This window comes from Dipodomys spectabilis, unplaced genomic scaffold (genome assembly GCF_019054845.1).
Source record: "Dipodomys spectabilis isolate Male_0828 unplaced genomic scaffold, ASM1905484v1 ptg000010l, whole genome shotgun sequence".
Classification (NCBI taxonomy): Eukaryota; Metazoa; Chordata; class Mammalia; order Rodentia; family Heteromyidae; genus Dipodomys; species Dipodomys spectabilis.
Window position 1 is genome coordinate 1,544,812 of NW_024870687.1, and position 72,089 is coordinate 1,616,900.

Sequence of the window (72,089 nt, forward strand, 5' to 3'; positions counted from 1 at the left end):
GAGACAGACAGACAGACCGACCAATGGAAGGATGGACAGACAGAGCCATAGAGAGACAGACAGACAGACAGAGAGATACATGGACAGATGGACGGATAGACAGACAGACAGATAGAAACATACATGGTTGGATGGATGGATAGGTAGACAGACAGACAGACAGACAGACAGACAGACAGATAGATAGATAGACAGACAGACCAATGGACGGATAGACAGAGCCATAGAGACAGATAGACAGAAGAATGGACGGAGAGACGAACAGATGGACAGATGAACAGATGGATAGATGGACCAATGGACAGATAGACAGAGGTATACACAGTCAGAGAGACAGATGGACAGATGGATGGATAGACAGACGGGTGGATGGATGGATGGATTGAAAGAGATAACATGGACAGGTGGGTGGGTAGACAGACGGACGGACCGATGGATGTATAGACAGATAGGTAGACAGACACCAGACAGACAGGCAGACAGATAGATAGAGAGACAGGTGGACAGACAGATGGACAGATAGCTAGATGGATGGACCAGTGGACAAATAGACAGAATCATAGATAGACAGAGCAATGGACAGATAGACAAACAGAGCCATAGACAGAGAGAGAGAGAGAGAGAGATGGACGGAAGGAAGGATACACAGATAGGTAGACAGTAGATAGATGGATGGACAGATGAATGGACAGACAGATACATGGGTGGACGGAGCGACACAGACACATGGACAGATAGACGGATGGACTGATGGATGGATAGACAGATGGACAGACAGAGAGACAGAGGGACAGACAGATGGACAGACAGAGGGACAGACAGACAGAGGGACAGACAGATGGACAGAGAAACGGATGGACAGACAGATGGACAGACGGACGGACAAGTAGACAGACGAACAGACAGACTGACAGAGACAGACAGACAGAGGGACAGACAGACATAGACAGACTGACAGACAGATGGATAGACAGACAGACAGAGAGATGGACAGAGAAACGGACGGACAGACAGATGGACAGATGGACGGACAAGTAGACAGATGAACAGACAGACTGACAGAGACAGACAGACAGAGGGACAGACAGACAGACATAGACAGACTGACAGACAGATGGATAGACAGACGGACAGAGAGATGGACAGAAACGACGGACAGGCAGATGGATAGACGGATGGACAAGTAGACAGACGAACAGACAGACTGACAGAGACAGACAGACAGAGGGACAGACAGACATAGACAGACTGACAGACAGATGGATAGACAGACGGACAGAGGGACAGAGAAACGGACGGACAGGCAGATGGATAGACGGACGGACAAGTAGACAGACGAACAGACAGACTGACAGAGACAGACAGACAGAGGGACAGACAGACAGACATAGACAGACTGACAGACAGATGGATAGACAGACGGACAGAGATGGACAGCCGGACGGACAGACAGACAGAGGGACAGAGCACTGTCTCCGACCAGCACAGGGGCTCTTATCCAACGCCCTGTCCCTCTGTCCCTCCCTCCGTCCGTCTGTCCATCCCCAGGCGTGGAGCTGACCCCAGCGGCGCCCGACACGCGTGGGACGGACACGAGTGGATCTGACTCTGGCACGATGGACACGCGTGGAAATGTCACGCGTGGATCTGAAACTCACACGATGGTCACACGTGTAAATATCACTCGTGAAAGGGACACGATCACATCCCTTCCACACTCACCTGATACACATGAAGCGCGCATGCGTGGCTCTGACACACGTGGAAATGTCATGCACGCCTCCCCCGCTCCCCCCGTGCTGCGCGAGGCGCCCACGGAGTTCGTGTCGGCCCACGCGGGCCTCACCCTGCACCTGCCCTGCACAGCCCAGGCCTGGCCCCCTGTGGCCCTGCACTGGCGTCTGCCTGACGGGACCCACACGAGACCCGTGCATGCGCACACGCACCCTCGACTCAGTGACGTCTACGTCCTCCCCAATGGCACGCTGGTGCTGCGCCGCCTGCAGGCCCCGCGCGCCATGCCGGTGAGTACGAGTGCGTGGCCGCCAACGCGCTGAGCAGCGCGAGACGCACTGTGAACGTCGAAGTCACGCCCGCGCCCGCGCGTCTCCCCCCCAGCGTCCGACCCCGAGGCCCGCTCGCCACGCGCGTGCCCCACGGCGCTGACCTCACGCTGCACTGCCACGCGCGCGGGGATCCCGCCCCATGCGTGTTCTGGAGGCTGCCAGACGGGCGCCTGGTGGATGCTGGGAGCAGGTGAGTGTGGGAAGTGGGGGGCATCCATCCATCCATTCACCCGTTCATCTACCCATCCATACATCCATCCATCCACTCATCCATCCACCCATCCATCCATCCACCCATCCATCCATCCACCCACCCACCCATCCATCCACCCACCCATCCATCCGTTCATCTACCCATCCATCCATCCACCCATCCACCCTTCCATCCATCCATCCACCCACCCATCCATCCATCCATCCACCCATCCATCCATCCCTCCCTCTACCCACCCATCCACCCATCCATTCATCCCTCCATCCATCCATCCATCCACCCATCCACTCATCCATCCATCCACCCATCCATCCATCCATCCCTCCATCCATCCACCCATCCACTCATCCATCCACCCACCCATTCATCCACCCACCCATCCACCCACCCATCCATCGATCCACCCATCGATCCATCCATCTACCCATCCATCCACCCATCCATCTACCCATCCATCCACCCATCCATCCACTCACCCATCCACCCATCCATCCATCCATCCATCCACCCATCCATCTATCCACCCATAGTTGGGATAAAGATGATACCCCTTGAAAGATAGTTAATTGATAGAGGATGGATTAGACAGATGATGTAGACACAGTAGACCATAGATAACAAATCGATTATCCATTAAATATTGATAAAGATGAGGTGGGGATGGTAGATCCATTAGCAGTGAATAGGTAATTGATAGGTCCTGGCTTGCCAGATCGCAAGGTAGAACCCTAGTGATCGATTATTGATAGATGATCGGTCAGGGATCGATACAAGATGAGTATTGGATGCATATGTCACATGTGCGAATAACTAACATTGGCTTCAAATTTGTCTTCCCTTCCTTATGGTCTTTCCTCCTATTACTTCCTTCCCTCCTTCCTTCCCTCCTTCCTTCCTTCCTTCCCTCCTTTCTTCCTTCCCTTCTTCCTTCCTTCCTTCCCTCCTTCCCTTCTTCCTTCCTTCCCTCCGATCCTTCCTTCCTTCCCTCCAAGCTTTCCTTCCTTCCCTCCAATCCTTCCTTCCAATCCTTCCCTCCAACCTCCCTTCCCTACATTCCCTCCTTCCCTCCAATCCTTCTATCCTTCCTTCCCTCCAATCCTTCCTTCCTTCCCTCCAATCCTTCCATCCTTCCTTCTCTCCCTCCAATCCTTCCTTCCCTCCCTCCAATCCTTCCTTCCTTCCTTCCAATCCTCCCATCCTTCCTTCCCTCCAATCCTTCCTTCCTTCCCTCCAATCCTTCCTTACTTCCCTCCAATCCTTCCTTCCCTCCTTCCTTCCCTACATTCTCTCCTTCCTTCCCTCCAATCCTTCCTTCACCCTTCCCTCCTTCCTTCCCTCCTTCCTTCCCTCCTTCTTTCCTTCCTTCCTTCCTTCCTTCCTGCCCTCCCTTCCCCTCCCCTCCCCAGCTCTGACATCCGGGTCCGCGCTTTTTCCAACGGCACGCTCTCTGTGCGTCCGGTGATGTCACGTGACGCGGGGGAGTACGTGTGCGTGGCGCGCAACGCGGCGGGCGACGCGCATGCACGGCTGCGCGTGAAGTTGATGGCTGGGCCAGGTGCCTCCTATCTGCAACCCGGGCTTCCCGTGACCCCCGTGACCCAGGACGCCGACCCCAGGGAGGACTGCGCTGCCTACCACCGCCTCCAGGTCCCATCCGGTGTCCTGGGAGACCCGGATGTTCGGGTCGCGAGGCCTGATGGGAGTGTGGGGAACTGGGACCTGGGGCCTGGGTTAGACCTCGGATGTGTGACCACAGCTGGGGGGGTGGGGCCTGGGGCGGGTTCTTCCTCTTCCTCTCAGTCACTTCCGTCTTCCTCTTCCTCTTCATTTCCTGTTTCCTCTTCCTTTCCTTCTTCCTCTTCCTCTCCATCTCTTCCTTCCTCTTCCTCTCACCATCCTTCATCTTCTTCCTCTTCCTCTGCTTCCTCCTCTTCTTCTTTTCCTTCTTCCTCTTCCTTTCCTTCTTCCTCTTATCCCTTCCTGTTCTCTTCCTCTCAATCTCTTCCTTCTTCTTCTTCCTTTCTTTCCTCTTCCTCTTCTCAGTCTCTTCCTTCTTCCTCTTCTTCCTTTCCTTCCTCTTCCTCTTCTTCACATTCTTTTCCTGCTTCCTCTTCCTTTCCTTCCTCTTCCTCTTCTCAGTCTCTTCCTTCTTCCTCTTCTTCACATTCTTTTCCTGCTTCCTCTTCCTTTCCTTCTTCTTCCTCTTCTCCATCTCTTCCTGCTTCCTCTCATGTTTCTTCTTCCTCTTCCTTTCCTTCTTCCTCTTCTTCCTCTTCCTCTCAGCCTCTTCCTTCTTCCTCTTCATTTCCTGTTTCCTCTTCCTCTTCACTTCCTGGTTACTCTTCACTTCCTGGTTCTGCTTCACTTGCGGCATCCCCTTCACTTCCTGCTTCCCCTTCACTTCCGGCTTCACTTCCGGCTTCCTCTTCCTCTCCCACTTCCACCCTGCTGCCCCCGGAGCTCTCCGTCCCCTACGGCGCCCCAGTGACCCTCATGTGCCCGGTGACGCGAGGGTCGCGCGCGGTGACGTGGCTGACGCCGGCCTTGCGCCCCGTGGCCTTCACTTCCGGCCCAGAGGACGCCCACTTCCGGGTGCTGCCGGACGGGCGTCTGCGCCTGCGCGGGGTGCGGCGGGCCGACGCAGGCACGTACACGTGCGTGGCGGGGCGGGGCTGGCGCGCCACCGTGCGCCTACACGTGCAGCTGCGGGCGCCGCGCATCCGGGTCACTCCTGACGTCCATGACGACGTGAACGACGACATACGGGTCTCCCCCGAGGTGCGTCTGCGTGTGCGCTGCCAGGCGGATGGCATCCCCGAGCCCCGCCTGCTGTGGGAACTTCCGGGTGGGCTGGTACTTCCAGTCCAGTATCGCAGTCGCACTGGGGGAGGGATCAGCGTGGATGCGCGCGGGACGTTGGAAATCCCGGATGTGCGTGCGCTGCACAGCGGTGGCAGCGACGCCGTGGTGTGCATGGCGCGCAACCCAGCAGGCGGAGCCCGGATGTGGGTGCGGCTGCCGCCATGGTGGGCGCGGGCTCTCCCCCCTGCGGTGTCGGCTCCGCCCTCTGAGGCGTTGACTCCGCCCCCTGTTGCGCTGGCTCCGCCCCATCACGCACCTGCCCCGCCATCTTGGGCGCTGACTCCGCCCCCTGGTGCACTGGCTCCGCCCTCTGAGGCAGCTCTGTCCCCTGGCCCGCCTGCCCCGCCATCTTGGGCGCTGACGGCGCCCCCTGACGCACCGACTCTGCCCTCTGAGGCGCTGACTCCACCCCCTGGGGCGGCGTCGGGGGCGGCGCTGCATGTGGTGCTGGGCGGCAGCTTCCGGCTGCGCTGCCCCACCTCCACGCTTCCGGTGTCCTGGAGCCTGCCCGGCGGGCTGGTGCTGCGTGGGCCGCAGAGGCATGGCCGCTTCACGTTGGGCGCCGACGGCAGCCTGGAGGTGCGCGCCGCCTCCGAGCGCGACCGCGGCGCCTACGTCTGCCACGCCCACCCCGGGGCGCCGCCCAGACACGACCCCCGTGTGCCAGAGACCCAGATGTTCAGCTTCATTCCCGCCACTAGGCCGCTGGGTCCCATGGCAGGGCAACGGACTGAGGAGACCCGGATGTGGGGCTTCATTCCCGCCGGTAGGCCGCGGCGTTCGGTTGCCGGGCAACCAAGTGAAGATACCAGGACATTGGGCTCCACCGCAGCGTCTAGGCCTCTGCGTTCGGTTGCCAGGCAACAGACCGAGAAGACCCGGATGTGGGGCTTCATTCCTGCCTTTAGGCCGCTGGGTTCAGTTGCCGGGAAAGCGCGTGAGACCCGGATGTCCGGCTCCAGCAAGACTCCTGGGCCCCAGCCGGAAGATGACCGGATGTGGGGCTCCAAACCTGCGTGTGCTGTACAGAAGCTGCAGTCCGACCAGAGGCCACGGAGAGGCTAGGACCCGGATGTGGACTGGGAGGGACCCGGATGTGGACTGGGAAAGACCCAGATGTCACCTATCTCTGGGTCCACTGAGGGGCCAGGACCCAGATATGAACTGGGAGAAACCCGGATGTCACCTATCTCTGGGTCCACTGAGGGGCCAGGACCCGGATGTGGACTAGAAGGGACCCGGATGTCACTTTCTTCCATGTCCACTGACCCGGATGTGGCATGGAGAAACTGGATGTCACTTTCTTCCAGATGCACTGATGGGTCAGGATCCGGATGTGGACTAGGAGGGACCCGGATGTCACCTTCCTTCATGTCCACTGAGGGGCCAGTACACGGATGTGGACTGGGAGGGACCCGGATGTCTCCCTCATTCGTGTCCACTGACCCAGATGTGGCCTGGGGAACCCGGATGTCACTTATCTCCAGGTCCACTGAAGGGCCAGGACCCGCATGTGGACTGGGAGACCCGGATGTCACCCTCCTCCGTGTCCACTCTCCCGGATGTGGCATCAGGGACCCAGATGTCACTTATCTCCAGGTCCACTGAGGGGCCAGGACCCGGATGTGGACTGGGGGACCCGGATGTCACCTATCTCCAGGTCCACTGAGGGGCCAGGACCCGGATGTTGCGTGGGGAACCCGGATGTTATGTAAGTCCGCGTCCATTAACCCGGATGTGGACTGTGGCAGGGACCCGGATATGTGCTGGGCAGGACCCGGATATCACATCCACAGGCCTGGCTGTGGCGTGTGGAGTCCCGGATGTCATGCTCCTCTCCTTCCACTGACAGGGTCTAGGACCAGGATGTGGTGTGGGGATCCCGGATGTCAGGTCCCTCCACATCCACTGAGGGTCCAGGACCAAGATGTGGAATGGGAACTACCCAGATGTTAGGGACCTCCAAGTCCATGAACCTGGATGTGGGGTGAGTACCCAGATGTTAGGGACCTCCAGGTCCATGAACCTGGATGTGGGGTGAGTACCCAGATGTTAGGGACCTCCAGGTCCGTGAACCCGTATGTGGGGTGGGTACCCGGATGTTAGGGATCTCCAGGTATGGGAACCCAGATGTGGAGGCGAGTACCAGGATGTTACTTAACTCCAGGTCCACTGGCAGGCGCCAGGACCCAGATGTGAGGGGTTTGGACCCGGATGTGAGGGTTGGGACCCAGATGTGAGGGGTTGAGACCCAGATGTGAGAGGTGGAACCCAGATGTGGGCGGAGCGGGCACTCCACACCTTGGCCCCGGGCTCCAGCTGCACGTTGGCTGTTGGGGTCCTTTCCCAGACTCGGAGGCAATAAAGCAGCCATGCTGCTTCTGGATGGAATTCTTCCTCACTTCCGCCCCCCAGCGCAGGCCAAGCCCTCCTGAGTCCCTCACTTCCTCCCCAGCCCAGGCCACGCCCTCCTGAGCTCTGGCCACGCCCTACTGAGCACAGGCCACGCCCCCTGGGCACAGGCCACGCTCCCTGACGGTCCTGACTCTTATTGCAGCCCTCCATGTAGTTCTCGAGGTTTCCCTCCTCCCCTTCCTCCTTCCTCTGCCAGGCCTGGCAATTTCTTGGCGCCTAGCCCAGCAACTCGGGGATTTTCCCTTCCTTCCCTGCCTTCCCCTTCAGCACCACATCCTGTTCCTTTCCAAGGAACAAGGGGACTTTTATTTTGGAGGGGGGTTGTGGAGTTCTGGCTGCTGGAGTGACGTGGACATTTGACCCCTGCGAGCTTCCTGGCTGGCAGGGAGAGCAGCAGGCCCAGGCGCTGATGGCAGAGAACTATGGATGTGAGTTCGTCCTCTGGGAAACACGGGGAGAGGTGTGGGGACCCGGGGTGGGGGGGCTTCGATTGCTTTTTGGAGCCCCCCCGGGTGTCCCACCATGCCCTGGGGTGGGGGCTGCAGGGCCCCGCCACAAACCTGGAAAGACAAGGTGAGGGGCTGATGTACTGGTGGGGGCAACAGCAGCCTGGCCCTGGGGTGGCCGGATCTTCCTCAGCTCTTCCCCACTTCCTGCTTCCGGCCTTCTCTTCCAGGAAACGGGGAGCATCATGGGAAGGACGCGATCCTGGGCGCCATGTTGGTCAGGAGAGGGCCTGGAGGGAGGGGGAGTCCTCCCATCCCTCCTCCCATCCACCCATCCATCCATCCACCCATCCATCCACCCATCCATCCACCCACCCATCCACCCAACCATCCATCCACCCACCCATCCATCCATCCATCCACCCATCCACCTATTCATCCACCCATCCATCCACCCATCCATCCATCCATCCACCCATCCACCTATTCATCCATCCATCCATCCATCCACCCACCCATCCATCCATCCACCCATCCATCCATTCATCCATCCACCCACCCATCCATCCATACACCCACCCACCCATCCATCCATCCACCCATCCATCCATCCACCCACCCATCCATCCATCCACCCATCCACCCATCCATCCATCTACCCATCCACCCATCCATCCATCCACTCATCCACCCATCCACTCATCCATCCAACCATCCATCCATCCACCCATCCATTCACCCATCCATCCATCCATCCATCCATCCACCCATCCACCTATCCATCCAACCATCCATCCATCCACCCATCCATTCACCCATCCATCCATCCATCCACCCATCCACCTATCCATCCATCCATCCACCCATCCACTCCTCCTCCTCCTCTCTCTCCTCCTCAGGTCGCACAGCAGCTGCGCAGCCCCACCCCTCGCCTTCCTCCTCCTCCTCCTCCTCCTCCTCCTCCCCCCTGGCCCCTGCGCAGGCCCCGCCCCCTCACGCCCCAACTTCCTGCTGCTCTTGGCCGACGACCTGGGCCTGGGCGACCTGGGCAGCTTCGGGAACCGCAGCCTGCGGTGAGCAGAGGGGTAGGCCCGGATGTAGGGCCTTAGTTACCCGGATGTGGGAGCTCAGATCCCTGGATGTTCCACCAGGAGAACTGTATAGACATCTAGTAACTCAGTTCCCCGGATGTTGGATGTTAGTATCGTGGATGTTGGATATCAAATCCCCGGATGTTGGATCTTAGTGCCCCGGATGTTGGATATCAGGTCCCCGGATGTTAAATCTTAATACCCCGGATGTGGGAAATCAGGTTCCCGGATGTTGGACTTCAGTTCCCTGGATGTTGGATGTTAGTACCCCGGATGTTGGAGACTAGGTCCCCAGATGTTGGATGTTAGTGCCCTGGATGTTGGCTATCAGGTCCCTGGATGTTAAATCTTAGTACCCCGGATGTGGGAGATCATGTCCCCAGATATTGGACTTCAGTGCCCCAGATGTAGGAGCTCAGGTCCCCAGATGTTGGAGGTTAGTGCTCCGAATGTGGGAGCTCAGGTCCCCGGATGTTAGATATTAGTACCCTGGATGTTGTAGCTCAGTGCCCCGATGTTGGATCTTATTCCTCCGGATGTAGGAGCCCAGGTGCCTGGATGTTAGATCTTAGTGTCCTAGATGTTGGATATCAGGTCCCCGATGTTAGATGTTAGTACCCCGGATGTTGGATATCAGATCCTCGGATGTTGGATATCAGATCCTCGGATGTGGGATGTTAGTGCCCTGGATGTTGGAGGACAGGTCCACGGATGTTAGATCTTAATGCCCCGGATGTGGGAAATCAGGTTCCCGGATGTTAGATGTTAGTGCTCCGGATGTTGGAGATCAGGTCCCCGATGTTGGAGATCAGGTCCCCGGATGTTGAATCTTACTGCCCTGGATGTTGGATATCAGGTCCCCGGATGTTACATGTTAGTACCCCGGATGTTAGAGCTCAGTTCCCCGGATGTTCCACCAGGAGAACTGTATAGACATCTAGTGGACCTCAGGTCCCCGGATGTTGGATGTTAGGTCCCCGGATGTTGGAGTTCAATTCCCAGGATGTTAGATCTCAGTTCCCTGAATGTTGGATATCAGATCCCCGGATGTTGGATATCAGATCCCCGGATGTGGGATGTTAGTGCCCCGGATGTTGGAGATCAGGTCCTCGGATGTTAAATCTTAGTATAACCCAGATGTGGGAAATCAGGTTCCCAGATGTTAGATGTTAGTACCCCAGATGTTGGAGATCAGGCCCCCGGATGTTGGATATCAGATCCCTGGATGTTGGATCTTAGTGTCCCAGATGTTGGAGACCAGGTACCCAGATGTTTGAGCTCAGGTCCCAGAGGTTGGATCTTAGTTGTCCGGATGTAGGTCCTCAGGTCCCCGGATGTTGGGCCTTAGATCCCCGGATGTAGGAGTCCAGTCCACAGATATAGATCTTAGTACCCTGGATGTGGGATCTCAGGGCCCCAGATGTTGGACCTTAGATCCCAGGATGTTGGACCTCAGGTCCCCAGATGCTGGATCTTAGTATCCCGGATGTGGGATCTCAAGTCCCCGGATGTTGGATCTTAGATCCCCGGATGTGGGATCTCAGGGCCCTGGATGTTGGAGTTCAGCTCCTGGGATGTTGGGCATTAGATCCCCGGATGTTAGACCCCAGGTCCCCGTATGTTCTTGGTTGTGACTCAGTTTTCCTCTCCCCCCATAGCACCCCGCACCTGGACGGCCTGGCCCGGGATGGCGTGCGGCTGACCCAGCACCTGGCGGCAGCGTCCGTCTGCAGCCCGAGCCGTGCGGCCTTCCTGACAGGACGCTACCCTGTGCGCCTGGGTCGGTATGGGGGGGTGGGACATTTGGGGAATGGAGGGGGCGGTGGGGGGGAGGTGGGGGCGGGACATCCGGGGATCTGAGAGCCAACATCCGGGGTACTAAGATCCAACATCCATGGACCTGATATCCAACATCTGGGGATCTGAGACCCAACATCCGGGGATCTAAAGCCTAACATCTGGGGAACTGAGCACCAACATCCAGGGCACTGAGCTCTAACATCCAGGGACTTCATCTCTGACATCCAGTTACTAAGATCCAACATCCGGGGATCTGAGCACCAACATCCGGGACACTGAACTCTAACATCTGGGGACCTTATCTCTAACATCCATTGTACTAAGATCCAACATCCGGGGATCTGAGGCCTAACATTCTGGGAACTGAACTCCAACATCCTAGGACCTGACATCCACCATCCGGGGTACTAAGATCCAACATCCGGGAACCTAAGCCCCAACATCCAGGGAACAGAGCTCCAACATCTGGGGATCTGAGGGCCAACATACCCGAATCTGAGCTCCAATATCCGGGGTTGTAAGATCCAACATCCAGGGAACTGAGCTACAACATCCGGGTAACTGAAGTCCAACATCTGGGGTCCTGATATCCACCATACAGGGCACTGAACTCCATCATCCGGGGATCTGAGGGCCAACATCCGGGATACTAACATCAAACATCCGGGGACCTGAGGTCCAACATCCAGGGAACTGAGGCTCAACATCTAGGGCACTGAGGTCCATCAGAGGGAGGGGAGGACTACTCTGAGGATCTCAGGTTCAAATTCCTGAGACTCTGGGACTTCCCCCCTGAAACGCCAGGAAACCGGAAGTGATGCCATATTGGTTTCCCCTGGGGGCTCACAGGGCTGGGGTCCTTTCCAGCCCGGGTGCGCAGGTCCCAGGCTATCCCAGACACAGCAGGCCTTCCCCCTGAAGGTGCTAGATACCCCGTCCTGACCCGGGACGCCATCATCACTGACCTAGGGTCCTTCTCCTCTCTCTTGGAAGGCATGGTGACCACCAACGGGGCGCGCGTGTTGCAGTGGGCAGCCGTGTCGGGCAGGCTGCCCACCTCCGAGATCACCTTCGCCAAGATCCTGCAGGAGCAGGGATATGCCACCGGCCTCATAGGTAAGAAAGAAGTCATCCATCCACCCATCCATCCATCCACCCATCCATCCATCCATCCATCCATCCACCCATCCATCCATCCATCCACCCATCCACCCATCCATCCATCCATCCACTCATCTATCCATCCATCCACCCATCCACCTATTCATCCATCCATCCATCCATCCACCCACCCATCCATCCATCCTCCCATCCATCCATTCATCCATCCACCCACCCTTCCATCCACCCATCCATCCATCCATCCACCCACCCATCCATCCATCCATCCACCCATCCACCCATTCATCCATCCACTGTGCATCCATCCATCCACCCATCCATCCATCCACCCATTCCCCTATTCATCCATCCATCCATCCATCCACCCACCCACCCATCCATCCATCCATCCATCCACCCATCCATCCACCCACCCAACCATCCACCCACCCAACCATCCACCCACCCATCCATCCACCCATCCATCCACCCATCCATCCACCCATCCATTCACTCATCCATCCATCTCTTCCCCTCCAGGCAAATGGCACCTGGGCCTCAACTGTGAGTCCCCCACTGACCACTGCCACCACCCCCTGAACCACGGGTTTGACTCCTTCTTCGGGGTCCCCTTCACCCTGATGGGGGACTGCCTGCAAGCGGAGCCCTCGGAGAAGCGAGCGCGTCTGCAAGGGCCCCTGGACCTGGGGGCGCAGCTGCTACTGCTTTCCCTGCTCTGCCTGGCCGCTGGGAAGGTCACGGGCCTGCTGGGCCTGCGCTGGGTGCCCTGGGTGCTGGGCCCCGGATGTGGGGCCTTGCTACTGGCCTGCACCTCCCGCCTCCTGGGTGTCTTCATCGTCCATGCTGACTGCTTCCTGATGAGGGATCACCAGGTCGTCCAGCAGCCTCTGAAGTTTGAGGCCAGCACGGGGCTCTTCTTGCGGGAGGCTGAGGCCTTCATTCACAGGTCAGCCTGGGGTCGAGAGGGGGACCGATTCCATCTACTAGATCTCTATAGTCAACTGGTAGACCTTAGATCCCTGGATGTACATCCAGTAGATCTCTATAGACATCTGGTAGACCTCAGGTCCCCGGATGTTCCATCTAGTAGATCTGTAGAGACATCTGGTAGACCTCAGATCAGACCATGATCGATTATTGGTAGTATTGATCAGATCATGATCGATTATTGGTAATAACTGATCAGATGATGTTCGATTATTGGTAATAACTGATCAGCTCATGTTCAATTATTGGTATTATCGATCAGATGATGTTCGATTATTGGTATTATCGATCACATCACAATCGAATATTGGTATTATTGATCAGATCCTGTTCGATTATTAGTAATATCTGATCAGCTCATGTTCTATTATTGGTCATATCGATCAGATGTTTGATTATTGGTAATAACTGATCAGATATGTTTGATTATTGGTAATAACTGATCGGATCACGATTTTGGTATTTTTGATCAGATCACTATTGATTATTGGTATTATCGATCAGATCAGGATCGATTATTGGTAATATCTGATCAGATCAGGATCAATTATCGATCATCTGATCGATTATTGGCAATACCTGATCAGGTCGGTTATCAGTGAGGTTATTGATGGTGGGGGCGGGGTCTGACGTGGATCCGCAGGCACCAGGCCCGCCCCTTCCTCCTCCTCGTCTCCTTCCTCCACGTCCACATCCCCCTGGTCACCTCACCTGCCTTCCGGGGCCGCAGCGCGCACGGCGCCTACGGCGACAATGTGGAGGAGCTTGACTGGATGGTGGGTGAGTGCGGGGGGGGGCAGGAACTGAGGCATGGTGCGTGGGATGGGGGAAACAGAGGCACGGTGGTGGGGTGAGCAGGATAGGGAAACTGAGGCATGGGGACGGGGTGAGCGGGATGGGGAAAATGAGGCACGGGGGTGGGGTGAGTGGGTTGGGGGAAACTGAGGCACAGAGATGGGGTGAGCGGGATGGGGGAAACTGAGGCATGGGAACGGGGTCAATGGGTTGGGGTAAACTGAGGCACGGTGCATTTGGGTAAACTGAGGCACGGGGACGGGGTCAGTGTGTTGGGGATAAACTGAGGCACGGGGTTTGGGTAAACTGAGGCACGGTGCATTTGGGTAAACTGAGTCACTGGGCATGTTGGGGGTAAACTGAGGCACGGTGCACTTGGGTAAACTGAGGCACGGTGCATGTTGGGTAAACTGAAGCACGGTGCATGTTCAGGGTGAACTGAGGCACGGTGCATTTGGGTAAACTGAGGTACGGTGGATGTGGGTAAACTGAGGCCCGCGTATAGGGGTAAACTGAGGCACGGTGCATGTTGGGTAAACTGAGTCACTGGGCATGTTGGGTAAACTGAGACATGGTGCATGTTGGGTAAACTGAGGCACGGGGACGAGGTGAGTGGGTTGAGTAAACTGAGGCACCGGGATGGGAGTAAACTGAGGCACGGGGACGGGGTCAGCGGGTTGGGGTAAACTGAGGCACGGTGCATTTGGGTAAACAGGCACGGTGCACTTGGGTAAACTGAGGCCCAAATATAGGGGTAAACTGAGGCACGGTGCATGTTTAGGGTAAACTGAGGCACGGTGCACTTGGGTAAACTGAGGCAAAGTGCATTTGGGTAAACTGAGGCACAGTGCATGTTGGGGGTAAACTGAGGCACAGTGCATTTGGGTAAACTGAGGCCCGGTGAGCGTTGGGGGTAAACTGAGGCACGGTGCCTGTTGGGTAAACTAAGTCACTGGGCATTGAGTATAAACTGAAGCACGATGGAAATTTGTAAACTGAGTCATGATGCATGTTGGGTAAACTGAGGCACGGTGGATGCTGGGGGTAAACTGAGGCACGGACCCATTTTCCCCCCTCCCCCCGCAGGGCGACTGCTGGCAGCGCTGGACGGTGCGGGGCTGGGGCACCGCACCCTCGTCTACTTCACGTCGGACCACGGTGCCTCGCTGGAGGCCCGGGCTGGGGGCGCCCGCCTCGGGGGTTCCAACGGCGTGCACCGAGGCGAGGGGGAAACTGAGGCAGGGTGGGCGGGGCCTCCCACGCAGCCCGACCCCGCCCCTTGACCTTTGCCCTCTGCCCCCCCCTTGCAGGTGGCAAAGGCATGGGCGGCTGGGAGGGCGGCATCCGGGTCCCTGGGCTGGTGCGCTGGCCCGGGACACTGCCCGCAGGGCGCCTGGTGCCTGAGCCCACCAGCCTCATGTACCTGTTCCCCACCGTGGTGCGCCTGGCCGGGGGCTGGGTTCCGGCGGACAGGTAGGAGTTCGCCGGCCTGGGTCCCCACGGGGTGGAGGAGAAGGGGGGGTCATCCTAGGCCTCGGGGATCCCGAGGGGGGGAGGCTGAGGCCTGCACATCCGGGTCTCTGGTTGCTCAAAAGCCTGCACATCCGGGTCTCTGAGGGCTCAGACCTGCACATCCGGGTCTCTGGGGGCTCAGGAGCCTGCACATCCGGGTCTCTAAGACCCAAGACCCAGGGCTCAGGCCTTGACATCCGGGTCTCTGGGGGCTCAGAAGCCTTTACATCCGGGTAACTAAGGGCTCAGGCCTGCAAATCTGGGCCTCTGAGCACTCAGAAGCCTGGACATCTGGTTCTCTGAGGACTCAGGCCTTCATATCCGGGTCTCTAAGGCATCAGGGCTGCACATCCAGGTCTCTGAGTACCTAGGCCCAGGTCTCAGGCCTGGACATCCAGGTCTCTGAGGGCTCAGGCCTGCACATCTGGGTCTCTGAGGGCTCAGAAGCCTGCACATCTGGGACTCTGGGATCTCAGGCCTGCACATCCGGGTCTCTGGGGGCTCAGAAGCATGGACATCCGGGTCTCTGAACGCTCAGAAGCTTGGATATCTGGGTCTCTGAGGCCTCAGGCCTGCACATCCAGGTCTCTAAGACCAGAGGCCTGGGTCTTAGACCTGCACATCCGGGTCTCTGGGGGCTCAGAAACCTGGACATCTGGGTCTCTGGGATTTCTGGCCTGCACATCCGGGCCTCTGAGCGCTCAGAAGACTGCACATCCGGGTCTCTGAGTGTTCAGGAGCCTGGACATCCGGGTCTTGAAGGCCTCAGAAGCCTGCACATCCAGGTCTCTGAGGGCTCAGAAGCCTGCACATCCGGGTCTCTAAAGGCTCAAGCCTTGGCATCCAGGTCTCTGGGATCTCTGGCCTGCACATCCGGGTCTCTGGGGGCTCTGGCCTGCACATCCGGGTCTCTGAGCGCTCAGAAGCCTGCACATCTGGGTCCCGCAGGGAGGTGGACGGCTGGGACCTGATGCCCGCGCTGCTGGGGACGGCGCAGGCCGCAGGCCACGACTTCCTGCTGCACTACTGCGAGGCCCGGCTGCACGCCGTGCGCTGGTTCGACCGCTCAAGTGAGTGCCTCGACCTCAGTTGGGCCCTGGGGCGGGGGAGGGAGCTGCATGCATGCACGCAGGGACCCGGATGCAAGGCCTGGGAGACCCGGATGTGGGAATCCCGGGATGTGAGGACCTGGATGGAAGTCATGAGATGGGAATCCCCGGATGTGAAGTCCCCGATGGGAATTCCCGGATGTGAGGTACTGGATGAGAATCCCTGGATGTGAGGCCCTGGATGTGAGATCCCGGATGGGAATCCCCGGATGTGAGGCCCCGGATGTGAGGTCCCAAATGGGAATCCCTGGATGTGAGGTCCCAGATGAGAATCCCCGGATGTGAGTCCCCGGATGTGAGGTCCCACATGTGAATGCCCGGATGTGGCCCCCCGGATGTGAATCCCCGGATGTGAAGCCCCAGATGTAAGGTTCTGGATGTGAGGTTCCGGATGTGAATTCCCGGATGTGAGGTCCTGCATGTGAATCCCCGGATGTGAGGTCCTAGATGGGAATCCCCGGATGTGAATACCCAGATGTGAAGTCCTGGATGGGAATCCCTGGATGTAAGGTCTTGCATGTGAATGCCCGGATGTGAATCCCTGGATGTGATGTCCTGGATGTGAATTCCCGGATGGGAATCCCCGGATGTGAGGCCCTGGATGTTACTCCTTTCTCCCCCCACCCCCCGCAGGCCGCACGGTGTGGAAGCTGCACTTCGCCACTCCGCGCTTCGACCCGCCGGGCTCGGGCACCTGCCTCGGTTTCCCTGCCTGCGCCTGCTCGGGGCGGCGAATGACCCGCCACCGGCGGCCACTGCTCTTTGACCTGACGGCGGACCCAGGGGAGACTCGCCCGCTGCAGGGCCCGATGGCGACGCGCAGGCGCGTGGAGGCCGCGGTGGCCCGGATGCTGCGCACGCGCCCCCCCCCTCGCGGCCCCGCCCCTCGCCCCTGCACACAACACCTGGAGCCCGCGCCTGCAGCCCTGCTGCTCGCCCGGACCGCTCTGTGCCTGCGACCACCTGATCCCCGACCTCTGACCCCGACCCGACCCCCAACCACCAACTTCCCCGGGGCTACGGCAGATCCTGGCCTGCGCCTCTCACATCCGGGGACTCACATCCGGGTATTAAACATCTGGGTATACTCAAATACAGAAATTCCCACATCCGGGGATTCCCACATACAGACTCTCACATCCAGGGATTCCTACATCCGGGGATTCCTACATCCGGGGATTCTCACATCCGGGGATTCTCACTTCTGGTGACACATCCGGGGATTCCCGGGGATGTATTTACACATCTGGGGAATCCTACATCCGGGGACTTTTACACCCGGGGATTCTCACAACCAGAGATTCTCACATCCGGGGACTTTTACATCCGGGGATTCTCACATCCAGAGACTCTCACATCCGGGGATTCCTACATACAGACTCTCACATCCAGAGATTCTCACATCCAGAGATTCCCACATCCGGGGATTCTCATATCCGGGGATTCCCACATCCGGGGATTCTCAGACCAGGGAATTCCCACATCTGGGGAAATCTCACATCCGGGGATTCCCACATCTGGGGATTCTCGCATCCAGGGATTCTCACATCTGGGGATTCCCACAGCCGGGGATTCTCACATCCGGGGATTCCCACATCTAGAGATTCCTACATCTGGGGATTGTCACATCCAGGGACTTTTTTTTTTTTTTTTTTAATTTAATTTTATTTTATTTGTGAACATACTGTACAGAGGAGTTACAGTTACATGGGCAGGATAATGTGTACATTTCTTACCAAGCATTGCAGCCTCCTCCTTTGTTTATCCTTCACATCCCTTCCCAGCCTCCCCCCTCCCCCCCTAATCCCAATCCTTCTCCTTCCTCCCTCCCCCCAGCCCCCCCCCCCCCCACCAACATTGTAAAGTTCGTTTTGGACATGACAACTTGTACTTCTCATTGTTGCAACAGGTCCACCTGTATCCTTAAACAACTGGTTTTTCCCCATCTCCTCCACAAGTTATACTGACATCAAATATAGTGAAAGCAAGGGTTATACTATGGGGGAGGGACATACAAAGCAACAAAGAGATAATCTTATAAATGTGTTAGAAACACATGCATGAAAGAAAAAAACATTAAAATACACATCTAAGGGTTCATTTTCCTGACATCACATTATCTGACCTTTTCCGCTTGACTCATACATATACTAGATATTACAAATAAGGGAAACCATGGGACCTACGTTTCTTTGGGCCTGGCTTACTTCACTTAATATAATTTTTTCCAAGTTTTTCCATTTCCTAACAAATGGGGCAATGTCATTCTTTCTGATGGAGGCATAGAATTCCATTGTGTATATATACCACATTTTCTTGATCCATTCATCTACTGAGGGGCATCTGGGTTGGTTCCATATCTTAGCTATGGTAAATAATGCTGCAATAAACATAGTTGTGCTGGTAGCTTTAGTGTGGTCTTGTTTGTAAACATTAGGGTAAATGCCCAAAAGTGGGATTGCTGGGTCATAGGGGAGCTCTATGTGGAGTCTTTTGAGGAACCTCCATACTGCTTTCCAAAGTGGTTGAACAAGTTTACATTCCCACCAACAATGAATTAAGGTTCCTTTCTGTCCACATCCCCTCCAGCATCTGTTGTTGTTAGAGTTCTTGATTTTTGCCGTTCTCACTGGAGTGAGGTGATATCTCAATGTTGTTTTGATTTGCATTTCTTTTATGGCTAGGGATGTTGAACATTTCTTCATGTGTCTATTGGCCATCCTTCTTTCTTCTTCAGAGAAGTTTCTCTTTAAGTCTTTCGCCCACTTATTCATTGGGCAGTTGTTTCTTTGAGGATTTGTTGTTGGGGGGTTTAATTTTTTGAGTTCCAAGTATATTTTAGATATGAGACCCTTGTCCGTTGTATGGCTAGTAAAGATCTTCTCCCAATCCGTGGGCTTTCTATTGATCTTGCTAGCTATGTCATTTGCCCTGCAGAAGCTCTGCAACTTTATGCAATCCCATTTGTCCAACCTTTCTTTGATTTGTTGTGTTTCCAGGTCTCTATTCAGAAAATTTCGGCCTGAGCCAAGGAGACCTAGGGTTTCTCCTATTCCATCCTGTAATGTTTTCAGAGTGTCTGCTTTGAGTTCAAGGTCTTTGATCCATTTGGAGTTGATTCTGGTGCAGGGTGATATATAAGGATCTAGCTTAAGTTTTCTACATGTAGTTAACCAATTTTGCCAGCACCATTTACTGAAGAGGTTGTCTTTCTTCCATTCTATTGTTTTAGCTCCCTTATCGAAGATTAGATGGCTATAGGTCTGTGGGTTCATTTCTGGGTTTTCAATTCTATTCCATTGGTCCTGAGGTCTGTTCTTATGCCAATACCAAGCTGTTTTGATTACTATGGCTTTATAGTAGAGTTTGAAGTTTGGTATTGATATTCCTCCAGCAGTGTTCTTTCCATTCAGGAGCGTTTTTGCTATTCGGGGTCTTTTATTGTTCCATATGAATTTTTGGATTGCCTCTTCTATTTCCTTGAAGAATGAGGGTGGAATTTTGATAGGTATTGCGTTGAATTTGTAGATAGCCTTGGGAAGTATTGCCATTTTCACGATATTAATCTTTCCAATCCAGGAGCATGGGAGGTTTTGCCATTTTTTAAGTTCTGTGTTGATTTCCTTTTTCAAGATTTTAAAGTTTTCATCATAGAGGTCCTTCACTTCTTTAGTTAAGTTAATTCCTAGGTATTTTATTTTTTGTGGGGCTATTACAAATGGAGTTGCTTTCCTAATTTCAGCCACACTTTTCTCATTGTTGGCATACAGAAAAGCCATTGATTTTTGGGGGTTAATTTTATAACCTGCTACTTTGCCGAAGTTTTGAATCAGCTTGAGTAATTTGGGAGTGGAGTCTATGGGATTCTTTAAATACAAGATCATGTCATCTGCAAAGAGGGAGAGTTTTATTTCTTCTTTCCCTATTTGGATCCCCTTTATGTCTGCATCTTGTCTTATTGCTGTAGCTAGGCATTCTAATACTAGATTGAAGAGAAGTGGAGAGAGTGGGCATCCTTGTCTTGTTCCTGAGTTAAGAGGAAATGGCTTTAGTTTTTCACCATTGAGTATAATGCTGGCTGTAGGTTTGTCATATACAGCCTTTATCGTATTGAGGAATGTTCCATGGATTCCTAATTTTTCCAAAACCTTCATCATAAAGGGGTGTTGGATCTTGTCGAATGCTTTTTCTGCATCTATTGAGATAACCATGTGGTTCTTATTCTTGCTCCTGTTGATGTGATGAATAATATTAATTGATTTGCGTATATTGAACCAGCTTTGCATCCCTGAAATGAATCCTGTTTGATCGTGGTGTATGATTTTTTGGATGAATTGTTGAAGTCGATTGGCCAAAATTTTGTTGAGAAGTTTTGCATCAATGTTCATCAAAGAAATGGGTCTATAGTTCTCTTTCTTTGATGAGTCCCTGCCTGGTTTTGGGATGAGGGTTATGATGGCTTCATAGAATGTGTTCGGTAGTGAGCTTTCTCTTTCAATTTCATTGAAGAGTTGGAGGAGAATTGGTGTGAGCTCTGCTTTGAAGGCCTTGTAAAATTCCGCTGTAAAACCATCTGGTCCTGGACTTTTCTTAGCTGGGAGGTCTCTTATTGCTGTTTCTATTTCAATGCTTGATATGGGCCTGTTAAGCTGGTTTAACTCATCTTGGTTTAGTTTTGGCATGTCAATATTTGCTAGGAAAAGGTCCATTTCTGTCAAGTTCTCAAACTTATTAGCATAAAGTTTTGAGAAGTATTCCCTTATAATGTTCTGAATCTTGGTTGTTTCCGTGGTGATGTTTCCATTTTCATCTCTGAGTTTATTAATTTGGGTGTGTTCTCTTCTTTTTCTGATAAGATTTGCTAAGGGTCTGTCAATTTTGTTAAGTTTTTCGAAGAACCAACTCTTTGTTTTGTTGATTCTTTCTATAGTTTTTTTGGATTCTAATTCATTTAATTCTGATTTAATTTTGATTATTTCTTTCCGTCTACTGGATTGGGGTTTATCTTGCTGCTCTTTTTCAAGGAGGTTTAACATCCAGGGACTTTTACATCCAGAGACTTTCACATGTGGGGATTCTCACATCTGGGGAACTCTTACATCCAGGGATTTTCACATTCAGAGAGTCTCACATCTGGGGATTCTCAGACCCAGGGATTCCCACATCTGGGAACTCTCACATCCTGAGCCTCTCATCCTGGACCTCCACCTTGGTCCTCCCATCCGGGGCCTTTCCCCAGCCTCCCATCCGGGGCCCTCTCACATCCGGGCCTATGTCCTCTAACTTCTCACACAATAAAACCTTGTGAGCACCGCACCGCACGGCAGGGTCAGGGGTCACCGGGGTCAGAAGCCGGGCACTGGTCCTGCCTTCCATTTCAGGTCATTTCCGGTTGATGCTAGGATACAGGGCTGGTCCCCCTTCCATTTCAGGCCACTTCTGGTCGTTGCTAGGGTATAGGACTACTCCCACCTTCCACTTCAGGTCATTTCCGGTCATTGCTAAGGCATAGGACTAGTCCCACTTTCCATTTCAGGCCACTTCTGGTCATTGCTAGGGTATAGGACTGGTCCCGCCTTCCATTTCAGAACATTTCCGGTCATAATACAGGGCTGGTCCCACCTTCCATTTCAGGTCATTTCTGGTGGTTGCTAGGGTATTGGACTAGTCCCGCCTTCCATTTCAGGCCATTTCCGGTGGTTGCTAGGGTATTCGACTAATCCCGCCTTCCATTTCAGACCATTTCCGGTGGGTTGCTAGGATACAGGCTTGGTCTTGCCCTCCTCTAGGACGTCCCACCACCTAGATTCACACCTGATTGGCCTATTCCATGAAAGCCCTGCCCTCACTTTCCTAATTCACTTGTCATTGGTCCAGCTGTAAGACATGCCCTTTAGCCCCCCCCCCCCCCCCCGACAAATCCAACTCGCTGCTGATTGGACCTCACACAACAGTCCTGCCCCTAACTACCTGAACTCGGATTCAGATTGGCCCAGCGGGATTGGAGAAGTGGGGTACCCGGATGTTGGCCCACTCTAAGGGGGGGCGGTGGTTGGGTGGATGGATGGGTGGATGACCAGACCTGCGACCTCTTCCCCTTCTGTGCCTGTCCCAGGGTACCCCAATGACCTCTCCAGGGATTGACCCAGATGGGCCTATAGCTCCTTATGGCGGTAGGATAAGTCGAGGTTGGAGGTCTGTGTCTCCCTAGGCCTAGGATGCATTGCACCTGCACGACATCCGGGTCTTCTCTGGATGGCTGATTGGCTGACACGCCTGTCTCTCCATCCTTTGGCCCTGCCCATGGAAGCTGGGGGTCCGGTCCCTCCTCTTCCTTGGGTGATATTGAAAGGCAGGGCATGCTGTCCATCATCCCTGGGTCCCGCCCCCTGCCAAGCCAATAGCTGGAGAGTCGATATGTGTGAAGCCACGCCTCTTCGTGGCTAGCTCTATGAACGCTGTGGGTGCCCATCACCCAGAGGTCCCGCCCACTAGTGAATGTATGGGCTCAGGGGCTGTCTTTCACTTCCAGGTCCCGCCTCCTGGCTGTTGGAAGGCCACAGGGGCTGTCTGTCTCTTCCAGGTCCCGCCCTCTGGCTGTTGGAAGGCCATAGAGGCTCTCTGTCACCTCCAGGCCCCGCCCAATGGCTGTTGAAAGGCCACAGGGGCTGTCTGTCTCCTCCAGGTCCCGCCCCCTGGCTGTTGTGTGGACATTTGTCCTGTCTGTCATCTTCAGACCACGCCCCCTTGTTGTATAATCATGTGTCCTATCTGTCATCTTCAGGCCACGCCCCCTTGTATTATCAAGTGTCCTGTCGACTTCAGGCCACGCCCCTTGCAATTAGATGGCGTGACATAAGTGTCCATGAACAGGGACAGGAAGTGCCCCTAGTCAAGACCAGAAGTTCTTGTATACTAGGGACCGGAAGTCCCCAGTCAAGACCAGAAGTTGTTATATACTAGGGACTGGAAGTCTCCACAGTCAAGACCAGAAGTTCCTACACACTAGGGACCGGAAATGCCCTTCCAATCAGGACCGGAAGTGCCCTTCCCATCAGGACCGGAAGTTTCTATATACTAGGGACCGGAAGTCCCCAGTCAGGACCAGAAGTTCCTATATACTAGGGACTGGAAATCTCTACAGTCAAAACCGGAAGTCCCCATAGTCAATACCAGAAGTTCTTATACACTAGATACGGGAAGTTCCTCTACACTAGGGAACGGAAGTGCCCTTCCAATCAGGATGGGAAGTTCCTATACACTAGGGACCGGAAGTGTCCTTCCAATCAGGACCAGAAGTTCCTGTACACTTGGACCGGAAGTCCCCATAGTCAAGACCAGAAGTTGTTATATACTAGGGACCGGAAGTCTCCACAGTGAAGACCAGAAGTTCTTACACACTAGGGACCGGAAGTCCCCATAGTCAGGACTGGAAGTTCCTATACACTAGGGACTGGAAGTCCCCAGTCGGGACCGGAAGTTGTTATATACTAGGGACCGGAAGTTCCCAATCAGGACCGGAAGTTCCGATACTCTGGACCAGAAGTTCACATACTGTCAGGAGCGGAAGTTCTCATGCAGACCGGAAGTCCCAATACACGCCTGGGCCCAGATCAGGAGGGGACCGGAAGTGGGGCAGCTGAGGGGGCGGGACTTACCCTGGAGGGTATCCGTGGATCACGTGTTCGTCACCAGCACCTGGGGTGGAGGGGGAGGAGAGACGCAGCCCTGGGAGCTCGGCCTCCACATCCGGGTCCTTACATCCGGGTCCCTACATCAGGGTACCCACATCCAGGTCCCTACATCTGTGATCCCATGTCTGGGTCCCTACATCCGGGTCTCTACATCCAGGAATCCACACTGGGGTCTTCACATCCGGGTCTCTACATCCAGGTCTCCACACTGGGGTCTCCACATCTGGGTCTTTACATCCGGGTCTCCACACTGGGGTCTCCACATCCGGGTCTCTACATCCAGATCTCCACACTGGGGTCTCCACATCCGGGTCCATAAATCCGGGCCTCCACACTGGGTTCCCTACATCCGGGCCTCTACATCCAGGCCTCTCCATCCCCAGCCTCCACATCCGGGCCTCCCCCCTTCCATGTCCTCACCTCCTGTGCCTGGCGGGGGTTGGGGCTGGGGTGGAGGCTGGCGTCGGGAGGTATATGTCTGCAGGAAGAGAGAGAGCGAGGGAGGATGGAGGCCGGCCTCCCCCCTCCCCTTACCCCCCTCCTTCCCCTGACCCCTGACTCCCCCTGACCCCCCCTGACCCCGCTCACCTCCTTCCCGACCCGGAGGTCACGGCCTGGGCGGGTCAGGCAGCTGCGGGTACAGCCCTATGTGCCAGGAGTGGGCCGTGCTTCAGTTTCCCCACCCTGGGTGGGCCTGGTGTGTGTGTGGGAGGACCCCACTCATCCGAGATGGGCTTCGGGATGGGATCTGTGGGAGAAGAGAGAGAGGGTGGTGACCCCTGACCTCCCCTGACTCCCCCCAACCCCTGATCCCAAGGCCTCAGGGGGTGGCAAAGGGTCACATGGGATTCAGGCCCACAGCTGGATCAAGGCCCCATGTGAGGCCTAGCGGCCAGGGTGAAGCCATGGGGGGGGAAAGGTGAGAGGTCAGGACTCACCGGGGTCATCCAGGGCATCGGCGAGGTCAAAGTCGGCCTGGCCTGAGGGGGAAAGAGGACAGTTGTTGGGGACAGACGTATGGATGGGGAGACAGATAGACACAGAAACGAACAGACAGACCGAGAGGATGACACACGGACAGACAGACCGGCAAGGGATGGACAGATGATCAAGACTGGACAGACAGAAGAAGCAGATGGACAGCCAGGTGGACAGACAGACCAAGAGGCAGACAGACAGAGAGGAAGACAGATGGACAGAGAGGAGACAGACAGACAGACACAGGACAGACAGACCCAGACAGAGAGACTGAGAGGCAGACGGACAGACAGACAGACAGACCAAGAGGATGACACATGGACAGATAGACAGACAGACAGAGCCAGAGACAGATGGACAGATAGACAGACAATGAGACAGACAGAGAGGAGATGGACAGACAGAAACATGGACACACACACATGGACAGACAGGGGCCCAGACACAGACTGACCTGCAGACAGACAGAGACAGACAGATGCAGAGACTGAGGGACAGACAGACAAACAAGGGATGGACGGATGACCAAGACCGGATGGACAGACAGACAGGAGAAGCAGATGGACATCTAGGTGGACAGACAGACCAAGAGGAAGACAGACAGACTGTGAGGAGACAGACAGACAGACAGACTGAAAGGAGATGGACAGACCGACAGAAGCAGATGGACAGAGACACAGACAGACAGACTGAGATGCAGACGGACAGACAGACAAAAAGGAAGACAGATGGACAGAGAGGAGACAGACAGACCGAGAGGCAGGCAGACAGACATAGACAGACCAAGAGGAGATGGACAGACAGACAAACCCAGAGAGAGACAGACCGACACAGACAGACTGACTGACTGACAGACAGATGGACAGATGGACAGACAGACCCAGAGACAGACAGATAGACAGGGACACAGGCAGACTGACAGATGGACAGACAGACAGACAGACAGACAGACAGACCGAGAGGAGACGGAAGACAGACAGACACAGAGACACACAGGCCAACAGGACAAGGCTCCGGCCTCCAACAACCCGGCCCAACCTGAAAATCCACTGCCACCTCCCCACCCCACAACCCCAGCCCAGCCCCGGGCCCTGATGGGGGGGAACCTGAAACCACCAGGAGAGGAGGGGGGGACACTAGAAACCACCAAAGAGGGGAGAACTACAAACCACCAAACTGGGGAGAGAACTAGAAACCACCAAACAGGGGAGAACTAGAAACCACCAAAAAGGGGGGGAGAACTAGAAATCACCAAAGAGGGAGAACTAGAAACCACCAAACTGGGGGGGAAGTAGAACCACCAAGGTGGGGGAACTAGAAACCACCAAGGGGGAGAGAAACCACCAAGGAGGGGGGAACTAGAAACCACCAAACTGGGGGAGAACTAGAAACCACCAAACAGGGGGAGAGAACTAGTAATGACCAAACTGGGAGGGAACTAGAAACCACCAAGGTGAGAAAACTAGAAACCACCGAGGGGGAGAGAACTAGAAACCACCAAACTGGAGGAGAACTAGAAACCACCAAGGAGGGGGAACTAGAAACCACCAAGGGGGTAGAACTAGAAACCACCAAGGAGGGGGAACTAGAAACCACCAACCAGGGGGAGAGAACTAGAAACCACCAAACTGGGGGGGGGGGGACTAGAAACCACCAACCACGGGGAGAGAACTAGAAACCACTAAACTGGGGGAGAGAACTAGAAACCACCAACCAGGGGGAGAGAACTAGAAACCACCAAGGAGGGACAACTAGAAACCACCAAAGAGAGGGAACTAGAAACCACCAAGGGGGTGGGACTAGAAACCACCAAAGAGGGACAACTAGAAACCACCAAACTGGGGGGAACTAGAAACCACCAAGGTGGGAGAACTAGAAGCCACCAAAGAGAAGAGAACTAGAAACCACCAAGGGGAGAACTAGAAATCACCAAGGGGGGAGAACTACAAACCACCAAAGAGGGTGGGGGAACTAGAAACCACCAAGGCCTCACCCCAGCCTCCTGGGCCCAGGCCGCAGAGCAGGGCGGCCAGCAGCAGCAGCAGCAGCGCAGGTCCTCCTTGAAACCTACAAGGCTATGGTCAAAGTCACCCTAAGCAGGAAAGTCCTTGAAACCCCTGTCCAACTTCAGTGCCAACAAAGCCAGAAGTAGAGCCGTGTGGCTCCAGTGGTAGAGGGCTAGCCTTGAGCAAAAGCAGCTCAGGGACTGTGCCCAGATCCTGAGTTCAAGGTCTGGGACTGGCAACAAACAGACATACACAACAATCTGTGCAGCCATCTAGCTAAAGCATGTCACCCTCTTGTCCCCAACTAAATTGGACAGAGTTCCCTGGGAAAGGGGCTGGGGGAGCCACTGTCATCTTGACTCTGCCCATTCTGCCTGCATCACAGGATTCTGGCCACACCATTATTTCATGGTTCTTTCTGACCAAAGGGATACAAGAATGGTGGCCATGCCCACATTCCATGTTGCCTGGTAGATGGACTAGGCTCTGTTAGAACACTCGGAGGCTGAGATCCACAGAGGGAAAATCCTGCCACAGGAGTGTGTGCCAGCTGCAGGCACCCCCTGGCCAACCCAGCAGCTCAGTGCCAGACTGAGCTGGAGCCACAGGCCCTCTGCCCCATGAGCTGCCACCACAGCATGCATGGGGATGGGAAGCAGGACACATGGGCATCTGAGAAGAAAATCTGCTTCGTCCATGACCTGCCTGATGAGGTGGACTTCCAGAGTCCAGCAGGTGAGCTCCCCCATTGATGCAGCCAGCTGTTGGCACACATCCAAATCATCGAGGAGTCCCTCATGGTGTGTAAAGAGCAGATGTTGGTCCTGAATGAGCTGTGCTGGGAGAAAGCCCAGTGCATGCACTGGCTGTCCCAGGAGAAGATGGAGAGGAGGAGAGTGCTGCAGGAGCTGCTGTCACTCCTCACAAGGGAAGGCACAGACAGCAGTCTCCAGATGCCAGCACAGGCTGAGCCCCCCACCACCAGCACTGCTTCAGATGCCTCAGGGCTTGTGGTGGGTGAAATGAGGGAGAAGCAGAAAGGTTTTGAAGAATTGCAACTTGAAGACAGCATGGAAACTGCCAGAGGAGAGGTCAGTGTCCTGACCCCATAGTGGACTCCCTCAAGGAGTACGTCCTGTGCCAGATGCGGCACACCCAGATCCGCCCACAGCTCCCAGGCTCAGGGGAGGAGTGTTCCCTCACTTTCTTCTGTAGACTGATGCGGATGATGACTCTCTATGTGACATACTGACTCTCAAAAGCCTTGGCAGCCACCAGAAATAGGTGGCCAGGTGGGTTTCTCTCAGGCCTCCATCAGCCGGGTGATGGGAAGGTTAAACTGGGGGTCGGGTAAGGCAGAGGCTGCCAGGAGGTGACCCAAACTCAAGAGATATCTAATGGCCCATTGGTGGCCAGGAAAGAGGCCCATGTCATGCTTATCACAAAGAATAAATTGTTTTCAAAGCAAAATAAAAAGCCTTCAACAAAGATTTGTTCTTCCAGCCCTGGGGCTTGAACTCAGGGCCTGGCCATTGTCCTGAGCTCTATTTGATCAAGACTGGCACTCTACCAGTTGAGCCCCACCTCCCTTTCCAGCTTTTTCTGTGTGGAATAGAACCAAGGGCTTCAGGCATGCTAAGTGACCACTCTACCACTGAGCCACATTCTCAGCTAGGATGATTCTCCCCCCTCCCAAACCCATATGACCATTCCTCAGATAAATAGGAAGTAGGTGGTGGTGTATGCATCAAACACCTAGGCCAGCAGCCACCAGGCTTAGTGGGGAAAAGATTGTAGTGTAGAAATCTCTGATTTTGCATGTACATGGTGTGTGTGTGTGTGTGTGTGTGTGTGTGTGTGTGTGTGTGTGTGTGTGTGTGTGTGTGTGTGTGAACTCAGGGCCTAGGCTCTATCCCTGAGTTTTCTTGTTCAAAGCTAGTGCTCTGCCACTTGAGCCACAGCTTCACTTGCTTTTCGATGGTTAATTGTAGGTAAGAGTCTCAAGGACTTTCCTGTCCAGGGTGGCTTTGAATCATGATGGGGGCCCCCAAGGAAGCAAGAGTAAACACAACTCTCAAATACTATCCCTATGGTGGGCTACTCCTGCACCCTGGGGGCCAGATGTGAGACATGTGGCCCCGTGCCATCATTCTCTAGAGTTCAATTTGAGGAAGTGACCAGGGCCAAGCTGACTTTTGCTCACCCTGATTGCTGATGCCAGAGCAGGTCTGTTCCACCCTAGGCCCAGAGAGCTCCAGGAGGCCCGGCTTACCCGGGACACAAAAAGGGAGAGGTCAGCTCCAGGCTGAGCTAAGAGCCTTTGCCTACAGATACCCCAACTTGGCCTTACTTATCACTATAAGACCTGTCAAAGAACACCCCCCCCAAAACAAAATTGGAGCTGTGCCTCCAAGTGGTAGAGCTCTAGCATTGAACCAAAGAGCTCAGGGACAGGGCACCCAAGCTTTGAGTTCAAGACCCCCAGCTGACCTTCCCCCATAAAACACAGGTTGTCTAACTGTGAACTAGTAGGATTTGTGAAGTGTTTCTGAAGAATGGGGATACTGAAGAAAGCACCCTAATTCTAATGACAGCTGAACTTGTGACTTACAGCTATGTGCTGAGTCCTTCACAGGGCACTATTTGCTGAGTCCTTCCCACATGGGGGTTTTGTGCTGAGTTCTCAAAAAGAGTTGGTGAGTCATCCCAAAGGGTTCTATATGCTGAGTCCCTGAGAAGAGTGGGCTGTCCTGGGTTTTTCAAAGGGTGCTGTGTGCTGAGTCCATTACACAACGTACTGTATGCTGAGTCCTTCAAAAAGTGTGGTGAGCTACTGCATCCCAAAGGGTCCTGCTATGTGCTGAGCCCTTGCAAAGAGAGGGATGAGGTGAGTTTTTTGAGTGCTGTGTGCCGAGTCCTTTACACAGGATGCTCTGTACTGTCCTTCAAATGGTGCTGTGTGCTGAGTGCTTCCACAGTGTGGTATGTGCTGAGTCCTTCAAAATTGTTCTATGTGCTGAGTTTTTCGAAGGGTGCTGTGCACTAGATGTTTTACACAGGGCTTTACACAGCCCTTCAAAGGGTGCTGTGTGCTGAGTACTCTACCCAGCATACTACATGCTGAGTCCTCAAAGGGAACTGTGTGCTGAGTCCTTTACACAGGGTGCTTTGTGCTGTTTTTGGAAGTGTGCTGTGTGCTGAGTCACCCCAAAGGGTGCTATGTTCTGAGTCCTTGAGAGATAGTTATCCCCAACACTCACACACACACAAGCACAAACACACATACACACACAAGTTTCACCATGCACCTGCTTGGTGTGTGGAGTAGAGGGGGATGGAGTAGAGTCTCCTCCAGCAGTGGGGCTGAGGGGAGATTTGATCCCCCGGGCAAGTACTGGGGGTGAGGGGTAGTGCTGAGCTGAGGTAAGGCTGCAATTGCCATGGTCTAGAAGCCTCAGGGCCCAGTCAGGGCTGCAATTGTGGCCAGGGCTGGGGGGCGGGGCCCAGGGGAGGAGGGGGCGGGGCCCAGGAGCACCCTTTGGTGGCAGCAATGGCCAGGGGCCCAAGGGGGCTGGGGCATGTGCACAGCAGGGGCCGGGTGGCCCAGGAGAGGAGTATGGGGCAGAAAGAGAGCTGGGAGAAGAGTGAGCATGAGCACAAGCACCAGTGGAAACGGCTTCAGTGGCTGGCGGCTGCTCCGATCATAGCGTGGGTCCTGGCTGGTTGCATAGAGCATGTGGAGCCTGCATGGCAGGCCATGGCCGCGCGTAGCCCCTGCAGCAGCCATGGCGCCCCTGAGTCTGAGGTCCCGGTTCAGGGAGCAAGGCAGAGTCAGCAGCTGCTGAGGCAGAGGCAGCAGCCACAGGGGACAAGGCCACTGAGGGGGCTGCGGCTGAGGAGAAGGAGCAGAGGCTGAGAGCTGCCCCACCGCGCGCCAGCAGACGCCCCCGCCCCTTCCCAGCAGTGCTGCATTTCAAACGTGCTGCAGGCTCAGACTGGTGGAGCTTCTTGCAGTCACCTGGTGGAGATGGCGCACCCCTGTCTGGCTTGTGGCCCTGACTTGGTCCCGGCCCCGGGCCCTCAGACTCAGGGTGCGCACCCAGAGTCGCAGCCTACAGCTTCTTCCAGCAGCACACGTGAGTGGCCGCCCTGCGGGCCAGCACCTGGCGTGACTCCTGCACCCTGTGACTCCACCACTCTACCCCTTCCCCCCAACCCCCGCAGACCCGGAACTCAGTCTCTCGCCTCCCCTCTCCTGTCCTGCCTGCACCTCCCCAGCACCTCACAGTCTGCCCTGGCTCTGCCACAAAAGCACCCCAGGGATGGGGGTTGGAGCTGGGTGTTGACCTGAAGATCCCACCCCCATCCCTAGCATCCAGTGTCCCATGAAAATGGGAGCTGCAAGGATGGATGAGGAGCACCCATCCAGGGACACCACAGAGCCCCTGGCTGGAGCAGTGGGAGCCACACAGCCATGCATCTGCACCCTTCCTCTCCCTGGTGGGAACCTGTGGCTTTAGTCAGAGGTGGGAGCTGCACCTCCACACCTGCCTTCTTAGGTCTTTTCCTTTTTGCTGGGGAGGGGGGTGTTGGATACAGAAGATAGGCCCCTCCCTTGCTGTGTGAGCCCTTGTCTTCTGTGCTCAGTCACCCTTTCACCTGAGGACATTCCCAGAAGAGCCCACTAGAGAGGTGAGGGCACTGGGGTCAGATAGAAGGTGGATATTTGGGAGAAATACACACCCCTTCTGACACACATACACCCAGCCTGTACCCCCAACCCCAGCTGTCAACAGTTCTGACTGGGTGATCACATTTCCCAGCTCTGCCAGCTTCTGCTAGTGCTCCCAGTCCATCTGGTCTTCTCATCCTCCCCAAGATCTGCCAAGTCGCCCCGAAGTATATAGGCTGAAAGTAGGGAGTCTATCCATGTATATAGCCTTTATAACCCCATCAAAGTCCTCAACAACGCCCCCACCCCAGGTCAGACACCTCTCTGGAGGCACCATGACCCCCTGCTTTGTTTTCTGTCCAGGCTCTGAGGAGCCACGTGTCTCGGGACTCCTTCACCTAGAGTCCTAGCCTAGGGTTTTGGTGAATGGGGAGTCAAGGCTGGTTGTTCCCAAGGGGAAGAGTCTGGCCCTGGAAAAATGGGGAGGCAGGGTGGTTCTACATTATTAGAGCATTGTTCCCCTTGGGTGCTTGCCCCTGGTTCTGACAAGGGAACCCCTGTACTCAAGCTGGTACATTGCCCAGATGAGAAACAAACTCCGGAGAGGCACTGCTCTGAGTCTGTGTTTGTTTGTGTGTGTGTGTGTGTGTGTGTGTGTGTGTGTTTGTTAGGAGAGCAAGGAGGATGAGAACAATGAAAATATATTTAAGTCACCATGTCTAAAAAGAGCAAAAGCATTTTATTTGTTGTTCTTTTTTCATTAATGCCCACTAGGAGACCAGCCACAATTTTTGTTTTCTCTTTCACCATTTCATGGCTCCTTTAGGGAAGATTTCAGTAGATGTTCCTTTCCACCTCTTTCTTCCCCTTTCCTGCAGCCCACAGTAACTGCTGGGCCTGCGTGGGTCTCTCTTAGGAGGCCTGTGTGAACCACAGACCAATGTGGACACCTGCTCTTCTGTCTTCAGCCAGAAGGCTCATGAGGCTACTGTGATCACAGGGGCACTCTTCCAGCCAGACAGTCTGCTTTGGTGTGTATAGTTGGAGCTAATTCAAGGTTGGGAAGGAGTCTGCCAAACATAAATAGGGAACGAGATGAGAGGTAGTAGGGCAGGGGCTGTGAAGCTAAGAGGGTCTGGGAAGTTATGATCAGTGTGACATGGCAGATGGTTCACCACGACCGAGGATGAGAGGGGAATCTTACCCAGGGTATTGACGGTGTACGTGGGCATCTTGGCATGGGGCTCCAGGCCCCCAATGGTGGCATGGATTCCCTCCAGGGGCAGTGCACTGGTGGGCAGTCCTCCCTGGAGTCCTGCAGACTCCAAGCTGTGTCCCTCTTGGGCTGTTTCCAGCTGCGCAATGGTAGGCAAGTGTGTTCCCTCTGCTGGAGACTACTTGGGATCAGGACATGACAGTTAGCTAGGGCTCTCTGAATGCCATTTTCTATAATCTGCTGTAGGCTGTCTGGAAGGAAAAGGGGACCACTAACTATGGAACCCTTTAAGTTTGATTGGGACATGTGAAATGCCAGCTTTTCCAGGGTTTTTCCTTGAAGCTGGCAATTTCTAACTAATGCTTGGGATTCTGGGTCAAATTAGATGGACCATTTCAGCTACCAAACAATGACGTTCAAAGCAGCACAAGCAGAGTTCCCTAGCCAGATGGTCTCCTGCTATGAACCTCGTGCCTTGACTGCCTTTCTCCGGCAGCTGCCGATTCTTCTCCAGCTCTCTCTAGGGTGACCACCACAGTTGAGGATGTTGTGGGGAGCAGAGATTGTGACTTCGCCATCTGCAGCCTACTAGCTGTGAGCAGAGACAATTCCCAGGACCTGTACTGGACTCTGGGAAATTCAGAGACCTGGGATGCCTCAGGGATCCTATCTCTGGAACATGAAACTTGGGGGCCAGATATGGTGGACCGTCCTGTCTGGCCCCAGGGAGTGGAGAGGAGGCCTCTTGAGCCAGGCTTTCACTTCAGGGTAACCTTGTTCACAGCTGAGTGGGGAATTGAGTGCCACAGAGCTGGTCAGCCGCTGGACAGAGATCCTTGAGAAGATAGGCATCCCAGAGGCCCCAGAATACAGTGAGGACATCATGGCTCACGTCCTTAGAACCAAAACAGTTAAGTGCGGTGGCACCAAGAGGGTGGGAAGAGGGAGGAGGGAGAACTGTTGGAGAGCTACATCAGGCTTTACCCCCACCCAGGATGCTTACCTGAATTGGATGGGACTTTTCTGTAGCATTGTCATAGACAGATGCTCATTCACCAACAAACCGTTACAGTGTTTGCCAGGTCCTGGGGGGGGAAGGGGAGGGGGTCATACACGATGAAAGGTTCCAGTTCTGGTTCCACAGCACATGAAGAAATCTTGGTTTGAGCTGGATGCTGGTGCCTCACACCTGTCATCCTAGCTACTTAGGAGGCTGAAATAGTAGGATTGAAGCTTAAGGTCCAGGCAGAAAAGCCTGTAAGACTCTTATCTCCAACTAACTACCAAAAAGAAAATGCCAGAAGTAGGCTCAAGCTGTAGACTGTTGGCTTTGAATACAAAGGCTCAGGGACAGCACCCAGGCTCTGAGTTCAAGCCCAGGAGTGACACAAAGAAAGGAAAAAGAAAGAGAGGAGTGAAGGATGGAGGGAGAAGAGGAGGAAAGGAAGGAAGAAGGGAGCATGCAAGCCTTGGTTTGGAGTCCCTGGATCAAGGGAGCCAACCATTCACAATATCTGTGGGGATAGTTTCTGAGCCTAAAGCTAGTATGTAGGACCAAGCTACTGACCCGTTCATGACATCAGCAACTTCATGACATCCAAGATCTGAGTGGTCGCTGACTGCAGAGGGAAATAGCCTCGGGTAGACCCTAGGGCTCAGGGTGGGTCACAGAGTTTCAATCTCCCCTGGCTCACCAAATTTATTTTCTGGTCAGATAAGAAGAAACTGTCCAAGGGCTAAGGAGGTATAGGGTGAGGGAGTGTCAAGAGGGGGGTGGCAAGGGATCAGCAGGAAGATGAAGAGGGAGGACAATCCCAGATCAAGTGTGTCAGGCCATTGAAGCCATGACCTCACCTGACAACCTAGACCATCAGTGATAGAGCCTTCGACACAGCCACATGCCTATGAAAAGTCCTGGCACTCTGGGTTCACCGTTGACGATTTGGCTGTCATCCGCTGCAGGATGCCTGTGCAGTACATCCTTGGGGACTGGGACTTTTGCTGGCTAAATCTGAAGATGACACCTGCAGTGTTCATTCCTCGACCAGAGACAGAGGTAAGTGGGCCACTGGAACAGGACACCCAGGGAATGAGTGCGAGAGTCAGACCCATGTTGCCCTCAGACTTCCTTTAGGGGACTCTAGGGCCCCGTGACTGCCATCCTCAGAGGTAAGGTGGATCTCTTTCCTTGCTCAGCCATTAATCTAGATGGCAGATTGGGATTCAGAGAGGGCCGACTGAAGGTCGAGGCTCGTGGGAAAACCAGAGGCAGTGGGCTCGGAGCAGGGTTGTTTCTTTGAGAATACTCACAACCCAGGAACATTCCTGGGATGGATGGGCCCTTTTCTCCTCCCTGAGAGAGAGGGACCTAGAGCCCTCCAGTCTGCATCCCGTGGCTGAGAAATCCTTTCATTCCCGTATCCTGTAGTTGTATAACTAGATCTCACCTGACTGCCCAGTGTCGAGGCAGGACAGTGAGAGATCTTGAGTCCTTGATGAGGTCATGGGATCCTCAGTATGAGATTGTACTTGAATGTCCTGACTTGGTGCATGGTCAGTCTCATCTAAGACTGCCATGATCTAGGACATAGAATCTAGAGAATCAGAGCAGGATGGGGTCTATTCTGTGAGTCTTGAGTATTATGTGTGAGCTTTGAGCTCCCATGTGCTCACCTGCTTCCTTTTCTTAGGTGCATCTATGCTAGAAAAAGCTTAAAACTAGGGCCTGTGTCCCATCCCTTTTTTTATGCTCAAAGCTAGCACTCTACCATTTGAGCCACAGCTCCACTTGCAACGTTTTTGGGTGTTTAATTGGAGGTAAGAGTTCTCAATGACTTTGCTGCCAAGGGTGCATCCAACTGCAGTCCTCAGATCTCAGTCTCCTGAGGGGATAAGATGACAGGCATGGAAAAGCATCTTTGGCTGGGTGCCAATGGCTCATGGCTGTCATCCTAAGTACTCAAGAGCTGAATCTTAGGATCACGGTTCAAAGCCAGCTTGGGCAGGAAAGACCCTCAGACTCTTCTCTCTAATAAAGCACTAGAAAACTGGAAGTTGTGCTGTGGCACAAGTAGTAGAGTGCTGGACTTGAGCTGAAGAGCTCAGGGATAGCACCCAGGCCCAGAGTTCAAGCCCCACAACCAACAAAAAGAAAGAAAGTAAAACATCTTTGCTTGCAAAGGACGGTGGAGGTGTGCTTGTGTGTGTGTGGGGTGGGGGTGGTAGACATTTAGCGCCCCACTCAGTTATCATTTTAGATGGATTGTCCAAATCTCTTAGTCCACGATTCTTGACCACAGGTGAAGCTCTGGGTTGGATGTCGACCATTGGACCTCAGTCTCCTCACGGGACAGTTGTGAGGAAACAAGGGACTAATACAGAGGGCTCTCTAGAGCTGGGCCAGGCACAGAGGGAGCAGCTGTAAGATATGGTTCTCAAAAATTCTGTGAGCATATGACAGGAAGTTACCTAGAAAGGGCTCAGATGGGGTCTGTTATTAATCCTGCAACAGGTATAGGATTATGAAACAAAACATGGCTGTCTTTCATCATTAACCTATCCCCATGAGGAAGGGGATCCTTCACTGTATTCGGTCTTGCAGCTGGGGAAAATAAGGCATTGAGAAGCCAGGTGACCTACTCATGACCTCCAGCTGACAGGAAGCTCGGCCTGACTTCTCTGCCATACTTCCTAGGACAGTGAGTGTTATTCAGCCCACTTCTTGTGGTGGGAGCTCCACTTTTGTCATGTGTGAGGCTTGAATTTGAGGCCTGGATGCTGTGCCTGAGCTCCTTAGATCAAGGCTAGTGATCTACCACATGAGCCACAGCATCACTTCCGGTTTTCTGTTGGTTCTTTGAGTATAAGAGTTTCACAGACATTCCTGCCTCTGCTAGCTGTGAATCATGATCTTCACATCTCAGCCTCCTGTGTAGTTAGGATTATAGGCCTGAGCCACCAGCACCTGGCTTAAGTGTAATTCTGGCCCTCTCTTCCTCTTTCTCTCTCTCTCTCTCTCTCACCCCCCTCTCTCCCTCTCCTCTCTCCCTCTTTCTCTCTCCCCCCTCTTTCCCTCTCTCTCTCTCTCTCTCTCTCTCTCTCTCTCTCTCTCTCTCTCTCTTTCTCTATCAGGGACTGGTTGAATAGGTGCTGGAGGAGGTGGCCCAGCATCCCCATGTGGCTGGAACCGAAGGTGTCCCTCTCATTCTGGAGGTGGGCTGAGGGTCAGGAGCTGTTTCGCTCAGGCTGTTGAACCAGCTTCATGAGGTAAGCCCCTCTGTGCCCCGGCTAGATTGTGATGGTTATTCGTTGTCCATCCCTTGAATCTTCCTCACATCCCTCTGCTACACCGTTGAAGGAAAGTGGATGAGATGTTGCCTTGTCCCTCTGCCCAGCACAATCCCGGGACTCTGACCCATACCCCCACCTATCTGGTCAGGGCCTGGCTATAAGACAATGAAAACACTCCATGTCTAATACCTTTTGCTGAGGAGTGTAGTTTTGGTTAGGGGGGTGGGGTGCTGAGGAAAGACCCAAGACCTGACACCTCCCGGAGAAAATTTGTTCTTGTGACAGAGCCAAGTCATTGCTGTGGATAAGAAGGAAGCCACATCAGAGTGACCCAGAACAATGCTCAAAGATAAGTAAGCTGTAGAAGTATCAAACCCACTCATGTCTGCTTCCTACTCCCAACAAGGAGGTGTAGTGTGGGTGGCCTGGCCCTGGGCCTAAGGCATTATAAATGGATGGTGGCGGTCAGAGGCTCATGGCTCCCATCCATCATCCTGGCTCTTTGGGAGGCTGAGGTCTGATGGTCATGACTCAGAGCCAGGCTGGGCAGGAAAGTTCAGGAGATTCTTATCTCCCATAAATCACCTCCCTCTCCAAATCCACACACAAGCCAGATGTGCTGTGGCTCAAGTGGTAGAGCCTCAGCCTTGAACAAAAGAAGCTCAGGGATAACACCCAGACCTTGAATCCAAGTCCTAAGACTAACACAATCATAAAATAAATGAACAGTGTACACCTTTTATCTGACTACTAAGAAAGATGGATACAGTTTTCTGCTGTACTTGTAGCCAAAGGTAAGGGGCTTCCCTTGATGTTCCCCTAAACCTCTCCTCTCTTTTATCTGTCCAGGCTTAGGTTGCAGGACAGAATTCGGATCATCCACCTGGATGTGACCTTAGGTACCTTCCCCCATCCACCTTCCTTGGGGTCAAGATCCTGGATGCACTCCCTGCTGGGAGGATGAGGCACCACAGAGATGAGGGTAGGTATCCCGGACACTTATACACACACACACACACACACACACACACACACACACACACACAAACACACATACAAACACACAAACACCCCTAAGCCAATATGATCTTATACATAAATATATGTATATATTATAAATATATCATATAGTTATATTTTAAATGTGTACCATAAATATTGACTTATATTTAAATGCAATTCATCTCATCATTTATACATATATATATATATATATATATATATATATATATATGCATACTTTTTTTTTTGGTCAGTCTTGGGGCTTGAACTCTGGGCTTGAGTGCTGTCCCTGTGCTCTTCTGCTCAAGGCAAGAGCTCTACCACTTGAGACATAGTGCCATTTACAGTTTTCTCGTGGTTTATTGGAGATAAGAATCTTTGGAATTTCCTGCCTGGGCTGGCATTGAACTGTGACCCTCAGATGTCAGCTTCCTTAGTAGCTAGGATTATATGCATGAGCTACAGGCTCCCTGCTATATTTATATCTGAGATTTGTTAGTGGAACAAAGGGTACAGAAACTATTATTCTTATCATGAAATGACTTCACACTGACAGGTATAATTAAAAAACGATAAATATTCACAGTGGCACAAAAATCCCTTAGGTGCCTAGCAAGACAGCACGTTTTTCCAGACACTGCATGTGGTGTGAGCGGTTTGCAACCCAAGCAACTGTAGAAGACATTGGACCCTAAACAAAACTGATAATTGCATGAACCCAGTCCTCTATGACAGATTTAGGCAGTCCTATCTTAGCGATTCTTGTTAGGGACATGATGAAAAATTTATAGTTTAGTTGTGATTACACATGTCACTTAGTCATTAACTATATTTAACATAGTTCCCTTTGCTCTAACTTATATTTTCATGGCTCAGGAAACTGTTTTTTGTTTGTGAAAACTTGGCTGTTCACAACATAGACATGGGTTTTTAATCCTTTTGAAATTACTGTCTGCATAGTGTTCTATGAGATGAGCTTCTCTTTACCATATCATAGGAATAAACTTACTCTGATTCAAACTTGGACAACAGCTACCTTGTTCTCTCTCCTAGAAAACCATCTGTATAGACTTCTTTACATGCAAACAGACCCTCATTTACTTGCAAAAGTCTGTCAGTGAGTCAAACCTAACTCACCCAAGTGAGGTGAATTCCTGTGATGCTTCCTTTACATTAAAAATGTGAAGAGCTGTTCAGCAATGCACATACTTTAAATGTGTAGTGTGACTCCTATTTTCCATAATATGAATCAAGCAGAGGAATCGGTTTAAGATGTGAAAGAGCCTTACAAATAGTCTTGGGCCTTGAAAATTGCCCTGGGTATGAATTTTTGGAGAAATATCCCTTCTAGGACAAAGGACTCAGTTTTGTTTTTGTTTTTGTTTTTGTTTTTTAATATTGTGCTGGCACTGGGGTTTGAACTCCTGGCCTTGAGCTCTATCTGGGCTTTTATTCTCAATGTTTGCTCTATACCAACTGAGCTATAACTTCACGTCTTCCTTTTACCAGAAGTGCAGAAAAGAATCTCTTAGCTTTATCTACTTAAAATAGCTTGGAATTGCAATTGTCAAATTTGAACCTACTGAGTATCTAGGTGTAAGCCACTGGTGCTGTGCTAGAACTCACTTCTTAAGAATAAATAATCACAAAAAGAGGAGAAATAAATATTTGTTCAATTGTGTATGTGTTGTCTGATAAACCAAATCACTTGCTACTGGAAAAGAAAAAGAGAGAAGATAGAGATTAATATGGAGGAGAGAGACAAAGAAAGAAGGGATGGGTAAATGAGTGGAGGGGAGTGAAAGGGAGGATATGAGAGGAGAGGGTAGCTGGGTAGAATTGTCTACTGCTCACTAAGGTATTGTTGGACAATCAGTTCCTTTGCATTTATGTAGCCAAAGCTTTATATTTTTGGTAGTAAGCTGAGATATAAAATACCAGTTTCCAGGTAGTAACCAGTTAGTGTGCTTCCTCCCACACCAAGGAAGCCATAGTTAGGTTACTGTTACAGAGAAGGCAAGAGTAAGCAGTTTAAATTATTCTGAGAAACAATAATTGACATGCCAGGAATGCTCCCTTGTATGGTGAAGTCAAGCATCACTTTTGGTCCCTGCTACAGTCTTCCTCTCAACAAGAATAGCAGAAACAGAAGAGGAAGAAGATATCTGAGTAATATCATCTCTCTGTTTACCCTCTTCCTTTGGCCTCTCAAACAATAAAGCCAAAGGAGACTTAACTTGAACTAGTGGGGAAAATGGGGGGAAGTTCAGTCTAGCTTATTGTGAAACTTTTAAAATAATTGGGGCAGTATTTCAAATACTGAAATAAAACTTTTTAAATTATTAATAAAAAGTTACTCGAAATTTATTGAAAATTTAGAAGACTACAAGGCTCACTACATAGTGGAATCTGCATAATTAAAACTGACTCGTGCTCCTATCATCAGAAATTGAAGATTGTCCCTAAACATCGTCTGCTGAAGTGATACGTGATGAAAATTCATGATGGATAGCATAATGCTGAGAGCATGGAAATTATTTCCTTTCCATCTTCAGTGTGTAGAGAAGAATAAAGGTCTCTAGGATGGCCCTGAAGGTGCAATTCTAAATTTAGGACAGAAGGTAAATAGTAAAATAGACATATGTCAGCCATTCAGAGATTAGAAATGTGGAGAAATATACTCATTTATGTGGTCAAACATGGAAGAGAGGAGGTGGCAAGCCCATAGCCAAATGCCAAAGGTAGAGATATTTAACAAAACACCATGAAGTTGAAACAAGTCTTAAAAGGGGATCTAGGCTTACAGGAAGTAGGGCAGAAGGATGGAGAGGGAAATGGTGGACTAATACAGTTATAACACTCAATGTACATATGTGAGAATATAAGTAGGAAACTTGAAGGGATAGGTGGAGTTGGGATAAGGGAAGGAAGAAAAATGGAAAGTTTGACAATGATCCAGATGCACTGAACATTGAAATGCACATACACTCTATTCAACACTGACATGATGAACTGAAACCCCTTTGCACAACTTGCTAAAGATAATTTTTTGAAGTTTTAATATTAAGAGACCAGAAGCATAAACCTTTAGAGATAAATAAGAGGATAGTACTGACATATTATTGAGGCTTTTGTTCCTTTCAATATACAAAATTAAGTAAGTATCAAATCTGCTGCAAATTTCTTAAACTGTAGAGAACCAAATTCCAATATTCCTTCACTTTCAATAAAAATAAATCTTATAGACTGTGGGGGATAGCAAAGATGGCCCTGAGAGGAAGTTGAGTGGGCAGAGCTGGATTTGTTTAGGTTCAGTGTGTAAACATCTCATGGAAGCTTAGGTGCATGATAAGGTGTGGCCTTTCAGTCATTGGTTGGTTCCATTTCCTCTCCTCCCATGCAGTCTTTTGCTTTAAAAAGGGGTTGCTCCCTGTTAATAAACGAATTCCTGCTTGGTTTGACTCCCGGCTGAGTCTGATTGTCTCCTGGGCTACTGGGCTATGGGGTGCTGGGGAATGGGGCGAGCAGCCCCACTTCACTTCGCATTTACCTCTCCTCGGACCCCATCCATCCAAAGATGCACGAAGACCCAACAATAGACCTTTAGGTTTTCCAGTTGTTTCTAAATATCTTAATGTAATGCATTGGAACTAATTTCATTCCATATTTAAGTTTAAATTGTAAATCACTAAATTCTTTTAAAATCCTCTCGCTCGGGCACAGGTATGGATAGATAACTGATGTGGGCAGAATCAGAATTATTCAGAAGGCTGTAAATGGATGCTTACCTAGTTTACTCTCTGCTGGGTCATAGAATACAGAATGTCATAATTGGAAAAAGTTAGCCTTCCCAGGTTTTCTGCATATAAACACTCCATCAACATTTTGTTATTAGAGGATAATTCAAGATTAGCTATATGTTGATTGATAATGACTAACCATGACAGGAAGGAGAGGGAAATCCATCTACACTTCAGTGAGGTTCTGATTTGTGCTTCACAAAGTGTTATGAAAGCTCTCCATGAAAATCTAGCAGCTGCATTTCTAAAAAGTCCTTGTGTGGTAACATTTTCTTTCTTTCTTTCTTTCTTTCTTCCTTCCTTCCTTCCTTCCTTTCTTTCTTTCTTTCTTTCTTTCTTTCTTTCTTTCTTTCTTTCTTTCTTTCTTTCTTTCTTTCTTTCTTTCTTTCTTTCTTTCTTTCTTTCTTTCTTTCTTTCTTTCTTTCTCTCTCTCTCTCTCTCTCTCTCTCTCTTTCTTTCTTTCTTTCTTTCCTTCTTTCTTTTTTTTTTTGAGTCCGGTTGTGGGGCCTGAACTCTGGGCCTGGGCGCTGTCCCTCAGCTCTGCAGCTCACGGCTAGCACTTTACCACTTGAGCCACAGTGGCACTTCTGGCTTTTTTTTTTTTTTGCTTATGTGGTGCTGAGGAATCGAACCCAGGGCCTCATGCATTGCAAGGCAAGCACTCTAGCACTGAGCCACCTTCCCAGCCCCTGTGGTTACCTTTTCTGATAATGTCTCAATTCAAGTATTTCTCCTTGGAGTTCCATACTATTCAATGATGCTGTATTAGCTCCGTGTTAAAATTTGCAGACCGGTCTTGGTGATGAAATTTGTGCTTTTCAAAATTGCTCTCCTAATTCCATCCACAAACTGCAAACAACATTTATCTGAAAAAATTTGTATCTGTTGATAGTGCATATATTTTTATGTTTCATTACAAACCTAGAATGTAGTAAAAATTTTCATAGCAATTACTTCTAAAGTAAATATTATACTGTGTTTATGTAGAGAATTTGAGTATCCAAAGTTTTCATATACCTTTGGTCCTAAAACGAATACCTTACTGATATTGAGTGATAAATACAACTTCCTATAAGTACAGAAGTTTTCCTTGTATCTTTTTAATATATATTTTTTATTGTAAATATACTGTACAGAGGAGTTACAGTTACCTAAGTAAGGTAATGAGTATATTTCTTATTGAGCATTGTTACCCCCTCATTTGTTTTTCCTCTACCATACCATTCCTTCACCCCTCCCCAACTTCCCCATTCACCCCCCACCCCTTGATAGACTGTCTTGTACATCTCATTGTTAGAATGGGTCAACCTGTATCCTTTCCTTATATCTTAAATGAAGAAGTGCTAGCTTGATTTATGCTGATTCTACTTGTGTAGACACACCTAAAATCACTCATGAAGGCCAAGAGCACATAAATGAAACACCATCATTTTTTGTTACTTGGTATAATTGTGTTCTACACATTTATTGACAGGTTACAAATTATTCTCAAACTTTAAAACATTAAAAATATTTTCTTTTTTTCTTATTTTCTTGGCCAGGAAATCAGCAAGACCTTAGTCAGCATTTCTCACATAAGACTTTTCACATGAGTTGGTTAAATGTATGTGTAGAATCCAGTCCTTGGAAAAAGCTCAAGTAAGGATGCCATTTAAAGCCTTATAACTTTATTCTTTACCAGGGCATTCTCCTGCTACTTTGATTGTTGGAGTTTCTACAAGAGCAAGCATTCTGTGGGGAGCAAGGAAACACCATATGAACTTTACTTACTGAGTTTTCTGAGTGATTTGCTATCCCTTGTACTGCATTTTGCAAGTGGAATCTCTCTAAATGTACAAGTTTTAAGAGATAAGAGAGTGGTAAAAAAATGCTTAGAGACAAATACATCTTGAACATACTTTGTTCCCAGCATTCCATTTGAGGCATATTCAACAACTAGTGAAATTTGTGTTGGCTGTATCTATGTGTCTTTCTCCATGTGTGCATGTATACATGTGTACATGTACGTGTGTATTTGTGTGTACAGTAACATACATGTGTACATATATAAGGGCATATACACATATGTGCGCATATATAAATAAATATACATATACAAAAATATGTGCATATATATATCAGTTGTTCAGTGATTTAATCTATAGTTCACAGCACATTGTCTTTCTCACGAAGTGTACAAGATAAATTGCTCCTAGGATCTGTGTTCTATGATGGGCATCCTTTGTACACACTTCCCACATTCCTTTGTTTTTCATCCCTGTGAGCAACTTCGGTCCACTTTCCATAGGCTAGCTTTGTTTTCATTATATGTAGTTACTAACTGATAATAAAAGAAAAAGGTTGTTTGTAAAAGAAAAAGAACTTTTAGGTCACAGGTTAACAGTATCTTATCCATCCCAATGATTCCTATGAGATAAAATTTATAATAGTAAAAGTGAAAAGGAATTCCTAAATCTGCTGTTTTGCCATTTATTATGGCAAAGAATAATATCAAGTCACTCTTATAACTCTTAAAGAATGCAAGGGTAACTGATGGTCGCTATCATGTTCCCACAAAACTAGTGGATCCTGAAGGATAATAGTAGACCAGCCGAAATTCTAAGTACCAGACATGGAGCATGAAAGAGAAAGAAAGGAAATGGGAGAGAGTGAAAGAGAGAGAGAAATATCACAATACTAGAAGTGCATAACAGACAAACAAGAGGTGTATGAGAATATTCATACTGCTATCTTTAGACTCTATGTGTACATTTGAAGGTATTTGATATATGATAACAAATCAACATGAAATATAAAGTTATTTTGATAAAAATAAAAATAACTCAGAAGAAATTATAAATGCAAAAACAATCTTCACTGAAGCAAACTCTCAGAGATATTTATGACTTTGAAAAGGATAAAGTGGCTGAAGTTAGTATAAATTTAGAAGTACAATTCACAAAAATATAAAAATATATTTATATCTCTCATTATATTACCCAAAGCAGAAAGCAAATGTTGTTTAGATGATTTTTTAAAACACAGTTTCTGGGAAGGTGGCTCAGTGGTAGCGTGCTTGTCTTGCATGCATCAGCCCCAGGGTTTGATTCCTCAGCACCATATAAGCAAAAAAAGATGGAAGTGGTGCAGTGGTTCAAGTGGTAGCGCTAGCCTTGAGCTGAGGGACAACACCCAGGCCCCAGAGTTCATGCCCCATGACCAACAAAATCAAAATAAAGAACAAACCACAGTCTATCACTGTTTTGGCCTTAACTCTGTAATACCGCTGCTTCAGCCTAGGGATAAAATTTTAGGTGTGGACATTTATCAAAACTTCTGACTCAGACTCTATTTGATAATTTTTTAAATAAATATTTTGATCTTAATTTTCCTCTTTGTAAATTAACATGCACCTATAAAAATTGGTTTGACCATCCAAGTAACCTTCTCAAAGTACCTCCTAATGATGATTTACAAAAAGTTGTACTTGGGCTGGGAAGGTGGCTCAGCGGTAGAGCACTTGCCTTGCATGCATAAGGGACTGGGTTAGATTCCTCAGCACCACATAAGGAAAAAGAAAAAAGCCGGAAGTGGTGCTGTGGCTCAAATGGTAGAGCGCTAGCCTTGAGCTGAAGAGCTGAGGGACAGCGCCCAGGCCCCACGACCGGACCCCCCCAAAAAAGTTGTACTATATTTCAACAAGTAAAACAATGCTACAAATAAAGAAAACAATAATTAAATGTTAATAATTAATAAAATAAAAAACAAAAATATTATCACTGTTTTCACTATTTGAAGTGTACTACATAGTAGATTTTACTATTTTCTCATAATCCTGTACATTTAACACTGACTGAGGTTGTGATGTTCAACAAGAGTTTTATAGAATATGAGTAGTCTTTAAAGCTATCCACTAAGATTACTATTTATGGCTCTTCTCATTATTTGTTTATGGCTTATATCATCATTTTTCCTCGTTAACTTATAAACTGAGGAAGCCCTAAAGTTTTAACAGCCTGTGTAGTTAACAAAGTGTTAACACTTCATTCTGCTTCTTTACACAAAAACTTTGCAACTTCTCATTAATAAAGTTTCTCGAAACTCTGAAATGTACATACTTAGTAGTATATGTCTGCTACCATAAATCTTAAATACTTTATGGAAAAGTTTTATACCTGCCAAACAGTCCTAATTTTGGCATATGTAAACAAATTCCCAAAATTAAATATATTTAAAACATTAAAACTTTTAACAAACCTTAACACTTGGTGCAGTGTTCATTATGACAGGTGCCTTGTATAGAATAATTGAATCCCCCTCCTACACATTTCTTGAGCAACAAATATCTGGAATTATTTTGTTTTTGACATGTCAATCTTGACTTTATTCTTAAATTTGTGCTTATGTAAGAAATATATGGTTCTAAAATTTCATGACAATTCTTTTGAACTTACTTTTTGTTGAATTGTCTAGTTTAATAAAATCCAACTGCACTTTTTTTGGGGGGGGGTCCATTCGTGGGGCCTGAACTCTGGGCCTGGGCGCTGTCCCTCAGCTCTTCAACTCAAGGCTAGCATTCTACCACTTGAGCCACAGCGCCACTTGCAGCTTTTTTCTTTTTGCTTATGTGGTGCTGAGGAATCGAACCCAGGGCCTCATGCATGCAAGGCAAGCGCTCTACCACTGAGCTACCTTCTCAGCCCCCACAATTGCACTTTTGATATAAAAAATATTCTGTGCTCAATTCAGCTACACATACACTAACATTGAAACAATACAGAGAAGAGTACCATGGCACTTGTGCAAGGACGATATGCAAATTCGTGGTGTGTTCCATATTTTTACAACAACAGATGCTGGAGGGGATGTGGCCACAAGGGAACCATACAACATTCTTGGTGGGAGTGTAAACTTGTTCAACCACTTTGGAAAGCATTATGGAGGTTCCTCAAAAGATTCCACATAAAGCTCCCCTTTGACCCAGCAGTCCCACTTTTGGGGATTTACTAAATGATCACAAACAAGACCATACTAAAACTACCAGCACAACTATGTTTATTGCAGCATTATTTACCATAGCTAAGATATGGAACCAACCAGCTGTCCCCACTACATGAATGGATCAAGAAAATGTGATGTATATACACAAGGGAATTCTATGCCTCCATCAGAAAGAATGACATTGCCCCATTTGTTAGGAAATGGAAAGACTTGGAAAAAAATTTATTAAGTGAAGTAAGCCAAGCCCAAAGAAACAGGTCCCATGGTTTCCCTTATTTTCAATAACGAATATATGTCTGGGGTAAGCAGACAAGGTCAAAAGCTATGTGCATATGAACAGAAATGATAATGTTAAGGGAATTGAACCCCACGATAGGGAAACAAGTATTTTTTTGTTTCTTGCTATTGTTACTAACATACTTATAATGTGCGATGTGAATTTTCGTTTCTTTGTATATTCCTTCCCCACGCTATAACCCTTGTTTTCTCTGTATTTGAAGTTGGTGCATCTGCCTCTTGTATGTACGCTTCTCTAATTTGGGGAGGGGAAGGGAAAAAATGTGTGCACGTGAACACATGTGCATGCATGTGTGTTGGCATGCTCAGAGTTTGAAATCAGGGCTTAAAGGTCTTACTAGGCCTTTCTTCTCTAGGTTGGTGAGGTACTATATGAGCTACATTTTCTTTCCTGGGTCTTTGCTAGTTCATAAAAATTTTGAAAAATAATTTCATGAATTTTTTTTTTTGGCCCTGATTGACTTCCAATGGTTATCCACAGATCCCAGTCTCCTGAGTAGCTATCCCGAGTAGATAGGATTACAGGTGTGACTAGCCAATACAAGGCTTTCAGCATAATTTTAAAAGTAGAAGAAAATTTACTTCATGGGGGCCTGTTTAATTATCTCCTACTTTTAAAACATTTTGGATTGATTAAATGTGAATGTATTTCATTTTTGGATTCTTAAAAGATAGTAAGTGATGATATTTAAAAGTTTTGGTACTTTTTAAAAAAGGAAACTGGAACTGTGGGACAGAAGAAATTTGTCTCTCTTTGGACGTCAATTTAGAAGCTCAGCTCTGTGCATGATAACCCAATGTCACCAACACAGTCTGTGTTGAAGACAAAATGTGATAGAAAACAATCACCATGGGCAATATTTGCTATGCTATAATTTCTTGGACAATATGAATATTGAATTGAGAGTGTAAGAGAATGGGAAGAATTTACCTACCTTTTGTGTATTGCTGAAAGACTTTTGGAAACTTTGACTCATTTCCTTCCTCACTGTGTGTCTTTGGGCCATGCACTTAGTGCCTTTAATTACAATTTTTCCCAACACTAAAATAGTAATAACATTAGCATTATAGCAAATGTTATCTTAAGAATTAAGAGAAATAAAACTTGTAAAATACTTAACATAAACTTCTATGCATGAGCTTTGAGTTTAGCCAGAAGTTTTTTTAAATACTAAATAGAATGTCATAAGTATTACAGAAACCATTACATGTAGTGAGCAATACTATCTATTAATCATGCTCTACTTCCAAGGAAGCCGGGTAGATAACTTCTCATGCTGTAAATCAAACTGGTTATCTTAAGTCTTGTTAGTGTAAAAATATAAGGGACATAATAATGAAGGAATGTTGTAGACTGAGATGAAGTCCAAAAGAAAATGTACAAAACTGATAAAACAAAAGTATCTGAGCAGTATATTGTGTTTTACATCATTTAAGTTACATCTCAAAGATAAGGCAGACCTAGAAGAATGAATTGTCTTTTTGATATTCTATCATAGGTCTTTTCTCATTCATGTAGAGGCATCATCAGATTTGAGGAACTAAGTTTTTGGTTTGCTTCCTTCCATTTAAGTTACATCATTTAAGTTACACCACAAAGATAAAGAAGACCTAGAAGAATGAATTGTCTTTTTGATATTCTGTCATAGGTCTTTCCTCATTCTTGTAGAGGCATCATCAGATGAGAGGAACTGTATTTTTTTTTGTTTGTTCCTTCCATTTATTCTTCAGTTTGAAATCTGAACTACATGAGACAGAAAGAAACCAAGGGAAATTAGTCACACAAGTTTTGGAAAGAAAAATCAACGTAAAATAAAATACATAGCCTTGTATAAGGTCTAACTAAATTGAGTTATATAGTCTCAAGCATTAACAGAAAATGATTTAAGCAATATCATGTTATTGAAAACTGAAAAATGTTAGGAGTTGCTTTATTTTTTCCTTTCTACTACCTTGAAATTATTGATTTTGTACAGAGAGATTAAAGATGAGATTAACAAGAAACGATTAAAAATTGTCAAAATTTCTGAATAGATATGTTTACCAAAAAGTTCTGAAAATCGCCAGTGAGTTTACAAAGTTGTGTTTAATACAACTTCTATGCTGGCTTAATGTTTTGTAAACAAAAGTCATTAGAGAAATGCAATTCAAAATTACTATGATACTACTTCATAACTATTATAACTCTTATCAAAAAAATCAAAGGAACCAGGTGTGGTGGTAAAGACTTGTAATTCGAAGCTTTTAGGAGGTTGGAGTAAAAGGATTTGGGTCTGAGGTCATCTTGGGTATTGCACACAGTAAAAACATGCCCTTTAAAAAAACTCAAAAGGTAATAAGGTTGGCTGGTGAGAGTGTGGAGAAAAGGAAATTTTCTACACTCTTGGTCAAAATACAGGTTAATACTCTCCTTGTAGAAAGTAGTATGCAGTTTTCTAAAGAAATCCAAAGTTGAAATATCACCTGACCCACCAATCATGTGATTATTTCTCTCTGGGTAACTCATAAATATATCTGTAGTTCATTGTTATTCACATTATTCACAACAACAGCCAAGATATAAATCGAAATTCAGTGTTCAACTACAGACTAATAAACAACTGTGGTTCATGCACAAATATATTTTTCTGTTTCATCCTTAAAATAGCAAGAGACTTCTCCCATTAGCCACAACTTATAATGACCTGAAAGATGTATTGTAAATGAGGAAAAATGTTGTCTTCTGATTTTTGTAAACACACACACACACACACACACACACACACACCAACCTCAAACATTAAGAGTGAAATTTTTTGAAAAGTAAAGCAAAGTGGAATTGCTGCGGCATTTAGGTCACAATGTAGAAGATAGTAGATATACAGGATGAACCGGTATAGAGTTGTAATGTACAGCATGAGGATACAGGGGACAACACTGGCCTTACATAGGAATGAAGCTAAATAAGTAGGAGTTGTTCTTCCTAGTAGGGGTTGCTCTTTTGGATGCTCTTCCTCCAGTAATGGATAAGATGAGCATAATTCTTTAAATATACCTGCCTGTTTGCAGAAATAATAACAAACAATATAGCAATAATGTTGTATGCTCAACATAGGACATGAGATTATCCTTGGTGTAAACTAATTATTACAAATAAGGGAAACCGTGGGACCTATGTTTCTTTAAGTCTGGCTTACTTCACTTAATATAATTTTTTCCAAGAACTTCCATTTCCTTACAAATGAGGTGGTATCGTTCTTTCTGATGAAAGCATAGTATTCTGTGTGTGTGTGTGTGTGTGTGTGTGTGTGTGTGTGTGTGTGTGTGTGTGTGTGTGTCATTTTCTTATCCATTCATCTATTGAGGGGCATCTGGATGGATTCCATATCTTAGCTATGGTAAATAATACTGTGATAAACATAATTTTGCTGGTAGCTTTAGTGTGGCCTTGCTTGTGGCCACCTGGTTAAATGCCCAGCAGTGGGATTACTGAGTAATAGGGGAGCATTATTGTGTACATCAAGGATAATCTTAGTAGATGAGCAGAATAGCCCTATAGCTATGTACATATGATCGTATAAGGTGATTCTAAGTGAAATGAACTCCAAGACATGTTCTTTGTTGTTGTTGTTTTTAATGTATTGTGTGATTTCTTTTTATCCTTTTGTGTTTTCCCCAACTATGGTGTATCCCCTGTAGTCACAGTATTTGATTTTGATACCCTGGTTATTGTAAATATGTTAATCTGAACTAGGGAAGGGAAAGGGAAAAATGGTGAGGCAAAGGATAAAGCGGGAACCTATGCAACAGTGATACACAGAAGACAATATGTTGGAAATAATCTGGAGGGGCTGTTGGGAGGGAAGAGGGAGAAAAATGGGGGAAGGGATAACAAATTAGAAAAGAAATGAATTCATTACCTTACTTATGTAAGTATAACCCCTCTGTACATTACCTTGACAGTAAAATTTAAATAAAAAGTAAAGTAAAGAAGCTATGGGAAGGGGAAACAAAGGAGGAGACAACAATGCTTAATAAGAAATGTATTCATTATTTTGCCCATGTAATTGTAACCCCTCTGTATGGTATTTTCACAATAAAAATACAATAAAATACATGAGAGCAGCAATACAGGATATGGGACTGGGGAAAATACTATACAAAGAGTAGAACAGCTGTGGAGAACAGTAATTTTACTTTAACATAGGAAGTAATTAACTAGCATACAGATTTTCAGCCTCATGTCAGTCACTAAAAAGGGAAAACAAAATACAAACCAGTAGAGATAAAATAGAAAACTAAACAATAAGGATGAAGAGATGGCTTGGACCAAAAATTACAAATGAGACAATTAGGAAACAAAAAGCTGGTAAGTTTAAAAAATATTACCCATAATTCTATTAATTGTTGTTTACATCACAATTTGTTAGAACTATAATTCAAATCACAGTTTAGTACTATATCATTTTAATAATAGGTTACTTATTATTGATTTCTTAATGTTTTATGTTTAATGTATAATTTTACTTTTAGCAGCTATAGAAAAGAAGAAAGTGAATCTAATTTTACTAATATATATCATGAATTGTAAAATTGAGAAGCAGAATTTAAACAAATAATATATTATTACTTTTTTAATTCTGTGAATTAATGTAATAATTCAAAGTGTATTCTACAATTATCAATCATCTTAACCCCATTGACTCTAGGCCAGGGGATTACAGGGGCCCAGAAAAGCTACTACCTTGAATAGTAATCCTAGACCTCTAAAACAAAACAAAACAAAACCAGAAACAAAACAAACAAAGAACACTGCAGTAAGCACAGCCAGTCAGGGCTGCTATCACAGCCTACATGAAGTCAGGCCAGAAACAGAAATTGAGAGTCATTTAGCTGATAACTAATATAATTTTTTGAGACAGACTCAAATGAGACTCCTGAGAGAGAGTCAGAAAGACTGATGAAAGGGACTAAAATTGATCTCACGAAGATTGGAAAGTAGAATTCCTTGTAGAACAAATAAATAATAGAAAGCCTGTGCATGTAAGAACAAGACAGCAGACCAAATTCAAGAATTGCACATTATCTTAGAGGTCAGCTTAATGAATTATCAATGGAAATCTTTGAAATCTTAAATATTTGAACACATGTGGGAGAAGGACAATTGCTGAAGAGAAAGAAAATATCATCACCCTGTTAGGATGTCCAATATCACCTTAGGAATTGATAAAGCACAGATTTGTAATAAAAAGAATACAATTATTCCAAGTGAGAGGTTCATTTGTTTTGATGTAACAGTTCTTGATTTAGGTGCTAGCAATTAACATACAATTGATCCAGTCCCACAGCTGAGTTGATATTGACTGCAGTATTCCTACATAAAGGGAAAGAGAAAATTTACAAATGTCTGGTGAAATGAGTTGAGGATGAAGTGTTCTAATAGTGATATCTGAGGTTTAGACACAGGTAAAGAGGTGGACTTTCTTTTCTAAAATCCCCCCATTTTTAGCCTAGTGCCAGTGGCTCACAACTGTAATCCTAGCTACTCAGGAAGCTGAGGTCTGAGGACTACAGTTCAAAGCCCCCAGACAGGAAAGTCCCAGAGACTCTAATCTCCATTTAACCACAGGAAAACCAGAAGTTGCACTGTGGCTCAAGAGGTAGAGAACTCACCTTGAGTTGAAGAACTCAGGGACAGTGCCCAAGCTCAGACTTCAAGCCCCTCAACCAACAACAAAAAAAAAATCTCCCTTTTCTTGGACTGCCTACATCTTTTCCTAACATTCAACAAAGAAGCCATTTTATCACCCACAACATTTAAGTTCTATCCTAGCTACTGCAAATAGAATGATCTGGTTTCTTATGTCAAAAGTTCATATTTTTAAAAACAAATACCAGAAGTGGTAACTTTTTTTCCAGTCCTTGAACACTGGGCCTGGGCCCTGAACATGGTTATGCTGATAGCTTTCATGTGAGCTTGCTTGTTATTTATTGAATTACTGCTGATGAGGGGAATTACTGGGTCTTAAGGGAGATCTATATTTAGTCTTTTCAGGAAACTCCGTACTGCATTCCACGGTGGATGAACAAGTTTAATTTCCCACCAACAGTGTAATAGAGTTCCCAATTGACTACATCCATGTCAGCATTTGCTATTTTGCTATTGTTAGTTTTCTTGATAATGGCCATTCTTACTGGGACGAGGTAGAATCAGTCTTGTTTACTTGTAGATTTGTGGGCACTTTCTAGCTAACATAAATGAATGAATCCATGAAACCTATATTGCTCTGAGTCTGCATTCTGTTCTCTTTGCTCTTAGTATAATTTTACCAAGCCTTTCATTTTCCTTAAGACTGGTGAAAAGTCATCATTTCTGATGGGTGAGTAGAATTCCACTGTGTGTGTGTGTGTGTGTGAGATCATGATAGGCCCATGAATTCATTTCTAAGCCTTCTGTTTCACCTATAATTTAGTAATTCCATATTAAATTTGGATTGCTTTCTCTATTGCATTGAAGAATATATTTGGAATTTTGATGAGTATTGCATTGTCAATTTTTGGGGGGCCGCATTGCAGTTTCATCATGTAAATTCTTCCAACCAGGAGCATTAAAAGATTTTCCATTTCCTTGAGTCTACTTAATTTCCCTTTTTAGAGTTTTGATGTTTTCACAGTAGAGGTGCTTCACATTTTACTTAAATTAATTAATTCCTAGTTTTGCTGTTGTTGTTTTGTTTAGTTTAGATTTGATTTGGTTTTAAAGCTAATACATATGAGGTTGTTTTTTGGATTTCAGCATGGATCTTCCCATTGTTGGTAACACAGAAAAACTACTAATTCTTGTGGTTTTTATACCCTGCTACATTGCTGAAGGTTAGCATCACCTTTAGTAACTTGAAGGAGGAAGCTATAGGGTCCTTTAAATACAGGATCATTTCATCTGTTAAAAGGGATAGTTTTACATCTTCCCTCTTTGGATCCCCTTTATGTTTTTCTCTTGCTTATTGCTCTTGCTAGAAAGTCCACTGCCTTATTGCAGAGTAGTAGAGAGAATGGACATCCTTGTCTCATTCCTGATTTTAATGTCTTCATGCTTCCACTGTTAGGTAAATGCTAATTATCTGTCATATATATACTCTGTATTATATTGAGGAATGTTCCATGCATTCCTAGCTTCTCAGACAATCATAAAGGGGTATTGGAGCTTGTTAAAAGCTATTACTTCATCCATATAGACGATCATGTGTTTCTTGTCCCTGCTTCTGCTGATGATTTGTACTATGATTATTGACAAGAATATTGAATCCAATTGTATCCTAGGATGAATCCTATTTGATCATACAATATTATTTTTTGTTAGTTGCTGAAATTAGTTGGTGAGAATTTTATTAAGAAGTTCTGCATCATCGCTTATCAAAGAGTTGGGTTCATAGTTCTCTTTCTTTAGTGAGTCCCTATGTGATTTAGAGAAGAGTCTAATTCTAGCTTCATAGAATGTGTTTGATAATTCCATTTCCCTTTCTATTCCATTGAAAAGTTATAACTGTGAATTGTAAGTTCTATGCAGGCCTTAATTTCATGGTAAATTCATCGAGTTGTAGATTTTTCTGGAATGGGAAGTGGTTTATTGACATTTCCTTTTCATTTCTTCTTATGTGTTACTTCTTGCTTCAGATCCAGTATAGGAAAGCATCAATTTCCCTAGGATTCTTCAGGTGATTGGCAAAAGATTTTCAAAGTACTCTCTTATAACATTCTCAATTTTGCTTATATCTGTTGTGTTGTCACATTTTTGTCTCTAATTTTCTGTATTTGGGTGAGTTCTCCAATTGTTTTGTTTTGTTTTGTTTTTATTATGAAGGTGATATACAGAGAGGTGGGTTACAGTTACATAAGTAATGAGTACATTTTTTTTTTTTTTTGGTCCGGTCGTGGGACCTGAACTTGGCCTGGGCGCTGTCCCTCAGCTCTTCAGCTCAAGGCTAGTGCTCTACCACTTGAGCCACAGCACCACTTCCGGCTTTTTTCTTTTTTCTTATGTGGTGCTGAGGAATCGAACCCAGGGCCTCATGCATGGAAGGGAAGCACTCTACCACTGAGCCACCTTCCCAGCCCAAATGAGTACATTTTTAACAGTGTTACCCCTTCCTCATTTTTTTCTGCTTCCCCCAACCCTGACATCTCACTCTCACAAAGTTGTAAAGTTTATTTCTAACATAGTGTCTAGTGAATATCACTCTTACTTTGGTTAATCTTTGTCCCACCATTTCTGTGATTTCCCTTCCTTTCCCCAAATCAGATTAACTTATGTATAAGACAAAGGGTACAGAAATCAAAAACAGTGATTACAGTGAATAAACCAAAGGGGAAAAACTAAATAGAAATAACTAAAAACAGTTCACTATACAATCATCTTGTATCCATTTCTTGGAGCTCATTTCGATAAGCATCATTTTATGGTGATATTCATATTGCTATTGAGCTACTGTGAATGTCCTAGACATATTCTGGTTTTTCCAAATGAGTTAAAACATGTAACCTCTGATTCTTTGGGTCTGGCTTGTTTGAATTATTATGTTTCCAAATGATTCCATTTCTTACAAATGGGACAATGTCAATCATTCTGATGGAAGCATAGAATTTTGTTGTGAATATATACAACATTTCCTTGATCCATCATTGCTGGGTCATAGGGGAGCTCTAGTGAGGAACCTCTATACTTCTTTACAGAGTATTTGAACAAGTTTACATTTCCACCAATAGTGTAGTAATGTTCCTTTTTGGCCACATCCCCACCAGCCCAGCATCTGTTATTATTAGTTTTCTTCATTATGGTCATTCAAACTGGGGTTAGGTGGAATCTCAATTTTGCTTTGATTTGCATTTCTTTTATGGCCAGAAATGTTGCATATTTCTTCATGTGTCTATTGGTCATTCATATTTCTTCTTCAGAGAGGTCTCTCCTTAAATCTTAAGCTCACTTATATTATGAGGGTTGTTGTTTCTATGAGAATTTGTTTTTTTTAGGGGGGGTTAATTTTGGGGCTCTAAGAATATTTGAGATATGAGGCCATTGTATGTTGCAGAGCAACTAAAGACCTTCTCCCAATCTGTGGATTTTTTACTTATCTTTCTATCTATATAAGGTCTCTTTTTAGTCAGATTTGGTAAGGTTCTGTCAAGTCTGTTAATTTATTGAAAGAAGCAAATCGGTTTTGTTGATCTTTCTATGTTTTATTTTGTCGTTAGTTATTTCTGATTTAACTTTTTTATTTGTTTCAGCCTACTTAGGTTGGACTTGTTCCTCTCTTCAAGGAGCTTTAGGTACATAATAAAAATACTGATTTGAGATTTCCCCAATTGCTTGATGTAGGCATTCAAAGCTATAAATTTTCCTGAAGTACTGCATTTAATATGTCCCAGAGGAGCTGGTATGTTGTGTCTTCATTTTTCTTAAATTCCAGAAACTTTCAGATTTCCATTATAATCTCTTCAGTGTCCCACTGGTCATTCAGCAATGTGTTGTTCAGTCTTCATAGGTTTGACAATTTTTTTTTTTGCTTTAGCTGTTTAATTGTAAGTTTATTCTGCTGTGGTCTGACAAGCTATGGGAATTCAATTAATATTTCTTTCGATTTGGACAGAATTTCTGTGTGACATAGGATGGGTTCTGTTTTGGAGAATCTTCCATGACCTGCTGCAAATAATGTATATACTGACACAGAATGCATATTCTGTAGATGTCTGTAAGGGCAAGGTGGTCAATGCAGTTATTTAGGTCTTCAGTTTCTTGGTTGAGTTTTTCCTGGATAACCAATCCATGCATGACAATGATGGGTTGAGATGTGTTTTTAGGTTATGTAGTATTTGGTTGATGATTTGGGGTGGTCCAAGATTCACGGCATTGATAATTACACTTATTGTATCCTAATGGAGAGCTGCCTTTATCAATATGTAATGTCTCTTCCTACTAATTTTAATTTGAATTCTACATTATTTTATGTTAGTAATTCTACTGTGGCCTGTTTATGGTATCCATTTGCTTGAAAAACTTCCTTGCAGCCTTTCAGTTTGAGTATGTGTTTGTTTTTGTCAATGAAATGTATCTCTAGTGGACACTGGATGGATGCGTCTTGTTTTTTTATAATACTATCTAATCTGTGTTTTCTAATTGGAAATTTAAGTCCATTGATATTGAGAGTTAAGGCTGGGAAGTATCTATAATTCCTGTTGTTAGCAGCTGTGCCACATCTATTCTCAATATATTTACTTTGTTCGGTATAATTTGTGGAGGGGAAGGGGAAAAAACAAATTGTTTAAATAGGGATACAGATGGACCCATTGCAACAATGAGATGCACAAGTCATTATGTTGAAAACGAAGTTTAAAACTTTGGTATAGGGGGGTGGGAGCGGGGAGGGTTGGGTGGGCATGGTGGTGGGAGGATGGGAAGGGATGGGAAGGGAAAACAAAGGAGGAGGCTACAATGCTTGATAGCAAATGTACTCATTATCTTGTCCATGTAATTGTAACCCCTCTGTACAGTATTTTCACAATAAAAAAATATATATATTTACTTTGTTCTCTGGTAGAGAATATTTTATATAACCAGTTCCTGTTCTTCTTGGCCTTCTCTATATAGGATATATTTGATTAATTTCTGTCTTGTTGATTTGGTGGAGATAAGTTGTTTCAAGTTTTCTTTGTCATGAAATATTTTTATATATCCTTTAAATGTAAAGGAGAGTTTGGCTTAGGACAATATTCATGATCGGTAGTTGTTTGCCTTTAATGTTTGCCATATATCATGCCAGGTTCTCCTTTTTATCATATCAGCTAAGAAATCATTATTTATTATGACTGTATATCCTTTATAAATAATCAGATTTTTCTCCTGACAGCTTTAAGAATCCTTTCCTTGATCTCTAATGATCCTCTAATGGATTATGATGTGGTGGTGGGTTGTTCTGTTCTGGTATTTTCTGTTTGGTGTTCTAAAGGCTTCTCTTCTCTGAATGAGCCTTTCTTTTTGGATGTTTGGCATGTTCTCTGCTAGAATTCTGTAATATGTTTCCCATCCATTTTGTTTCCTGCTCTTCTTCTTGATACCTATCTCCCCCAAGCTTGATCTTCTAACTGAATCTTGAACTTTCAGCAAGATCGTTACTTATTTCTTGGATTTGATCTAAATGATTAGCTCCTCTTTTCTATGAGACCTAGTTTGTCTTTGATGCCTAGCATTATCTTCTATGTCATCTATTCGCTGTACAGACTTTCTACTTTGTGTTTTATTTCTCTATCTTCTAATTGGTCATTTTTTTTAGAGCTTCTATCTATACTAAAGCTTTGTTTTAGGTCTTGTGTGGACTTTCTTTACATCTTTTCTTTTGTTAGGGGAGTTGTTGGAGGGTTTTTTTTTTTTTTTTTTAGCTGTGTCTTCTCTCATACCTTTTAACTACTTAACTATTTTTTCCTTGGACTCCTTTGCCTCTCAGAATTTTTTTTTATCTTTCTGTTTGTAGTCTCCATGAATTATTTTGTTAATCTTTGATTGGTCTCATCTTTTTCACAAATTTCCTTGTAAAGGTTTTGTATCTTTTCATTAATAACATTTTTCCATATTTGTAATGTATTTTGAATTATCTCTTCTAGCTCCTTAATTGTCTGTTCTAATGTCTGGTCAGTTCTTGTGTGAATTATACTACCGTGGCATCAGTTTTCTTGTATTTTTCTGATTTGCTCTGTCCATTTGGTGAATTTCTTGGCTTTCATTTTTGGGATCTATGATCTTAATAGGTGACTCTCTATGTTCTTGGTTGATTTGCAATTGTTGGTTTGGTCTTCTGTTGTGATTTGTTTTTCTAGAATTAGGTTTTTGTCTAGACGATTAAGTGTAGGATTAGAGATCATTTGTGGTGAGATATTGTCATGTTAATACTTGTGGTTCCAATGACAGTTCAAACTGTCCAGTGGTAAGGTCAATAGTGTTTGTGTTTGGATGTGGCTGCCTCTGTTCCTGCTTTTTTCCCATGTGGCCCTTTTGTTTCCACAATGCAGTTGTGCTTTTGAATATGTTGGCCAACACAGACACAACAGTCACTTGCCTGGCTGGGTAATTTTTCATAGATTTCTGTTTTCTTGTGAAGACAGTATAAAATCTTCTTTTGAATTATATATTTATATATAATTATACCTGACTTGGTTTGACCTGCTAGAAGTGGAATACCTGCTAGGACTCTAAATCTCTGTTTCATTAGCTGGAGCCAGGGTAATTTTCTGTTCTTATTCAGCCATTGTTTTTCCACTTCCACAGGTTTATTTTTGATATTGTGGATTTTTTCACATAATTTAGGATTTGTGATGGTTGTATCCCTTTATTTTATTTTTTTTCTGTTGGTGTTGTTTTGAAATAGTGATTTCAGGCTTCTATGAAGAGACACTAATAATATGAAATGTATGTTATTACATTGAAAGAAAGAGACCAGACATTTTAACCTTTTGCTACCAGTAAATTAATATTAAGCAAAACTAATGAAAATAATTACTTATTCACTCTTTAGAGGATGAGTATAGTACTCTTGGATAACTTGGAGAAAAAGATTTTAGACTCATTACAACTGATGCCTTAGATTGAAATTACAGGCTAAACATTCTTTTTCAGAAGACAAAAGCTTCAGTTCTTTCATATTAGTATTATAAAATCATAACACCTGCATGTTGATTTGTTTTCATCTGCAATTTTCAATTCCATTCTTCATCCATTAGGTATCTAGTGCTTTGAATTCCAATTTCTTAAAATACCTATATTTCTTATATTGTGATGTAAATCTCAATAATATAAATATGAATTTATCTCTCAGTCTCATTTTGAGCTACATTCATATGAAATTTATGCAGTCTAAAGCAAGAAACCTGACTATTTTACTCTTTTCTATGTTTTAATCAATATATCCATTCTCTTTAGAAATATGTTCTCATTTTTTACTAGAAATATTTTTCTCATCTTTCTCATGTTTCTCATCATATTGCTCCAGTGAACATCGTGTATTTTCTGTACTTTAATTGAAATAAATATAAAGTTTTGAATATGAAGACACCTCCCCCCATTATCACTTTAAAGTAAAACTTTGGGGACTATTTTACGTATAAAAATAAAAAATTTCAATGTAAATGTTTATACATGAATGATCTAATGATTAAGACATTTAGACCCAAGAACTCGCATACCACATCAAGTCTCAATTTACTTAAAGGCACGAAAATATTAGTGCTCATGAATATCACTCATTGTTAAAAAATAAGTAGTCAAAACAAAGTTTATATTATATTTGAAATTTTAAAAATGAAAATTATACCCAGATTTGCTATCAATATAAGGTTTCCAGAGATACATTTTTTTTCACAAACAGAGAAACAAAAAATAAAGGTTTGTCACATAGAATGAAAGATATAAAATCAGACTGTCTTTCCTTAAGATGATAAGTACATGCAAATCTGATTTATTCAAAGATACGATAAACATTCATAAGAGGATATGTGATCAGAAGTGATAGGTAAGCAAAAAAACTGGAAAACTGTATATGTAAATTTTGCTTTCAATATAGGATTACAAGTTTTCAATTCATGAGCCTATTGAACAAGATTTTGTATCTGTAATACAGACCCTGTATTCTACATTTTAGACAAACTCCGATTCTCTTACCTCAAATCCTGATCAATATTCTTCTACTTTCATGATGTCAATTGCTACTAAAGTAACAAGGTGAGTGCTCTTTTTCGTTTCTAGACCCAATAAATTTTAGTATTTTGGAAAAGTAGTATAAATTCATGGAGTTTGCTTTGACTGTCAAGTTTGAGGATACTGCATTCAGGGTATTGTGAATTGGCCTGAAGAAGCCAGGAACATATTATGAATATACAGACACACATTATAGTAAGATATAGGAACTTGATCTCAGAGAAAGATAAAGGTCCAGGCAAGATTTTGAAGCCGAGATAAAACAATGGAGCAAACATCAATCAACTATTATTACAAATAGAACTGATCTCTGATGTGTCTGGTGGCAGCTCTTTGTGTGTGTGTGTATGTGTGTGTGTGTGTGTAGAGAGAGAGAGCGAGAATTTTAATGTATCTTCTGTATTTATAGTCCATAGAGCATTACTTATTATGGAGAAGGTGCTCATATCAGAGCTCTGTTTTCACTGTCATCACTTTTAACTGCTAAAAGCATTTGCTTAATCTCTAATTAAAAAGGGAAAAATAAACTAACATCTTACATGATTGTTTTGGCAATTAATTGTTATATTAAAGGCCAAAGGGAGGAATTGGAGGTTAATACAATCTTTTCCCTCTCTTCTGATTATTACACAGCAATAGCTGTGATTTTCAGGAGTCTCTTGCAATGTACTCAGGGCTGAATTACTAATATGCTTAATAATATGAAACATATGATACAGAACTAGATCAGCCAGCAAGCACAAAGAACTAGTGATAAGATCAAACTTTTGAGCAGAGTTGCCACATCATTTAGGAATGCAATTCCTTCATATGAACTTCAAATTTTGTGGCTTTCCTTGTGTGATTAAAAGGTAAGAAAGTAGAAACAAGAATTCCTGTTCAGCCCAGTAGAAAGTACTCATTATACCATCCTCCTGTTGCAAATTTCCATTCCATAAAGACTCTTCATTAGAGTACTTTCATTTAATACACTTCAGCACATCATCCTTCCCTGTTGGAGACAGGACAAAAGATAATTTTGTTTGAATATTATCTTACATAAATTAGTGTGTATAGGCTTGATTTGTATAATTACAGATGTTTGTAATAAATGTATGTAGGGATCATGTCACAACTAAAAAATAAAAATAAAATCACATAACAACTAGAAGTCACAGCATTTTGTGCATAAATACATACATTAGATTAGTTGCAGAATTTCTATTTTGAGAATAACTTTATATTAAAGTATAATGCACTTTACTAAGGATTGAAACATTTTATTGAAAAAATATATATATTTTGAGGGGGTGGGTCCGGTCGTAGGGCCTAAACTCTGGGCCTGGGTGCTGTCCCTCAGCTCTTCAGCTCAAGGCTATCGCTCTACCACTTGAGCCACAGCAACCCTTCCAGCTTTTTCTTTCTGCTTATGTGGTGCTGAGGAATCAAACCCAGGGCCTCATGCATGCGAGGCAAGCGCTCTACCACTGAGCCACCTTCCCAGCTCCTGAAAAATATATTTCTTATAGCTACTTTTGCTTCATAATTTTAAGAAGAAAAATGATCCCAAAGTAATTATTTTTTATTGTTTTCCTGTTTCCATGTGATTAACTTTCAAATTAGAAATCCAGATATATGATTTAATTTAACCCAAAATATTTATTGAGTATAAAGTCCTTCTACTCTCTATATTCTTCACACTAAGATCACCAAATATGAGTCTGAAATAATTAGTGTCTTTTTTACCTATGTTAATATTATTTACAATGTGAGTGAAATGTTTAAAAAGTAGTATTTATTTTAGCTTAATTGCTCTGAAGAGAAAATAAATTATATTATCAAAGGCTAAAAATGATTAGATTTAAAATTTAGAATTTAGGAAATCGTTTTGACCACTCTCGTTACTGCAGCTTTCACTACAATGTCATGAGAATTTATATTGATAAAGCAAAAATCTGAGGTTAGACATTTATGAATAAAAAATCATGTCATTCTGAACATGTAAAGCTACATTTCAAACAAAGAAAATTTAGCTTTTAAATACCTGAATATGCTACTACATTTAATTGCAAGGTAAGTACTTGTTCTGAAAGGAGATAAAATTACATTTATTTTGAAATGTAAACCTAAGCATTCATTTGAATAAAAGACAATGTTTAAAATATTACTCATTCAAGAAAGAAGATGTACCTTTAGTTGTTTTTCATGCCAATTATGTTCTCTAAGCTTACTACAAATACTAGATTAGTAAATATAATTCATTGCTTTCTGGGAAATAGAAATTCAGTTTCCTAAAACTCATGACTATAACTTTTTCTCAAACAATTGCTAAATAATTGCTTTATATTTTATGTCATGGAATCTTATTTGACATATTTTTATTCATTAAGTTAAATAATTGGCCAATAACTATATAAATTATGCATGAACAAAGTTTATCTAACACAAGTATTTCTTTCACAAGACATATCATGGGTCTCCTAAAGAACACTAGAAGGCAGTGTCTTATTTATTAATTTTTAATTATTTTCTTAATGGTTATTAATTGTCAAAAGTGGCAATTCTATAATATATTTAAAGCATTTGATTATACTCCCTATGTTTCCTTTTCTTTACTCCTTTCTCCAGAGATCTTCTGTTTTTCACATAAAATTGCATCTTTGCATATGTGCATATAAACTAATTTGGAAGATTTAAGCTAAACTGCAACTTAATTCAAGATGTACAGTGGATTAATAGGATGAATAAAACTTGAATAATTTTCATTAACTTCTGAATTGAGTTATCATTATTATTATGGTTAGGGTTAGGATCCCAGACAGAATTAGAATTAGAATTAGAGAAATAGAAAATTTAGGTTCAACACAGGATGACCCATTGCAACAATGATACTCAAAAGACACTGTTGAAAATGAAGTTTACACCATGGGGAGGGAGGAGTAAGGGAAGTGGGGAGGAATGGGATAGTGGGAGAACAAGACAGAATGGGGTAACAATGCTCAACAAGAAATGTACTCCTTTTGTTACATATGTACTTAATTGCTCTTTAAAACATCTTTACAACAAAATAAAATTGTTAAGACATAATGAAAAATAAAACCTGGTAGGAAATAGAAAAACACTTAAAAATTTAGGTTCAAAATGCAAGTAAAATTTAGACCTACACGCTGAGCAAGAGTTAGGATAAATGTGAAAAAAGAGGCTTGCTATTAACATGATGATTCAGTTATATGTAGGCTTAGGCTTAGGCAAGGTGTTCCAGTTAGAGTTGGGGTTAGGATGAGAAAAAGATGTAAGATATTGTGTAAAACTGCCACATATTTTAAGAAGAATGAATGGCATCAAAGTTAGAATGAATGAAAACCAGTGTTTATGTTACTTTAAACATTCAGATATAATTTGGTTTAAAGTGTGAGATACTTTTTTGTTCTAGTTAGGGTTAGGGAAGAATAAGCTTTAGGGTAAATTTTAGTATTTCACTAAGAAGTGGAAGCAAAAAAATGTGTGATTGAATAGAATCTAGACAATTTTCCTTACATTAACCATTTGATATTAAATCAGACTGTGATTAGGATTAGGTTTCTGGTTAACCGGGGTAGAGGATAGAGTACAGAAATGGGTTAAATTAGTGGCTTGTGCCTATTATCCTAGCTACTGAGGAAGATGGTTTCTGAGGATCCCAGTTCAAAGCTAACCCGGGCAGGAAAGTCTGTGAGACTTTTATCTCCAATTAACCACCAGAAAACCCAAAAGTGGTTCTGTGGCTCAAGTGGTAAAGTGCACACCTTGAACTCAGGGATCATGCCCAGGCCCAGAGTTCAAGCCCCATGACTGACAAAAAGAAAAAAAAAAAGAAATGTGTTAAATGATAAGTAAAGTTGAACTTATTTTAGGTTCTAGGAATTCAGGAAATGCCGGGATAATTGAAGTACAATGTATTTCATAATATTTGGATTTGAGATCAATGGGTATAATGATTCCTCTTATGGAACAAGATACATTCAAAATTAAGAGTGAGAAAATCTGTAGGGTTTACAGAAAACCTGCAATTTATTTCAAGAATTACAAGTGGAATTTCAGTTAGGATTGCAGAAAATGAGCATTTTTCATAAATTTTAGAATTGGGATACTGTTAGTGTCAAGGTTATGGTTAGGATGCCAGCCATGGTTAGGGTTAGAGTGAAGGAGAAAAAAATGAGGCTCAAATTGAAGGTAAATTTAGAATAAGCCTGGTAAGAATTAGAATGAATGTGAACTAGAGTATTGTATTAATATTAGAATCTACTTACAATTAGACTTATGGTCATTGTCAATGTTCCCGTTAAATTAAATTAGGGTTAGAAAATGACTAAGATATTCCAAAAAAAAGAAACCTATTTTTGGAAGGCTTATTTGAATCAAGTTAGGTTGAGTGAAAACTAGTGTAGTTGTGTTAGTGTTAGTATTGTCATATAATTAGGATTAAGATTAGGGCCAGTATTTTGTTCTGATTATGATTACTTTTATGAATAAGAAAGTTTTTAGTATAAAATCGAGTTTTCACTTACAAGTAGAAGCAAAAATGTGAGATTGAATAGTAACTAGAGCATTATCTTTATATTTATTTCTCAGTGATCATTCTCATAGTAATTAATGAGAGTTTTCCAGACGGTTTAGGTTGAGAGTTAGCATTAAGTAATGGACTAGATGGTAAGTAAATCTGAAACTGTTTTAGGGTACAGGGTTTCCGAAAAAGGTGGGATGAATGGAAACTACAGTATTTTTCCTGATAAAGAGAATTTGAGGACAAGTAATCTAATGGTTCATGTTAGGGAACAAGATAACTTCAGAAATAGAGTCAGAAAATTTGTGGGAATGAGGGCAAACTGAAACTAACTTCCAGAGTGCAAACTGGAGTGTTCATTAGAATGATTTAAAACTAGAGTCTTTTTCTTAAACATTAGAATTGACTATCAGAGTGAAAAGTTTCAGTTCCAGCTGGGGTTAGTGTAGAGAAATGGAAAGTTAAGGGTCCAACTGAAAGTAAATCTTCGAATAACAATTCGAGTTAGAATTAGGATGAATGTAAAATAAGGAACTGCTAACAATATTAAGATTAGAGTATGATTAGTGTGAGGGTTAACCTCAATATTTCAGTTAGGGTTAGGGTTACAATAATGGCAAGATAATGAGTAAAATTACAAACTATTTTAAGAAAGATGAGTTGAATCAAAGTTAGGATGAATAAAAACTAATGTATTTGTGTGGCTTTTAGAATCCAAAGCCCATTAGTTCCAGAGTTAGGGTTACTTTTCTAATTCAGGTTAGGCTTACTGTTAGGGTAGGGTAAGCTTTAAGGTAAAACTGAATTTTCTGCTAACACTTTCAAGTAAAATAAGTTTGAAATTTAACAAAAACTACAGAGTTTCTCTAAGTTTCCTATGCAGGGTTCAATGGGGTTAAATTTAGAGTTAGGTTTCTAGTAAGGTTTAGATATATAGTAAGGGTTAGGAATAGAGTAGATTTTAAGTAAACCTGTGACTTCTTTTTGGAGATACAGAAGTTCTGTAAAGTTAAAATCAATGAAACTATAGTATTTTTCATGATATGAGGATTTGAGGTTAATGTCTCATAATAGAGAACAAGATAGATTTCAGAGTCCAAATCAGGGACTCTGACTACATATCATTGCAAAGATAATGGGTATCTGTAAGGATGTATCTAAAGGAGTATTTTCCATTAATTTTAGGATTGTGTTACTATTATCATCAAGGTTACTCTTAGGGTTGTGACCAGGATTAGAGTTAGGATTAGGGAAATTAAAGGTTGAGAACTTGAGTGACTTACTTCCCTTGTATATTTATATGCACTATGCTAAGGCTTGAACCAAGGTTTGGGTTCTGTTCCTGAGCTTTTTGCTGTAGGCTACAAGCCACGAATCCACTTCCAGCTTTCTTTCGCAGTAAATTGGAGATGAGAATCTTATAGACTTTCTTATCTGAGCTGACATTGAACTGAGATCCCCAGATCCCTGCCTTCTGATTAAATTTAGGATTAAAGGCATGAGCTACCAATGCCCAGGAAAGTGACTGACTTTTATTGACTGTTTTTACTTATGTTCGAGATTGAGACTTTAATTCAATATCTGACAGCTTTGCTCACTAGGTAGTACTCTGCCACTTGAGCCATATCTCCAAAAATGAATATTTTATATAGCCTGAAATCATTAAATTTTCTTCAGATGATATGCATCATTAGTGTTGTTCTAAAACTCATCCTAGCGAAAAAAGATTTATAGACCTTAGAGATGATCTAAGCAGATTCTCATGCTTTGCTTCTAATGGCATAACATTTTAGGGACATGATTTTTTAATTGTTATTTTAAGTAGCAAAGGAGTTATCATTAAACAAAGCAGTTTATGCACACAATATACCTTGATCAATGCCAACCCTTTCAACATTCTCATCCATGTCTCCTCTATGAACCTCTTCCTTAACTCTTCTTAATTTTGTAGGAGATTTACTGGATTCCTCTCTGCACTTCACCCCTTTTCTCCTTTTTATTCTTCTCCTTTTCCCCCTTCATCCCTCTTTTGACTACCCACTTCCATATTATCCAGCAACTCTACTCCTAGGCATTTACCTGAATGTTTACAAACTAGGATATAGTAAAAGTTTCAGCACAACTACCCTTCAAGAGAGAAATGAATCAAGAAAATGTAATATACACACGCACACACACACACACACACTGGAAATTCTACTTACCTATCAGAAAGAATATTGTACAATTTGTATCTCATTTCTCATTTCTTCTGCCTGGTATCCCATTGTTGCCGTACTGTCCCTGTACTGCAGTAACTGACACATGCAAACTTATGTAAATTTTGTCAGGTTTATTGGCTAGGAATAGATTCCTGAATATGAGTTCTTTGCTTATTCTATCCATATATTCACGCCTTTGAGTAGTGATTGTACAGATTCATTTGTACCATTTGCTACACACAAAAGAGATGAACCACTTATACATACATGGATATATGCATTTTATGATGTCAAGAATTATGGCGCTAACAAAAATTATATGCATTTTCCTTCCTTTTCAATTCTTTCAATGCCTAAATAACTTTGTCTCTTTTGAATACCTAATTTTAAAGAGAATGTCATCATTTCTGTTCTGTCAGCGCTCTTGAAATTAGATGTTCCAATAAAACAAAATTACTTAGGCTTTTTGGTGGAAGAGAAGAGTATTACTAGGGTTTTATTCAGGGGTTCTCTGCTTGCTAGACAGGACTTCGGTTGTATAGCACCAAGCAGCTCAACTTCTGTTGCCATAGTTCTAGTCCTTTTTATTTGCTGGAGGTCTTGAAGTTTTTTCCCAGGTCTGATCTTAGATTGACTGAGACTTTGCTACCTATGCCTCCCACATAATTAGGTAGGATTACAGATGTGAACCAGGATGGCCAGATCATTTGTTGAGATGGCTGTCTTGGCAGTTATTTCTCTGGCCTGGCCTCAGACATTTCTGCTTCCCAATCAGCTAGGATTACAGATGTGGGCTACTATACTTGGTGTACATGACACCTTCCTTTTTTTTGAGAGGTTTTTATTGTAAAAATACTGTATAGAGGGGTTAGAGTTACATGAGCAAGGTAATGAGTGCATTTTCTATCAAGCATTGTTACCTCCTCCTTTTTTTCTCTCCTCCCCTCCGTCCTTCCCACCTTCACAACTGCACTCACCTTCTCCCCCCTTCCTAGCCTCCCTGCCTAAATTGTAAACTTCCTTTCTCAACATACTGTCTTGTGCATCTCATTGTTACAATGGGTTAGCCTGTATCCCTGTTTAAACATTTTGTTTTTTCCCTTCCCTTCCCCAAGCTAGAGAAGTGTGTATACAAGATGCAGGGCACCAACATCAAATACAGTGAAAACAGGGGTTATACTCTGTGGGAGGAATACACAAAGAAACAAAAAAAATCACAATGTAGATGATAAACCCCTATCTTGGGGTTCATTTCGCTTCACATCATCTTATCTGGTCATACATACATAGCTTTTGAATTTTTATGCTTGTCCCAGACATATACTAGTTACTGAAAATAAGGGAAACCATAGGATCTATGTTTCTTTGGGTCTGGCTTACTTCAATTAATGTAATTTTTTCCAAGACTCCACTTAGAGTTCTCCTATGACCCAGTAATCCCACTTTTAGGCATTTACCAAATCATCACAAACAAGACCATACTAAGCTACCAGCACAACGATGTTTATTGCAGCATTATTTATCATAGCTAAGATATGGAACCAACCCAGAGGCCCCTCAGTAGACGAATGGATCAAGAAAATGTGGTATATATATATATACACAATGGAATTCTATGCCTCAACAGAAAGAATGCCATGGCTCCATTTGTTAGGAAATGGAAAGACTTGAAAAAAATTATATTAAGTGAAGTAAGCCAGGACGAAAGAAACGTAAGTCCCATTGTTTCCCATATTTGCAATAAGTAGTATATGTCTGAGACAAGTAGAAAGGGTCAGATAAGTAGATGTTAGGCAAAATGAACCCCAAGATAAGGATTCAAATGATTTTTCTTTCTTGCGTTTGTTTCTAACATATTAATAAGATGATTTTTTTGTTGTTTTGCATGTCCCTCCCCCACGGTATAACCCCTATTTTCACTGTATTTGATGTTAGTATAATTTGTGGAAGGGAAGGGAAAAAAAAACAAATTGTTTAAATAGGGATACAGGTGGACCCATTGCAACAATGAGATGTACAAGACGTTATGTCGAAAAAGGAACTTTACAAATTTGTCTTGGGGTGGGGAGGTGCGGGTGCTGGGGGATGGGAAGAGATGGGAAGGGGAAACAAAGGAGGAGGCAACAATTCTTGATAAGAAATATACTCATTACTTTGCCCATGTAATTGCAAACACTCTGTACGAGAGAGAGAGAGAGAGAGAGAGAGAGAGAGAGAGAGAGATCACATTTTATATATTTATATATGTATATATACATATATATGTATATGTGTTTATATATATGTATATATATATATATATATATATAAAACCATAGATCCTGTAGTTTCCCTTACTTGCAGTAACTAGTAAATGGTATCATATGACCATATAAGATGATGTTAAGTGAAATGAACCCCAGGAGAGGGACACAAATGATTTTTTATTCCAAGACATTCTTATCTCTATATAATCCCCCAAAGAAAGTTGGAAGGGGAGCTGTGGTTCAAGTATAGAGCACCACCCTTTATGGAAAAAGCTTAAGTGAGAAGGTAAGGTCCTGAGTTTAAACCATCATATCAGCACTCAAAAAAGTTGATTTCTTTTCCTTGAGGTTTTTATTAAATTGCTTAGAAAATAATCAACATTAAATTTATGTTTAGCATTACTATCAAAATCATGTTATATTTGTTGATGTTATTCTTTATTTTCCTAGATTTTACTTACATATTAATATCCAGTAATGGAAAGATATGATCAGTGTTTCACAAGTTTTAATGGCAGTTGAATATATGGATGAGAGATGCTTACAAGAAGTTTGGGCTGAATAGATATGTGCAAGCTCTTCAATAAATAAATGATAGTTGAAGAACCTGTGGCCCTGTATGTAATAAAATAAAGAAATCAGCAAGGAAAGATAAGGTACATGCTCACACACATTCCTTGCATTAAAAAATCTCTGTTCAGGCTGACTGACAAGATGTGAGGAAAGATGGTTGAGTGGATAACTTACCAAATGGGCCTCTAGCCCTATTAACATCATTCTGGCTGTAACTTACATTTCAGTGTGTGAGTACATATTTCCACTTTCACTTGGCCTTTATTAACTGCCTTTTTGAATTGTTTTTGATACATCTTTTAAACATTATCTCCCAAACAGGAGATATTATGTGAATGTATTTGATAATATTTCAGATGGGGGTGGTCTTGTGTATCTGGATGTCTATTGTCTGAGGCTGTCTAGCTGGGCTTCATACAGAGCTAATGCTTCCTGTCTGCTGGTTGCAGAGAGGAAGGTTTTCTTCCTGGCCAGGCTTTGATTTGATATCCTTTCAACTTAGAACTCTAAGTAGCTAGGATAACAAGCATGAACCACCACCAACTGGCTTGTTTTAGAAGCATTAATTCCTTTTCATTCATTGTTTTTTTCCTGGAAGTTTGATCTAGACAGGCTGCTTGTACCTCATGATAAGGTGATTTGAATAATACCCTTTGCCTCTGGCATTTCTGAAACTCATTTCCTCAGTTCTAGGCAAATGAATTTGCTCTAAAGCCAATAGCATTTTTCTTCTGAGTGGTTAGGTACCTTAATCTCTTATCCTTTGCTTTGGCAAAGCAATCTGGATGTTTCTGTAAAGCCCTACTTCTTGAGAGTATTACAGTTAGAAGGTATCATGTACACACTTTCATCTAGTCTCTCCTTTTATAATAATGTGTTACAAGATTGGGTGGAAGAATGATGACTATTGAATTAATTAATTAATTTGATAACCACTCTAGAATTTTTAAGCCTTAATGCTTATTAACTCAAAGGAGTATTATAAACAATCAGAATAGTGGAATGTGGCTACTACTCATTTGATGTATGTGGAAAGATGATCAGAATTCTTATGATTAATAAAATATAACTTCAAATTTCCAGTGGTAGACTGCTATGCTAACTGGGAGGAGACACTGGTGATGCCAGGGCTTTGAAAGCTGCTAATGAAGCAAAATGTCGGGGAGATCATTTGATAAGGATATAATTCCAAGGCTCATACCAAACATATTTAAGTAGAATGCTAAGTGATGAATGACTGAGCGCCAAATTTTATTTGTTGGCTTCTTTGTGATGTCCTGGGATTTGCACCTAAGGCCTAGGTGCTGTCCCTTTTTTTTTCCTCAAGGCTAGTGCTCTGGCAGTTGAACCACAGCTTCATATCCATATTTTTGGTGATTAATTGGAGATCAGCCTTACCCAATTTCCTCTTTTGGCTGCCTTAAAACTGATCCTCAGATATCAGCCTCCTGAGTAAGTAGGATTCAGGTTGTAAGC

General features: G+C 45.2%; 1 protein-coding gene and 1 non-coding gene across 2 annotated transcripts; both read left to right on the plus strand.

The window, feature by feature from the left end:
* The first annotated feature begins 7,966 nt into the window (after positions 1-7,966).
* Positions 7,967-17,791, plus strand: LOC122127970 (arylsulfatase L-like). The gene is made up of 10 exons (XM_042702290.1): positions 7,967-7,985; positions 8,986-9,076; positions 10,753-10,874; positions 11,888-12,010; positions 12,536-12,962; positions 13,647-13,783; positions 14,885-15,019; positions 15,109-15,271; positions 16,259-16,380; positions 17,053-17,791. Exons 1-10 carry the CDS (start codon positions 7,967-7,969, stop codon positions 17,628-17,630), a joined length of 1,917 nt encoding a protein of 638 aa, XP_042558224.1. The 3' UTR covers positions 17,631-17,791.
* Positions 17,792-46,792: 29,001 nt separating this feature from the next.
* LOC122128110 lies at positions 46,793-46,899 on the plus strand. The gene has a single exon (XR_006151362.1). It is a non-coding gene; the product is annotated as a U6 spliceosomal RNA (small nuclear RNA).
* The last annotated feature ends 25,190 nt before the right edge of the window (positions 46,900-72,089 follow it).

Bases quoted from the DNA above. Each gene is read 5' to 3' on its own strand.
- LOC122127970 (XM_042702290.1), top strand. The intron at 12,011-12,535 runs GTAAGAAAGAAG...CTTCCCCTCCAG, and splicing joins ATATGCCACCGGCCTCATAG to GCAAATGGCACCTGGGCCTC. The intron at 15,272-16,258 runs GTAGGAGTTCGC...TGGGTCCCGCAG, and splicing joins GGCTGGGTTCCGGCGGACAG to GGAGGTGGACGGCTGGGACC.